The sequence below is a fragment of the Benincasa hispida genome, chromosome 1 (genome assembly GCF_027475165.1).
Source record: "Benincasa hispida cultivar pf3 chromosome 1, pf3_genome.v1.1, whole genome shotgun sequence".
Lineage (NCBI taxonomy): Eukaryota > Viridiplantae > Streptophyta > Magnoliopsida > Cucurbitales > Cucurbitaceae > Benincasa > Benincasa hispida.
In genome coordinates, this window is record NC_143478.1 from 95113186 (window position 1) to 95185274 (window position 72089).

Genomic DNA, 72089 nt, shown 5'->3' on the forward strand with positions numbered 1-72089 from the left:
AAAATAAGAGAACACTTATTTTTTAATGGTATAGATCAAAGTTATCAGACATGGATTTTTCATGATGAATCATTACCGATTAAGAGGAACAATGAAAATGTGTCTCCTAGTGAAAGAGACAAAGCTGATGAGGATGATGTTGATGTTGATGACACAATTGGAATGTTTGAGGCGGCATACAATAACTATTTTAGTGGAAAATCCGATAATTTTGAAGAATTATTAGATGATGCGGAGAAACCATTGTACCCAAATTGTAAAACTTTTTCCAAAATATCTACATTGGCAAAGTTATATAATTTAAAAGCTAAATTTGGATAGAGCGATAAGAGTTTCACTGAGTTGTTGGAATTAATTCATGACATATTACCTAGTCCTAATGAAATTCCAACTTCTACTTATGAAGCAAAAAAGATGTTGGGTACTCTTGGAATGAAGTACAAGAAGATTCATGCATGTAGAAATGATTGTTGCTTGTTTAGAAAAGAACTCTCTAATACAAATGTATGCCCCATTTGTGGTACGTCAAGATGGAAGCTTCAAAAAAATTTAAACGAAAGGGCTAAGAATATCCCAGCAAAAGTCATGTGGTATTTCCCCCCAATTCCAAGATTTGAAAGAATGCTTCGAAGTAAAGAGACAGCAAGTTTATTGACGTGGCATGCTAAATAAAAAGAAATAGATGGTTTATTAAAACATGCCAAAGATGACCTATCGTGAAAAAAAATAGACAATTTGTGGCCAGAGTTTGGGTCTGAACCTAGAAATCTTCGTCTTGCTCTTTCGACAGATGGGGTAAATCCACATGGAGATCTGAGTAGTAGATATAGTTGTTGGCTAGTGATGTTAGTGACGTACAATCTATCTCCATGGTTGTTCATGAAGCGAAAATTTTTTATGTTGACTGCACTAATATCTGGTCCTAAACAACCAGGAAATGACATAGATGTTTATTTAGCTCCGTTAGTAGATGACTTGAAAAAACTTTGGAAAGATTGGGTAGAATGTTACGATGCATATGAAGAACAACGTTTCATGCTTAAAGCCATTTTATTATGGACCATTAATGATTTTCCTACGTATGGTAACTTGTGTGGTTGTACGGTTAAAGGATACCATGCATGTCCAATTTGTGGAGAGAATACTTCATCCACTTATTTACCAAAAGGGAAAAGGATGGTATATCTCGGGCATCGCAAGTTTCTACCCGCCATCATCCATATAGGAAATAAAAGAAAGCTTTTAATGGCGCACAAGAATTAGAATTTGGTCAAGAACCATTGAGTGGGGAAGAAATTCTTGTAGAAACAAGTAAGTATCAATATTCATTTGGTAAGAAAAGTATCAAAGAAAAGAACAGTAGAGATAAAACTTCAACTTATTGGAAGAAAAAATCTATTCTTTTCGAGTTAGAATATTGGAAGTATCTTGACATGCAACATTGTTTAGACGTGATACACATTGAAAAGAATGTATGTGCAAATCTTATTGGCACATTGCTTGATATTCCTGGTAAAACAAAAGATGGAATAAAGACTCGATTAGATTTGGTGGAATTGAATATTAGATTAGAGTTAGCCTTTCAAGTAGGAAAGAAAAAATTATTTTTACCTCCCGTATGTTATACATTAACACGAGCTGAGAAATTGAGCTTTTGTAAGGTACTATCAGAAATTAAAGTACCTGAAGGCTATTCATCGAACATTGAAAGTTTAGTGTCACTCACAGATTTGAAACTTTATAGACTTAAGTCGCACGACTATCACGTTCTTATGCAACAATTATTACCGGTAGCCATTCGTGATATTTTACCCAAACATGTAAGACTTGCAATTACTCACCTATGCTTCTTCTTTAATTCTATATGTTGCAAGGCGATCGATTCATCTCAGTTAAAGGGTATGAAAGAGGATATCATTGTCACTTTATGCCTCTTAGAGAAGTATTTTCCTCCATCATTCTTCACAATAATGGTACACCTTGTAGTGCATCTAACACAGGGTAAGTAGATACAAGTTCTTAAGTTATTTTTAATTTGCATTATACACGTACTAATATTTTAAAATTTTTGCTTATTATAGTTATCATTGGATATTGATTATAATCAATCTATAAGAAAATTGTGTTTATGTTTTGGATTCTCTTCGAAGCAAGGTTCAAGAGGATTTTCATGGAGTTATAAATATGTAAGTGTAATTGAACTTTCTTAGCTCTAAATTGAAGTATTTATGTTAAACTAATGTTTTTAAACTATTTAGTGGATTGAAAATATGGCAAGCCAAGCACGATCTCCAACACTATTGATCTTCTCCAAAATGGAAACCTGTAAAGGTAAATTTGTATTCATTTTTTTAACAATTTATGGTCATTCGACTTCTTTATAACAACTTAACAATTGTTTTCAACTTCTTTATATGCAGTGCCCTCGTCAATTAGATTCTGTAGGATGCGGGTACTATGTGCAAAAATATATACACGAAATAGTGCATAATCCTATTACTCCCATTACTAGTCTCGCACGTAAATTATTTATTTTCTATATAGTGATAGCTTTAATATAATAAATGGACGTAAAATTATGTTGAATTTATCTATTGTTTTTTCCTTTTTATAGTTCAATACAAAAGATGCATATACGCAAGGAGAGATCGACGTAATTCGGACCTAATGGACAAGTTTTGTTGGCCGATTTGTGTAAGGATGTAATTCTTGTTTTTTGTCTTAATAGAATGTAAATGATAGCTTAAAATGAATTTGTGGATAAATTCATAGGTGGAAGACATGATCTGTTTATCATTGAAAGCTGTATTTATGGTATTGTGATTCTGGTATTGTGATTCTTGTTTATTCATGGAATTAGTACTACTTCATATTTGTGAATGAGAGAAATGATAGCTTGGTGTAAGTATTATATGAAAATCTGGTTCTGGTATGGTGATTCTTTTTTGTGGATAAATTCATAGGTGGAAGACATGATCTGTTTATCATTGAAAGTTGTATTTATGGTATTGTGATTCTGGTATTGTGATTCTTGTTTATTCACGGAATTAGTACTACTTGATATTTGTGAATGAAAGAAATGATGGCTTGGTGTAAGTATTCTATGAAAGTCTGGTTCTGGTATTGTGATTCTTGTTTGTGGATAAATTCATTGGTGGAAGACATGATCTGTTTATTATTGGAAGATGTATTCATGGTATTGTTATTCTGGTATTGTGATTCTTGTTTATTCATGAAATTAGTACTAATTGATATTTGTGAATGAGAGAAATGATGGCTTTGGTGTAAGTATTATGTGAAAGTTTGGTTCTGGTATTTTGATTCTTGTTTGTGGATAAATTCATAGGTGGAACACATGATCTGTTTATTATTGGAAGCTGTATTCATGGTATTGTGATTCTGGTATTGTGATTCTTGTTTATTCATGGAATTAGTACTACTTGATATTTGTGAATTAGAGAAATGATGGCTTTAGTGTAAGTATTCTATGAAAGTCTGGTTCTTATATTGTGATTCTTGTTTGTGGATAAATTCATAGGTGGAAGACAAATATTGATGAGTATATGTAATGGATTGGAAATATTAATTCTTGTTTGTGGATAAATTCATAGGTGGAAGACAAATATTGATGGGCTCGCCAAGCAATTTTTTTTTATACTCTTTAATATAAAACAATGACGAACATTTCCTGACCCAACACGAGACACATAATGTCATTTTTAACTTATTTGACCAAAAAAAAATAGATTCGACAACAGAATTTTAAAAAAAATGGATAGATTCGGGCCTCAATATCGATTATGAATTTAAAAAAAAAAAACAGGCTTTAATGTCGGGTGCAACTGACATTAAAGACTTTTAATCACTAAAGACCTTTAATGTCGGTTGCAAGACCTTCAATGTTGAGATCTTCAATGTCGGTTGCAACCGACATTGAAAGCTGCAATATTGGTGTTACTGAAGGCCTTTAATGTCGGTTTAAAACCGATATTAAAAGCAACTGACATTAAAGGCCTTTAATAACACTATCTTTAATGTCAGTTGTCAACCGACATTAAAGCCCTTCAATGTCGGTTTAAAACCTACATTAAAGCCTGAATTTCTTCTAGTGAAGGTTATGTGATGTCACTTGAACAGTATGTAGTAGATATACAAGTGGTTTATATTCAAGTTATAACCTAAAAGGTCTACAGTAAATGGAAAAGGTTTGGTGCCTTATCCTGGTAACACTTTGGATACGACCAACTTTGTAATTGTTATATGAGTTGTAAATGTTACAGGCAATATGAGTCATATTCTTCATGTGAAGACATGTGAGTGAGGATATCTTATATAAAGAGATTATACAAGACAGACTGCGAAATGATTCTTTTCTCTTTACAACACTGTTAATTGAAGAAACCAATATTTCACTACGATGACCATATGTGACTTGACCTTAATCTTGATTAAGTTGTGAATTCCTGTTTATGAGGGCAATCTTTTGATATGTATGGGTGAGAGTGGTTTGTTAGCTGACTCAACAAGCTTACCATTCTAAGAATTTGTCCAAGTAAGGAATTGGAAACACACCTACACAAGAAGAAATTCACTCATTCCCAATCATAGGAAAAGTAGATAAATTGCTCCCTTAACAACTAATTCTAGGTCTTTAACAATGAGGATTCAACATCTCATGGCTCAAGAGGTGTTAGTTTATACATGAACTATAAACTGTTTATTCATTAGAGGAATCAGTGATACTTAAAGAGCTAGATGTAAATACAGGAGTAAAACAATATTTTGACCTAACTGTAGTTCTGAGCAATTTGTGAAGGGTCGACTCACTGTTGCTTGAGTATATCCATGTACACAAAAATACATCTATAGTACGAAAAGTGTAGTTATTGATCGTTAGTGGAGTGATCGCTGGTTAATGAATATTGTCTGATTTAATAAAAATAGTTGAATTAAATTAATCTCATATCATTGAAGCTTCTAATCTGTAGGTCCATAAGGTTCCAATATTAAGAATAGTAAAAAAGAATTATTTAAATTATTCAGATTAGTTAAAGGAATTTTATATTAATATGATTAATATAAAGTATAGTGAATTTTGATAGATATGATCTATAATCCAAACGATATTATAAGAGAGATTTATTTGAATGAGATTCAAATATTAGATTTATATGAATTGGATTCATAAAGATGTATATGCATATAAATATGCATTATTTGTATATTAATTAATTAATAAATTAACTTTATATTAAATTGTATTTAGTATATAGTTATTTAATTTGTATATTAATTAATTAAACAATAGTTAATTAATTATAAGCTAAAATGAGGAAAGTGGAAAAACTTGGAGAAGGGGTTATCCTCTCTCCCTATAAATATAATATTATAACCTTGGATTTTCATGTAAATTTTCATGTGAAAAATTATAACACCCTGGATTATCATGTAAATTTTCTTTAGATTATCTTGAATTGTCCAAATGTTATTTTGAATAGGATTCATGTTTAAATTTAGTGTGTGATTAATTTGATAGTTGATATTGAATTAATTAATTAATTAAAAATGAAATTAATTTCCTTTTTTATTTTTCAATTTGAGAAATTGAAATATTAAATTTGATTAATATTTTCAAGCAGTTACTGGCCAAGCTCATTTTCTGAAGAGGTTGCATGTAAAGGTTGATTAAAACTCTCCAATTGAGCTGTTGAAGTGAGAGATAATTGATGAAACCTGGCTTCAACTGACTTCTTCTTCTTCCTCTTGAACCCACAAAACTCCTTCAATAAATTCACTCAAATCTAAGTTTCACCACTCAAATTCAAGGCTGAGAATAGTAGAGAAGACCTTTTGGTGGTTCACGGTTGATTTGGAGCTGAATTGGAGTGAAGAGCAGCTTGGAATTGGAAGAATTCATCAAACGGTATTTATCTTGAAACCCACTTATGAAAATATGTTTTAGCATGCTTTGAAACTCTGATTAAATGTAATTAGTTCTTATTGATTTTTTTTGTTTTCAGTGCATGGTAGTATATCCTTTCAATTTGATGCATGTTGTAGATGTAAGAGTATGTCTAATTTTTATAAGTTGTTATAAAATTAAACTAGACATTAAAATCCATAACGAAGATAAGTTGCATGCTCACGTAGCTTAAACACTTGTTTTAATAGTTAAAATAGGTCGTTATCTTATAAATCACGGATACAAACTCAACCGGTATATAATCCTATCTAAAGTTCGGGGCATTTAAGTTGACGGTCTATGGAACACCTCCTACCCCGATTATGGCCGAATAATTGAGCATTGTTAATCGATTTTATAAGCGAATGTTGAAATGCCTTGAATCTATTTGCTAGCGCTCTGAACAACCAATTACGGGGGTCTCACTGTTTGCTGGCGCTTCAAATAACCAAGTAGGGCATTAAATATAAAGCTCGAGTTGTTGCTAGAGGGTTCACACAAAGGGAAGGAGTTGATTATAATGAGATCTTCTCACCGGTAGTCAGACATACTTCTATCAGGGTGTTACTAGCTATAGTAGCACATGAGAATTTGGAACTTGAACAACTAGATGTGAAGATAGCTTTCTTACATGGAGAGTTGGAGGAAGAGATTTATATGACCCAACCAGATGGGTTCCAGTGTCCAGGTAAAGAAGATTATGTTTGCAAGTTGAAGAAATATTTGTATGGGTTAAACCAGTCTCCAAGGCAGTGGTACAAATGATTTGACAGCTATATGATTGGACTTGGCTATAACAGGAGTATGTATGATTGTTGTGTATATCACAACAAAGCTGATGATGATTCGATGATTTATCTACTTTTATATGTAGATGATATGCTCATAGCTGCAAAGTCCAAGTCTGATATTCTGAAATTGAAGAATCTTCTCAGTACTGAGTTTGATATGAAGGATTTGGGTGCTGCTCAGAAAATTCTGGGTAGCGAGATTTATAGGGACAAAGATAAAAATAAGCTCTTCTTGTTGCAGAAAGGATATATTCAGAAAATATTGTCCAGGTTTGGTATGTCATCAACTAAGCCTATAGATACTCCTAGTGCTGTAAATGCTCGTTTGTCATCTGTGCTTTCACCATAGTCTAAAGCTGAGAAGGAGTACATGTCTCGAGTTCCTTATGCTAGTGCAATGGGAAGTTTGATGTATGTTATGGTTTGTACTAGGTCTGATCTTGCCCATGCTGTTAGTGTTGTCAAAAACTTCATGGGTCAAGCTGGGAAGGAGCATTGGCAAGCCGTTAAAAGGATTTTTCGTTACCTTAGAGGTACATCTGATGTTGGTTTTGTTTATAGGAATTGCACAAAGTATTTGGTGATCGGTTATTCTGATTCTGACTATGCTGGAGATGTTGACAGTAGAAGGTCTATGACCGGCTATGTGTTCACTCTGGGTGGTTCTGTTGTTAGTTGGAAGGCAACCTTACAGCCTACAGTTACTTTGTCTACTACTGAAGCAGAGTACATGGCCTTGACAGAAGCTACTAAAGAGGTAATATGGCTGAGGGGGTTAGTTGGTGATCTTGGTTTGCATCATGATTAAGCTATTGTATATGGTGATAGTTTAAGTGTAATATGCCTAGCCAAGGATCAAGTTCATTATGAGAGAGCTAAGCACATAGATGTAAGATATCACTTCCTAAGAGGTAAGCAGAGAGTTAATGTGATGAAAATTGGTACTGCTGATAACCCTACTGATATGTTCACCAAACCAGTTCCACAAGGCAAGTTCCAACATTGTTTGGACTTGTTGAATGTTTTGAATTGTTAGTGGTCCCTTTTGTGGGACACTTTGAGGTATGAGGGAGAAGTCTGGGTATGTCTGGCTATAATGATTTATGTTGCTTTTGGTACATCTGTTATCTGGGAGAGAATTCAAGTCAAGGTGGAGATTTGTTGAAATGCCTTGAATCTGTTTGTTGGCGCTTCGAACAACCAAGTACGGGGGTCTCGCTAGTAGGACTAGATCTACGAGTTTTGTATCACGAGGGCAAGTGGGAGAATTGATGGGTATTGTGATACCCTAGTTTATTATATTTGTATATTTTATTCTCTCCATGTAAACTCAACATTGTATATATTTGTATATATTGATCCACTGGAGTTTTAGTCCAAGTGAGAGTATTGTTGGGTTTTATGTCCTAAAAACTCGCAGTTTGTAAAATGATAAACATTTTCTATAATCAATATACTTGTTATTGATCTCATAAATTGTATGAAAGTCAAAATCCAATAAACTAAGACTCATGACTATTTTACGAGTACTTGAACTTTATGTGAAGATATAAGAGTGGATCAGGTTCGAGTAAATAGTCAAAATGATCTTTGGTACATGAATGAGGTTGGGTACCTTATTCTGGTAACACCATTGGATGTGGCCTACTCTGTAGTTATTACAAATAGTTGTAAAGTGCTACATGTTATGATTCTAATTCGTACATGTTATGACATGAAGAGTAGGGGCGTCCTATGTAATGAGTTTGCATAAGATCAAGATCAAGAAATAATTCACTCTTACTTTATAATGTTGTTTACTGTTTTAGACTGACTATTTCGGGGGTAAAACAGATATTTGAGGAATAAGACGTAATCTCGGGGTAAAACAGATATTTGACCCAACCGTTATTATGAACAAACCGTGTCGGGTCGACTTGCTGATTATGGTTAAATCATGTGGACATAATTGATGTGTGGTTAATGCGATGAAATAATGGTGTATAATGTGATGGTGGTGTATGCGTTGTGCATTCAAGTTTTCCTAGCAAAATCCAAATATAAATTCTACTAGTAAGCCCAAGGTCGAACACAGGGACTAAGGAAACAGTATGCGATGGTAATTTTAGATCTCTTTGTGTAGACAAATAAAACAATACATTGGTTGGTATGTTGTTTAAGATATAGATTCTATGCGGCAAAATTAAGAAAAGAGGTAATAATACGAAAGATATAATGAGTATGCGGGGAAACGGGTTGAGAAGGAATTTAGCTAACACTTCCTAGGATTGTGTTCACGTTATGCGATCATGCTACACACATACAATAGCAAGTCATTTCTCAATGCAAATGATATAGCTCCTAGTTCTAGAATGCATGCGATGTATGCGATGATGTCTATAGGACTTATGTCTAAGCCTCTACTCTTGTCTATGCGATGATGAATGACAAACATACACAAGGCGACCGCATACTACCATAACCTATTTCTAGGGTGTATGTGATGCATGTTAGCAAACATAGCTTATCTCTAAGTCTCTACCTCTTGCTTATGCAGATCTAATCTTGCTTTCTCAAGTCTAGATTCTAACCTAGCTCTCTCAAGTCTAGGTTCTTTCTTTAGACTCTCTCTCGAATAGCTTTAAAGGGGTGATGAACATAACATAAGACAAGATGATCGCATGCATTAAAGATCTTAGGTCATGCTAGCTAAGTACTTCTCAACCTATTCGAATGTTTAATTACTCATGCGTAATGTAAAGAAAGTGAATAGATGTAGAGATGCAAGTTCCATTCTATAAATGAAATCAAAATACAGAATGACAATGGAAAATAAAGATAAGGAGCCTGGTAGCAATTTCTTGCTTTCCAAGGCTTTTACACTATTTTTCTCTACTTTGTTCAAAGAATATTCTTGCTTTTGCAAGAGTCGGCCCTCTCTCTGTCCTCCACGCTCCCTGGCACTCTCTGAAGCTGACTAGGACGATCTTTCAGCGTCTTCTCTCTTCTCTCGCCTCTGGTTTCTAAGTGTAAGAAAACTATGAAAAAAGACTAACTAACTTCTATATGGTGAACTCTCTATATGGCTCAACTGGAAATGGAACCGTACTTCTTTAACGAAAGTGGCCTTCAGTATTTATAGAGCTTCAGGGTGAAGAGATTTTTCTCTCAAATAATTGCACTAATGGGATGTCATTAATTCTTTGTCTGATATGCCGATTAATTGTCACCGAAAAGTTGAGTGTACTTGCTACAGTGTGTCATTAACAGCATGTCAACTAAATTTGGATTCGACTGTCATCAGCTTTCTGTCCCATCGTGATTTATTAAGCTTTCACCTTGATGCGCCATCTCTATGTGCCCACCTTCTTGAGTAGATTTTCGTGAACGCAAATGATCGCATAGCCTTGCGGTCACAATCTTTCAATGCGCTCGGACGCTGAATTCCTTGGATCGCAACTCTACGTTGCGCCAACGCATTTTCCTGCACGAAGTACATAAATTAGCTGCTTTAATGTGATGGGCGCATGCGATCACAATGTTCTAAACTTAATGCTTTTGAACACGATTTTATATATTTTTACTATCGCAATCCTTCATTGTTTTATACCTTTGCATTGTAATAACGTGCATTTCTACCCGTTATCAATAATATGTCTACAGTGAGAGGAGTGCAACTATGGACTTTATTGGAATGACCCATTAGTTAACGAATGGAGATTAATTTAGTCTAATGAGTTTAGCCAATTAATCTCGGATCGTTGGAGCCCATGATCTATAGGTCCACGAGGTCTCTCTACTTGTTCGTAATGGATTAGCTCTAGAATAACGTCATAAATTAATTTGAAACGTTAAAATTAGAATTAAGGGAATTAGTAATTATATGAGATATAATTATGTTTAATTTTAGAATTAAACGGAATAGGAGAATTTATATATTTAAATATGATTTAAATATATAAATATGGATATGTGTTAAAATTAATTTAATATTTGAAATTAAATTAATTAAGTTTTATTTTTTAATTAATTTATGAAACTAATTAAATTTTATTTTTTAAAATCAAAACAGATTTACAAAATAAAATTTTTATTTTGAGATAAAATTGAAAAAGGAAAAAAAACAAAATATAAAATGGAAAAAAAGATTTTTCCATTATCCATCTGTTGAAGTAGCTCACACATATTGCATCTTCTTGCCTTTGTCTTCTCTAAGCATGGGCTGCAACTCATGCAACTCTTCTCTTTGCATATTGATCTGCAATATAATGAAGAGATTGGAGTGAAAATCAGGCATGCAATCTATAGTGAATTTTAGAGAAAATTCGGTTTGAAGAATGGTTCTTCAACAAGGTTGCTGTAGTGAGCTTTTCTTCTTTATCTCTTGATTCAAGCTTGTTTTGAGTCCCACAACTCAATCTAGAGCACCAAGAGAATAGTGGGGAAGATCTTTAGGTGGTCTACAACAAGATATGGAGAAGATTGTAGCTGGAGAAGGAGCTTTGATGTAATTCTACAAAAGATATATTTTAAAACCCATTTTTTTGCAGAAGCATGCTTTATATTATGCCAAAATTAGTGAATTTGAGTGCTTCAATGATTCTTATGCTTTCGCTGTTGTTGATACAATCCTACAATGGTTTTCTTTAGGCAGCTCTTGCTAGTTGTTTAACGACGACTATCCCTTCGAAGGGTTGTAACATAGGATTCAAAACAACTGAAACTCCATAAATGGATAGGATTTCTTACGTCCATTCCCAACCTTGACTCTCCATTTCTGTAGCATAATTGGGGTCAACCTCTGACGTCTAAAAATGGAGAGTTACACTTACAAAATAGCTAAAGTGTTAGTAATTTCTTACCGAAAACGATAACTAAACGACTATAGGAATAAGAGTTATTCCGAAGATAGTGTTTGGTCAAAATTGTTTTGTTTTAATAAAGGAGTATCTAACTACCCCTTGGTAGCACATATTCAGACTCACTATAATATCATTGTAAATAAATAATGGTTATGGGTACATTATTACTAGTTTTGCTAAAACTTTATTTTGGATTTAGTTGTAATTTGCTAATTAGAATTTGTTTAAAATTTTTAGCAGGTCGAATTCTTCTAGAATACTCGCTTCTGGATTAGTTAATGGTAAAATCGAATCAACATACAAATTACTAGCGGTTAATGGTTCTAAAAGGTTTTTCAAAGAGGATTTTCCTCGATCTCCCAATTCATCTAATGTTTTGAACTATATAGATGAGAATGCAAAATTCGTAAAACAAGATGAATATGATTTACTTGTTAACAAAGCTTGTTTAGTGGAAAATGATAAAACCTGGATAATTGATTCAAGTGCCGCTAATCATGTATGTACTTTCTCACAGGAAACAAGTTCCTATAGAGAGTTGACAGAAGGTGAAACAATCTTTAAGGTAGGGACCGGGAGGTTGTTTCAACTAAAGAAATGGGAGATATGAAGTTATTTATACAAGATAGATACATTTTGCTTAAAATGTTTATTATATTCCTTCTATGAAAAGGAATATGATATTTGTCTCTTGTTTACTGGAATAAAATTATAAAGTTTCTTTCGAAAATGATGAAGTGTTTATTACTTCGAAGAATATTAAAAAATTTTCTGTAAAATTAAAAAAAAAAATTGTATTTGTTAAAACTGACATAAGTAAAGGTCGTCATAAACATAGGAAAGTTTCTCCAAATGCCTATCTTTGACATCTAAGACTGGGTCACATAAATCTCAACAGGATTGAGAGACTGGTTAAGAACGGCTATCTAAATATGTTAGAAGACAGTTCATTACCGCCTTGTGAATCCTGTCTTGAGGGTAAAATGACAAAAAGATCTTTTTTTGGGAAAAGCTCTTAGAGCGAAATAACCCTTAGAACTTGTACATTTTGACCTTTATGATCCGATGAATGTTAGAGCTAGAGGAGTGTATGAATATTTTATCAGCTTTGTTGATGACTATTCAAGGTATGAGCATATTTACCTACTGCACCAAAAGTCTGAAACATTTGAAAAGTTCAAAAAATATGAGGTCGAGGTTGAATTTCAATTAGGTAAACAACCTAAAACACTTCAATCAGATCGAGGTGGTGAGTATGTGGACTTGGAGTTCCAAAACTATTTGATAGAACATGGAGTCCAGTCTCAACTTACAGCTCCTGACACACCTCAATAAAATTGTGTGGCAGAAAGGAGAGACAGATTCTTGTTGGACATGGTTCGTTCCATGATGAGTTATGCCCAGTTACCAAGTTCTTTTTGGGTTATTTAGTTCAGACTATATTATATATTTTGAACATAGTTCCCACAAAAAGTGTTTCTGAACAACTTATGAGCTCTAGAGATGACGTAAAGGAACTTTACGTTACTTCAGAATTTGGGGCTATGCAAAATCCTAAAAGGTTGGAACGTCGTTCAAAAGTATGCCTATTTGTAGGCTATCCAAAAGAAACGAAAGGAAGTTTTTTTTTACGATCCTCAGGAAGACAAGGTATTTGTCTAAAAAAAAGCAACCTTCCTGAAGGAAGACCACATGAAGAATCATCAACCTCATAATAAGCTAGTAATAGAAGAAACGTGCAGAGAAATGACAAATACATCAACAAACGTTGTTGAAAAAGTAGGTCTATCAATAGGAGTTATTGATGATATTGGTATTTCACATCATTTTCAAGAGTTGAGAATGCCTCGTCGTAATGGGAGAGTTGGGCAACAGCCTGACCGGTATATGGGTTTAACTGAAACTCAAGTCAACATACCAGATGATGGCTTAGAGCATCCATTGTCTTTCAAACAAGCAATGAATGATGTGGATAAAAACCAATGGATTAAAGCCATGAACCTTGAAATGGTATTCTATGTATTTCAATTATGTCTTGGATCTTGTAGATCAAATTGAAGGGGTAAAACCCATTAGTTACAAATGGATCTAGAAGAGAAAACGAGACAAAGCTGGTAAGGTTCATACCTACAAAGCAAGACTTGTGGCAAAAGGGTTTACCCAAAGGGAGGGGGTAGATTATGAAGAAACCTTCTCTCTGGTTGCCATGATAAAGTCAATTAGAATACTCTTGTCCATAGCTACATTTTTTTATCATGAAATATGCCAAATGGATGTTAAGAAAACTTTTCTGAATGACTATCTTGAAGAGAGTATATATATGTCTCAATCAGAAGGGTTTATTGAATAGGGTAAAGAGCAAAAGGTTTGCAAACTTAATCAATCCATTTCTGGGTTGAAACAAGCATCTAGATCCTGAAATATGAGATTTGACATTGCGATCAAATCTTATGGCTTTGAATAAAATGTTGAAAAACCTTGTGTTTACAAGAAAATCGTTAACAAAACTGTCACTTTTCTGGTATTGTATGTTGATGATATTCTACTCATTGGGAATGAAGTAGAATTTCTAGCTGACATCAAGAGATGGCTGGTTAAGCAATTCCAAATGAAAGATTTGAGAGAAGAATAGTATGTTCTCGGGATCCAAATAGTCCGTAATCGCAAGAATAGAACATTAGCATTTTCTCAAGCATCTTATACAGACAAGACGTTCTCTAGATATAACATGCAAAATTCCAAGAAATAAACGTTGCCTTTTAGACCTGGAATTCATCGGTAAAAAGAACAAAGTCCTAAGACACCTCAAAAGGTAGAGGATATGAAATGTATTCCATATGCATCAACAGTAGGGAGCTTATGATCCTTACTAGATACATGCTCGTGTATGGTGCTAAGGATTTGATCCTTACTAGATACACTGATTCTGACTTCCAAACCGATATTGATTCTAGCAAATCGATTTCGGGGTTAGTGTTTACTCTGAATGGAGGAGCTGTTGTATGGAGAAGCATCAAGTAAAGTTGTATTGAAAACTCCACAATGGAGGTTGGGTATGTAGCTGCAAGTGAAGCAGCAAAAGAAGCAGTATGGCTCAGAAAGTTCCTGACTGACTAGGAAGTAGTTCTTAATATGCACCTGCCTGTCACTCTCTATTATGACAACAATAGAGCAGTTGCAAATTAAAAGGAACCTCGAAGCCATAAACGAGGAAAACATATCGAGCAGAAGTACCATCTCATCAAAAAGATTATACACAGAGGAGACGTGATCGTCACATAGACAGCCTCATAAGACAACTTAGTGATAACGGATAGAAATGCACATTATTACAGCGTATATAAGTAATACAATGATAGAATGCGACGGTAAAAATATACAAAATCATGTCCAAAAGCGTTAAACTAAGAATATTGCGATCGCATGCGCCCATAGCATAAAAGCAACTACTTTACTTATTTTGTACAGGAAAAATGCGTTGGCACAAGTAAAATATCGATCCAAGGAATTCGGCGTCCACGCACATTGAAAGATTGCGACCGCAAAGTCATGCGATCGTATGCACTCGCAAGAAGTTGCTCAAGAAGGTGGCCGCATCAAGGTAAAAGCATAATAAATCATGATGGGATGGAAAACTGATGACAGTCGAATCCGAATTTAGTTGACAAGCCGTTAACGATACACTGTAGCAAGTACACTCGACTTTTTGGTGACCATTAATCGATGCATCAGAGCAGAAGATTTAATGACCGCCCATCATTGCAATCATTGGAGAGAAAAGCCTCATCACCTTGAGCTCTATAAATATCGAAGGCCACCATCGTTAAACGGGTCCGCCAGATAGAACAAGTTAGATCAGATTCAAAGTAGATAGTCGTTAGTCTGTTCATAGTTATTCTTACACTTAGAAGATGAAGACGAGCGAAGAGAAGAAGATGTCGAGAGATCATTCCTAGACAGCTCGAAAGACTGCTGGGAAGTGCTACAAAAAGAGAGAGGGCTGACACTTGTGAAAGCAATGATATTCTTCTGTACAGAGTTGGAGTGAAAAGACAGTGTAAAAAGCTACAGGAAGCAAGACATTGCTATCGAGCTTTCTATCCCTATATTCCATTGCAATGAAGCTGAACGATGCCTTGTGGGCATACAGGACCACCTATAAGACACCTATAACCATGTCCCCGTATGCGCTGGTGTTTGGAAAGGCATGCCACTTACCGCTTGAGTTGGAGCATAAAGCAACGTGGGCAGTGAAAAATCTCAATTTGATTTAAAGGCCGCAGGGGGAGGCAAGGAAACTTTAGTTGGTCGAGCTTGATGAATTGAGAACTCAAGCATATGAGAATGCCAAAATCTACAAGGAGCACGCAAAACGTTGGCATGACAAACAACTATGCGAGAAGAATCTCCAAGTCGGACAGAAGGTTTTGTTATACAATTCTCGGCTACGACTTTTTCCCGGAAAGTTAAAATCACAATGGTCTGGTCCTTTTATAATCAAAGAGATATTCTCGCATGGAGCGGTTGAGTAATCCAATGAGGACGGGACCAACGAATTCAAAGTCAATGGGAAAAGACTCAAAATATATCACGGAGAAGACTTGCATCGCAAGAAAACTTGCGTGGACCTGAGGAATTCCGATTAAAGAAGAAGTGGGTAGTCCCGACGCAATCATACGATTCAAACTCATCAAGGACGCAATCTTTTTGAAGTACCCTTTGAAATCTTCAGTTCATGAACTCAAGCTACCTCTCTATATCCTTTATCATTTTTATATCCTTTTTACAATATCAATTTAAAAAAAAAAAAAAACATACTCTATCTTTTATATTTTTGACCCTCTCGATGTTTTTTTTTTGCAATGATCATGGTGAACAATTGCAGGGGAGCTACATGATAACTGAAAAACGCGATTAGTTTGTTTCACAATCGCAATCGAAGAAATCGGCTCGTCGTAAAGAAGGATGTGGTCACAAAAGATGCTGGCGACAGAGCAAATTTAGGGGTTGTATCTTTCCTTGACATTGTTTTGTTCCAAATTTTGCACTTTCGCATCTCGTCTTTAACTTTGATAATTTTTATCATCGCACCCTCTTTAATCGGCGCAATCATTGAATATTGATTACTTTAGTAAGTCACCGAATTGTTTTTCTATGCCAATTATGATTTCAATGATGAAACACATGCCTCTATTTCTCATCGTATGTACTAGAATCAACTTAATTTTAGGACAGTCAATTCATGAAATATTTCTAGAAGTTCGTGGTCCACCAACTTTCTTTCAAACTGACTTTTACGAAACTTCCTAAGAGCATCGCATGAATTCTTTCAGTCTATTGGCAATGAGGACATTGCTGCTTTTAAATTTGAGGGTGTGGTATTTATTTGCAACCTTGCTACTTTTAGACATTCTTAAAAAAAATCAACATAACATTGAGATCAGATCCCACTCGTAGTTGGATGTATGCATGACACCCGTGGGGGCAAGCCAAAACAAAGGTAGGAATCGTGATCAACGCATAAATAAGGTAATCTCAACTCCGCTGCAAAATGGGCATGAGTTTAGACTGAGAAAAAGTACCTTCTCATAGTTGGATGCTCACATGAAACCCTTGGGGGCAAGCCAAAACGAAGGCTAGGCACTTGGATCAGTGCAAGGTCATAGAAAAAATATTTAAACTACGCAAGGATAAAAATCATTTGGAAATACCCCAGTTGAAAAAGTTTTTTGAGAAATAAATCATGCGATGTCCTGGAAAAAAAGTAAAGTCTTTTTGAAGATTAAACTTATGGTCCCTAAATTTTAGAAATATTTTAAGAAGAGATCTGGATAGAAATTAAGAAGATTTTGGTTCATAGGATTTGAATAAGGCACCTCGAGAAATCTAGGTAAGAAAAAGGCGGCTGACTCCCTAGAGAAATTCTTTAGTTTATGCTTAAGGACAAGCACTGTTTTAAATTTGGGGACGTGATAACAGGCAGAAATGTGATGAAACACGAGACATACATAGCGGAATAAGGATCTAATTACACTCTAATTTCTTTTAATTAAAAGGAAAATAGCATGCAAATAAAAAGAAAAAACAGTAAATTAAAAGGAGAAAAGTACAACCTTTGTAGCTGCCGAAAAAAACTTTTCCTCACTGAATCTTGACCCAAACTCTTCTGGACCACCACTAGAGTTTACCCGTTATTCTCTGGACTCAGAACCGGGTTGTGGGACCCGGTGAATGAAGAAATGAAAAGGGGAAGAAATGGTGGTTCAAGGTTAATGTGAGAAAGATAGGAGAATTTTTGGAAACGAAAAATAGAAAATTTTTCCAAGAAGGAGAGAAAAAGATTTCAAAAACCTCTTTTTATTAAAAAATTACATGCATCTAATGCATGTAAAAACTCACCAAAGATTAACACCACACAAAGCACTAAACCAAAGTGGGCTATGTGTCATTCTATAATATTTCCACATAGTCCACTTAAATTAGTGGGATTATCCAACAAAAATGTTGGATAATTCCACTAACTCTTAGTCAAGGGAAAAATGGTCATTTTCCTATTTGGTCAAAGTCAAACTTTGACTTTTAGCGAAAAAGTCAACCCTTTGACTATTTACAGTTTTGACCCTCTTGACTAATTTTGACCTCCCGAACATGAATCCGCATTCATATTTTTGAAATTCAAATCACATTTGTTAACTAATAGGTCATTCCGCTAAAGTCCCGTAATTGCACTCCCCTCACTGTAGATATATTTCTATCCATCTGATATAACCATAACCAGTAAGTCAATCTTTCACAGGTTGTTCGTGGTCTTGGCTGGGTCAAAATACCGTTTTACCCCCGAGAACACTTCTTGTTCCTTCAGTACCACTGAACCTCTAAAGAACAATTGATCTATGGTCCAACCAATAAATCCAGTCTCTCTCAGTCTAGTGAGAGGGTGGGGCCCCTTGTTTTTATTCCGCAGTCAACACTTAAGAAAACAACCTATCTACTACCCTTAGAGACGGGTAAGAGTGACGTCTGTCTTGCACCCTATGTCCCCAGCTATTTACCTGGTCTTACCCTTGAAATGGAAGGCTTATTAAGCCAGCGCTGTTGAGCTGCTCTCACCCATGCAGATCTAATGATAATCACGAATAAACAGGAGTTCATAGTTAGCTCAAGATTGAGATCGAGTTACCTAGGTCATCAAATTTGAATTAGTCAGTTTTAAACAGTAAACGGTGTTATAAAGTAAAAATGACTAAGTCATGGTCCAGTCTTATACAAACCCATTGCATAGGATGCCCCCAATCACATATCTCTCTATGAACGATTCAGGATCACATCGCTTGTACTAATTACAAAGTAGGTCGCATCCATAGTGTCCCTAGGACAAGGCGCCCAACATTATCCCTATACTATAGACCATTTTAGGCTATATACTCGAATTTGATCCATGTTTTATGTCATCACATAATGTTCAAGTCTACATTAAATAGCCTCAGGACCTTAGTTTATTGGATTCAAGATTACAATTGCAATAACAATTTTATCGAAAAACAAAACAGAATATGTTTATCAATTTACAAACTACGAGTTTTACGACATAAAATTCAAAAAACTCCCACTTGGACTAAAACTCCTAGTGGAGTATCACAATGTTGAATTTAAGTGAGGAAAAGAAACATGTGAGTACAATAAACACATGAATACAATAAACTGGGGCATCTACCCAAAAATTCTCCCACTTGTCCTAGTTTACAAACTTCGTAGACCTAGACTCTATAGGTGACCTTCAAACACTTTAGGCATGAGGGCCTTTGTAAAAGGATCAGCAATGTTTTGCAGTGTATTCAGTAAGGATCAAATCCTTAATACCATACACAAGTTTGTAGTTCCTCGTTCTCCTAAGATACTTGAGGATATTCTTAACGGCAGTCCAATGATCATATCCAGGATTGGACTAATACCTACTGACTAGTCCTACTGCGTAGCATATGTCAGGTCTAGTACATAACATTACATACATCAGGCTCCCTATTGCGAAAGCATGGGGAATGCGTCTCATATCCTCAACCTCTTGAGGTGTTTTAGGACATTGATCCTTTGACAAACGAATTCCATATCTATAAGGTAACAAACCACTTTTGGAATTCTGCATCTTATACCTAGACAATATTTTGTTTATATAAGTTGCTTGAGACATGACTAGTGTTCTGTTCTTGCGGTTCCGAATAATCTGAATCCCGAGAACATACTGCGCATTTTCCAAATCTTTCATTTGGAACTACGTTGCTAGCCATTTCTTAATATCAGTTAGGTAACCTACTTCATTCCCAATGAGTAGAATATTATCAACATATAAAAATAAGAACGCTATAATAGAATTGACGATCTTCTTGTGAACACAAGCTCGTCAACATTCTGTTTAAAGCCATAAGATTTGATCGCAGTATCAAATCATATATACCAAGATCTAGAAGCTTGTTTCAACCCATAAATGGATTTTTCAAGCTTACAAACCTTTTGTTCTTGACCCTGTGGAATAAACCCATCTGGTTGAGCCATATAGATACTCTCCTTAAGATCACCATTTAAAAAGGCCGTCTTGACATCCATCTGCCAAATTTCATAGTCACAAAAGGTGGCAATGGATAGGAGTATTCTAATTGACTTAAGCATGGCAATGGGAGAGAAAGTTTCTTTATATTCCACTCCCTCTCTCTGGGTATAACTCTTTGCCACAAGTCGAGCCTGTACTTTACCGACTTGGTCTCGTTTTCTCTTGTAGATCCACTTACAACCAATTGGTTTTACATCATTTGGTTGATCTACAAGTTCCCAGACAGAATCGAAATACATAGACTCCATTTTAAGGTCCATGGCTTTGACCCACTAATCACGATCCACATCTTTTATCGCCTGTTTATAGGTCGATGGATCCTCTATGCCGTCATCAGGTATGACGACTTGTGTTTCTGTTAAACCCAAGTAACGGCCAGGCTGATAAATAACCCTGCCACTACGTCGAGGCATTCTCAACTCTTGAGAAGGATGTGACCGACCAAATGTACTAGTTTTATCTACTACTTTAGTAGATGAACTAGTTCTATCTGTAGCGTCTTTGGAAATTTCATTCAATACTAGTCTACTGCGAGGTTGATAACTTCTTATGTGGTCTTCCTCTAAGAATGTGACATTTGTCGATAAAAATACCTTATTCTCTTGAGGATCGTAAAAAAGACCACCTTTTGTTTCTTTTGGATAACCTGCAAATAGGCATAGTTTTGAATGATGTTCTAATTTTTTAAGATTTTGAACCAACTGGTTCTCAACATTATTCAAAATATAGACAGTTGTTTCTAATGCATGTCCCCAAAAGGAATTAGGTAACTTAACAAAGTTCATCATTAAGCGAACCATGTCCAACAAGGTTCTGTTTCTTCTTTCAGATACACCATTCTGCTGAGGCATATTATGTACAGAGAGTTGTGACTTCATTCTGTGTTCAATCATATAGTCCTGGAATCTTAAGTCCATGTACTCCCCACCTTGATCTGATCATAGTGTCTTAATTGTTCTACCTAACTGGTTCTCAACCTCAACCTTATATTCTTTAAACTTTTCAAAAGAATCAGACTTGTCATGCATTAGGTAAATATGACCATACCTTGAATAGTCATCAATAAAACTGATGAAATATTCATACCCATTGATGTTGAATTTTATGAAGTGGAAATTATGGATGATATGTGTTGGTGGATTGCGTTGTGCACTCATGTTTCCCCAGAGGAATCCAAGTGTAAATTCCTCTGAGTTTCCTGGTAAGTCCAGGGTCGAACACAGGGACTTGTGAAAATAGTTGCGTTGGAGATTTTTATGAAAACTTACGGTAACCAGTTGAATAAATAAGTGTTGGGTTGTTGTTGCATTAATGAAAATAATAATGAATGCGGAAGAGTTCGAAAAGAGTTGGTAAACGGGAAATATGATGAATATGCAGTGAATGGGTTGAGAAGGGTTTTGGCTAACACTCCCTAGGATGCGTTCATGCCTTGCGATCATGAAACATGCATACAATAATAAACCATCTCTCGGCGCGAATGCCACGACTTCTAAGGCTAGAATGCATGCGATAAATATGCGATAAGTCTACAAGTTTTACACATAAAGCTTTATCTCTATTTATGCGATGACAACATGACATTCACACAATTATGCGACCACATAATATCATTCTTATTCCTAGGATGCATGCGATGCAAGTTGACAAACAAAGCTTATCTCTAAGTCCCTAACTCTTGTTTATGCAAGCTTAATCTTGCTCTTTCGAGTCCAGATTCTAACCTAGCTCTCTTCAGACATTAGGTTCTTTCTTTAGATTCTCTCTCGAGTAACTCTAAAGGAGTATTTTCCATAACATAAAACAAGACAATCGCAAGCAATGAACTTCCTAGATCATGTTAGCTTAGTTCCTCTCAACCATTCAACTAGTTTAGATACTCATGCGTATTACGAGAGTGAGCAGATGTAGAAATAGAACTTCCATTGAATAGATATAAGATGAAGTACAGAATAACAATGCAAGTATAGTAAAGACTCAGGAGCAATTTCTTGCTGCCAGGCGTTACACTTTTTCTACTCGTGCTCTAAAGATATTCTCGCTTTCGCGAGAGTCAGCCCGCTCTCTGCTCATACACCCCAAGGTTCTCTCTCGAGCTGACTTGGACAATCTCTGGCGTCACCACTCTTCTCTTGCTCCGCCGTAAAATGGAAAAGAAAACTATGAACAAAGGTATGAAGTTCTAATGGTGATGAGGTAATCGACTGCTTAACCCCTTCTCTGAAGAATGCACTTGGTATTTATAGGGCATCAAAGGTTAAAGGCGGCTTCTCTCTCCTGGTTGTGCAGATGGGACAACTTTAATTCCTGACTAATGCACCGGATAATTGTCACTGATAAAGCTGGATGTATTTTGTGACTGGGGTGTCAAATGATTTATCCTTGCACAAAAATTTTCTTTCATTGCTATTTTTATTGCTGCTTAGATGGATATGTTGGGTATAATCAGATCATTATAGCTTCTGAAGACCAAGACAAGACCATATTCACCTGCCCATATGGGACATTTGCTTTTCGCCGCATGTCGTTTATCCTCTGCAATGTGCCAAGCACGTTCCAGATGTGCATGATGGTGATCTTTTCAAATTATCTCGAGGACTTAGTAGAAATATTTATGAATGACTTCTCCGTTTATGGGAACACTTATGAAGTCTGTCTGGCCAATTTGGAGAAAATTCTGAAAAGATGTGAAGAGACGAACATGGTGCTCAATTGGGAAAAATGTCACTTCATGGTGGACAAAGCAAATATTGACGCAATTGAAAAGCTTCCACCTCCAACTAACGTGAAGGTTGTGCGAAACTTCTTGAAGCATGTCAGATTCTATAGACGATTCGTCAAGGACTTTTCTAAAATAGCAAGACCACTGAATGCGTTGTTAGAGGCAGATAAGAAGTTTGGATTTGATAACAATTGCCTCAACGCATTCAAAATTTTAAAAGATGCGTTGATTACCGCACCCGTCTTGATTGTACCAGATTGGATACTCCCATTCAAACTCATGTGCGATGCAGGTGGTTATGCGATGGGAGCTGCATTAGCACAAAAGAAGAAAACTATTTTGCACCCCATCGCATATGCGAGTAAAACTCTGAACCCTGCTCAACTTAATTATACCACCACTGAAAAAGAGCTCCTGGCTGTGATTTTTGCGTTGGAAAAATTCCGGGCATATCTATTGGGAACCAAGGTACTCATTCCCACTGATCACTCGACAATCGAATATTTAATGATAAAGAAAGACGCAAAGCTGAGGTTGATCAGATGGGTTGTCCTCCTTCAAGAATTTGATATCGAGATAATTGATCGGAAGGGGACAGAGAATCAAGTTGTGGATCACTTGTCCAGATTAGAAAATCCCGAGGTTGACCCCAATGAATCTGAAGTGAGTTTTGTGTTCCCCGACGAGCAGCTGTTTCGCATAGAAGAATTGCCCTGGTATGAGGACATCGTTAATTATTTGATTTGTGAACAATTTCCTGAAGATTACACCTACCATCAATAGAAGAAGCTCACGAATGAATGCAGACATTATTATTGGGATGAGCCAAATCTGTATAAAAGAGGTGCAGACCAAATCATTTGATTATGCGTCCTAGATGCTGCTCAACAACGCATATTATTACAATGCCACGATTCGCCATATGGAGGGCAGTTTGGAGGACAACGCACTGCAGCCAAAGTTTTACAAAGTGGATTCTTCTAGCCTTCATTATTTAAGGATGCTGCTGACTACACAATGAAATGTGATCGGTGTCAATGCACCAGCACCATTTCATGGAAGAACACAATGCCAATGAATACTATCTTGGAGCTGGAACTATTTGACGTATGGGGGATTGATTTCATGGGACCATTCCCTCCTTTAAACGGTAAGTACTATATTAGCCGTTGACTATGTCTCCAAGTAGGTAGAGGCAATTGCATGCACTGCAAGTGATGTGGCAGTAGTCCCCCAGTTCCTGAAGAAAAATATTTTCACGCGTTTTGGCACTCCCCGTGCAATCATAAGTGATGAAGGATCACACTTTATCAACCACAATATAAAAGATCTGCTACGCAAGTATAATACCTCCACAAAGTGGCCACCGCATAACATCCGCAAACAAATGGCCAAGCTGAAGTGTCCAATCGGGAAATTAAATTGATACTTGAGAAGGTAGTCAAACCTTCGCGGAAGGATTGGGCAACGAAGCTTGATGATGCGTTATGGCCATATTCGACCACATTTAAAACACCTATAGGTATGTACTCTTATGCGTTGGTATTCGGCAAGGCAAGTCACTTGCCTTTGGAGCTGGAATTTAAGGCATTGTGGGCGGTCAAGAAACTGAATTTTGATTTGAAGAAAGCAAGGGAAGCACAGAAAATGAAATTGGTCGAGCTAGAAGAATGGAGGAACAATACATATGAAAATGCGAAAATTTATAAAGAGCGTACCAAGCGCTGGCATGATCAACGCATATGCAGTAAGAACCTCCAAGTCAGGCAGAAAATCTTGCTTTTCAATTCATGTCTGCGAATCTTCCCAGGAAAGCTAAAGTCTCGTTGGTCCGGACCATTCATAATTCGACAAGTATTTCCGCATGGCACGGTGAAATTATCAAATAACGACAGAACCAACATATTCAAGGTTAATGGGCAATGAGTAAAGGCATAACATGGAGAAGACTGGCATCACCAAGTAGACTCCATGGAACTAAGAAACCTTGAATGAAGAAGAAAGTAGGTGGTCCATGCGTTATCAAATGATCGCAATTTATCAGGGATGCAAAGTTTTGGAAAATCTCAAGTCTTCAGCTCTTTTCTCCACTACTCAGAATTATCCTTACTTTACTATCTTTTCATTTTTCACTTCTATTGCTACAAAAAAAAAAATAAAAAATAAAAAAATAAAAAAATGCCTTTTATTTTGTTTAAAATAGTTTGACCCTCTCTTTGTTTTCCTTACAACGATCGAGGCGCGGGATTGCAGAAATGTTACGCAAAGCAGCACTTATCTTATTCCATCACTGCAACCCAATGAAGAATGATCGCTACAAGATGGATGCGTCAATACAATGCGGGCGACAGCGCAAAATTTGGGGGTGTACTCTTCCTTATTCTTACTTCAAATTTTACGCTATCACATTGCATATTACTTTTCAATGTTTTATCACCGCATCCTCCTTGACTACCGCAAACATATCACAAGTAGATAACTTTAGTAGTTTACCGAATGTATTCTTTGTCAAGTATGATTTCAATGATAAAAAATATACTTCTATTTGTTTCATATATATTAGAGTCAACGTAAATCTTAGGATAGTCACCTTATGAAATATTTCTCGAAGTTAGGGGTTTGCTAACTTTCTTTCAAATTTTCTTTATAACGCATTCTATGACCATCGCATGACTTATTTTAATCTTTTGGCAATGAGGACATTGCCGTATTTTAAATTTGGGGGCAAGGTATTTTTTTCCGACCTTGCTACAGATACATATATATATATATATATATATATATATATATATATATATTGAATAACAACTCCACTGTCAATGCAATGGGAAACCCATGTTCATAAGAGTTAAGTTGTGAAAGGCACTTACCCGTAGTTGGATGTCCGCATGACACACGTGGGGGCAAGCCAAAACGAAAGTAAGTCACAAAGATCAATGCATAAATAAATGACCGCAACTCCACTTCCAAGTTAGTATGAGTTTAGTTTGAGAAAGAGTGCATTGCTCGTAGTTGGATGTCTGCATGACAACCGTGGGGGCAAGCCAAAACGAAGGCAAGGCACTCGGATCAGTGCAAGGTCAGAAAAAAAAATGCTTGAATTTTATGAAGTGGAAATTATGGATGACGTGTGTTGGTGGATTACGTTGTGCACTCAAGATTCCCCAGAGGAATCCAAGTGTAAATTCCTCTAAGTTTCCTGGTAAGTCTAGGGTTGAAGACAGGGACTTGTGAAAATAGTTACGTTGGAGATTTTTGTGAAAACTTGCGGTAACCAGTTGAATAAATAAGTGTTGGGTTGTTGTTGCATTAATGAAAATAATAATGAATGCGGAAGAGTTCGAAAAGAGTTGGTAAACGGGAAATACGATGAATATGCGGTGAATGGGTTGAGAAGGGTTTTGGCTAACACTCCCTAGGATGCGTTCATGCCTTGCGATCATGAAACATGCATACAATAGTAAACCACCTCTTGACGCGAATGCCATGGCTTCTAAGGCTAGAACGCATGCGATAAATATGCGATAAGTCTACAAGTTTTACACATAAACTCTATCTCTATTTATGCGATGACAACATGACACTCACACAATTATGCGACCACATAATATCATTCCTATTCCTAGGATACATGCGATGCAAGTTGACAAACAGAGCTTATCTCTAAGTCCCTGTCTCTTGTTTATGCAAGCCTAATCTTACTCTTTCGAGTCCAGATTCTAACCTAGCTCTCTCGTGACATTAGGTTCTTTCTTTAGATTCTCTCTCGAGTAACTCTAAAGGGGTATTTTGCACAACATAAAACAAGACAATCTCAAGCAATGAACTTCCTAGATCATGTTAGCTTCGTTTCTCTTAACCCATTCAACTAGTTTAGCTACTCATGCGTATTACGAGAGTGAGCAGATGTAGAAATAGAACTTCCATTGAATAGATATAAGATGAAGTACAAAATAATAATGCAAGTATAGTAAAGAGTTTGGAGCAATTTCTTGCTGCCAGGCGTTACATTATTTCTATTCGTGCTCTAAAGATATTCTCGCTTTCGCAAGAGTCAGTCCATTCTCTGCTCTTATGCCCCAAGGTTTTCTCTCGAGCTGTCTTGGACAATCTCCGACATCACCACTCTTCTCTTTCTCCGCCATAAAATGGAAAAGAAAACTATGAACAGAGGTATGAAGTTGTAATGGTGATGAGGTAATCGACTGCTTAAACCCTTCTATGAAGAATGCATTTGGTATTTATAGGGTATCAAAGGTTAAAGGCAGCTTCTTTCTCCTGGTTGTACAGATGGGACAACTTTAATTCATGACTGATGTGCCGGATAATTGTCACTGATAAAGCTGGATGTACTTTGTGACCTTTATCGGTTGTTAACTTCATTTGGATCCGACTGCTGTCAGCTTTCTGTCCCATCGATCTTAATTGTCCTTTCGTCCGGATGCGTCCACCACGTTGCGGTGATTCTTCTTGGGTGAATGTTTGCGAGCACGATCAACACAAAGTCTTGCAGTGAAGTTGCGCTCGACCAGTGTATTCCTATGATCGCATTCTTTGCATTGCGTTAAGGAACACAATTTAACATATTTCATCAACATAATCCAACATTATTTAAGGATTTAGCACTATGATAATGTGCATTTCTACCCGTTATCACCCACCTTGAGCTTTGACATTCATCGGTCCACAATGGTCCGAATGTACGAGCTCTAAAGGTACTGTGGCTTTCAGACCTTTTCCAGTAAAGATCTTTTAGTCATTTTTCCCTCAAGACAAGACTCACTTGGAGGTAAATAATTGTCTTCTAACTGGTTTAGGAATCAATTCTTAACCAATCTCTCAATCCTTTTGAGATTTATGTGGCCAAGTCTTAGGTGCTATAGATAGGCATTAGAAGAAACTTTTTGTCTTTTATTCTGAGTTTCAGCTATTCTAAACATCTCAATATTTAAGACAAATTTTGCTTTAGTTGGTCTTAACATATATAAGTTGTTTTCAAGCAGAACAAATTTAAATACCTTTTCTGAAAATGAATGCTTCATTAATTTCAAAAGATATTTGTTCTAATATACATGTGATAGATATTAAATTCCGTCTCATTTTAGGAGCATACAAAATATTTTTAAGTATGATATCTATCATTGAAAAACAACTTCAAGTCTCTCACTGCTTCGGCCGAGACAACCTCTCCTGTTCCAACCTTGAGGGTGATCTCGCCTTCTTCATGCTTTTTCTAGGAACTAGTTTCCTTGTGTTTCTTTTTCTACTTTTTTCTCAGCAAGGTATTTCAGGCAGTTCCTCTTCCAGTGCCCGTTTTGGTTGCAGTGGAAACATTTTCCTTTTTCTGCAACTTTCTTTTCCTTGTTTGTCATGGGAGTCTTCTCCTTCCTCTTATTTTTCATTTGAACATTTTTGTTCTTTGAAGGTCCAGCTTTAGTTTTAGAGGATGATCCTTTTAAAACTTTCTTTGTGGTGACAACATTTGCCTCCACTTCTTTCCCCTTAGACTTTGTGAGAGTTTGAAAATATTGGAGCTCGTTAAGAAGGGTTGTCAGATTAAACTCTATCTTATTCAGAGAAGCATTCGTTTGAAAAGGTATGAAGCTCTTTGGAAGAGACTCTATAATAAAGCTAACCTAATTTGCCTCGTCAATGGCACCACTATTTACTTCAGCAATATTTAAGTGGACCATCATGTCCAGGACATGTTCTCTAACAGAGGTCCCTTCTTTCATACGCTTATTGTAAATGTACTTAATTGCCTTGTATCTTAGGATTGATGATGGTTTCCTGAACATCTCTTTTAATGAATCCATGATAGCCTTAGCTATGCCCAAGGATTCGTATTTCTTTACCAATACATCAGTCATGCTGGCAAGAATATAGACACGGGTTTTATCAGTAGCCTTAACCCATCGATCATAAGCATCCCAACTAGTTCGGCTCGCATTCGAGGCAGGGGCTTGAGGACATTCCTCAATTAAGACAAATCTCAGGTCATCTATTACTAGTATTGTATTCAGATTGTTTTTCCATGTTGAGTTGTTGTCGTCATTCAGTTTTTTAGAAGCTAATAGTTGAACTAAAGAGCTAGTCATGCTTGAAAGAAATACATATACTTTTTAGTGAAAACATTAATCTTTAAAATCCAATCAAGTTTAGCAAAAATAATGTACCCATCATTATTATAGTTACAACGATATTTCAACGGTTTAGAATATCCTTCACCGAGGGGTGATCGAACCTCCATTGAACCAAGACTATCTTGACTAGATACTATCACCAGAATAACTTTTATTCCTATAATAACTTCGTTATCTCTACTTTGGTCAAGAATTTACTAGCATTTGGTAATTCTCGTTAGTATGACCTTCCATTTTCAGACCTCAAAGATCGGAATCATTATGTTCCCGAAGTTAGAAAAACAAGAATGAAAATGGACTTGAGAGACCCTATCAATTTCTAGAGTTTGCGGAGTTCCGAATCCTATAATATAGCCCTCCGATTGGTAAGGTCGCTCCAGGATTGGGCAATAAAGCTTGATGATGCATTATGGGCGTACCAGACTGCATTTAAAACACCTATAGGAATGTCCCCTTATGCGTTGGTATTCGGCAAAGCGTGTCAAGAAACTGAATTTCGATTTAAAGAAAGTAGGGGAAGCGCGGAAAATGCAATTGGTCGAGCTAGAAGAATAGAGGAACAATGCATATGAAAATGCGAAAATTTATAAGGAGTGCACCAAGCGCTGGCATGATCAACGCATATGCGGCAAGAACCTCCAAGTCGTGCAAAAAGTCTTGCTTTTCAATTCACGTCTGCGACTCATCCCAGGAAAGCTAAAGTCTCGTTGGTCCGGACCATTCATAATTCGACAAGTACTTCCACATGGCGTGGTGGAATTATCAAATGACGATGGTACAAACATATTCAAAGTCAATGGGCAGTGAGTAAAGGCATACCATAGAGAAAACTGGCATCGCCAAGTCGACACCATGGAATTTTAGAAACTTTGAATAAAGAAGGAAGTAGGTGGTCCCTGCATTGTCAAATGATCGCAAATTCTCAGGGACGCAAGTTTTGGAAAACTTCAAGTCTTCAACTCTTTTCTCCACTTCTCAGAAACTTCACTATCTTTTCAGATATATTTTCAGTTTTCAGTTCTATTAAAAAAAAAAAAACCCTTTTCTTTTGGTTAAAAAGATTTGACCCTCTCTTGCTTTTCCTTACAACGATCGAGGCGCTGAATTGCGGGAACGTATGCAAAGCAACACTTATCTTAATCCATCACCGCAGCCCAATGAAGAACGATCACCGCAAGGTGGATGCGTCAATACATTGCGGGCGATAGCGCTAAATTTGGGGGTGTACCTTTCCTTATCTTTACTTCAAATTTTGCGCTACCATTGCATATTATTTTTCAAAGTTTTATCACCGCATCCTCCTTGATTACCGCAATCATATCACCAGTAGACAACTTTAGTAGTTTATCGCATGTTGTTCTTCGCAAAGTATGATTTCAATGATAAAAAATATGCTTCTATCTCTTTTGTATATACTAGAGTCAACGTAAATCTTAGGATACTCACCTCATGAAATATTTCTCGAAGTTACGGGTTTGCTAGCTTCGTTCAAACTCTCTTTACAATGAAATTTTTTGACCATCGCATGACTTATTTTAATCTTTTAGGCAATGAGGACATTGCCGCATTTTAAAATTTGGGGGTTGGGTATTTGTTTCCGTACTTGCTAAAAAAAGGATGATTTTTTAGAATAACAATTCCACCGTCAACGCAATGGGAAACCCATAATTGATAAGAGTTAAGTTGTGAAAGGCACTTACCCGTAGTTGGATGTCCGTATGACACACGTGGGGGCAAGCCAAAACGAAAGTAAGTCACCAGGATCAAAGCATAAATAAATGACCGCAACTCCACTGCCAAATTGGTATGAGTTTAGTCTGAGGAAGAGTACATTGCTCGTAGTTGGATGTCCACATGACACCCGTGAGGGCAAGCCAAAATGAAGGCAAGGCACTCGGATCAGTGCAAGGTCAGAAAAAATATAGAAATGAAGAAAAATTTTGTGCAAGGATAAATCATTTGACACCCCGATGGAAAATATTCTTTTCGAAATAAATCATGCGACGTTCTGAAATTTAGTAAAGTCCCTTTGAAAGTTAAGCTTGCAATCCCTAAGTCTTAGAAATATTTTAGGAAGAGATTTGAATAAGACTTAAGGAAATTCTAGCAATGAAGTATCCTTGAGAAATCGAGGAAAGAAAACTTTGCGGTTAACTTGCTAAAGGAATCTTTAGCTTATGCTTGAGGACAAGCATTGTTTAAATTTCAGGGTGTGATAACGGGCAGAAATTCACGTTATCATAGTGCTAAGTTCTTAAACAATGTTGGATTGTGTTGGTAGAGTATGTTAAATTGCGTTCATTAAGCATAAATTCTACAATATTGCGGTCACATGCATCCAACGCATTAGGGCAGTTGATCTCTATATTTTTGTATAGAATAATGCGTTAACGCAATGCAAAGAATGCAATCATAGGAATACATCGGTCGTGCGCAACTTCACCACAAGACTTTGCTTTTATCGTGCTCACAAACATCCACCCAAGAAGAATCACCGCAACATGGTGGACACATTCGAACGAAAGGACAATTAAGATCGATGGGACAGAAAGCTGACGGCAGTCGGATCCAAATTAAGTTGATAGTCGATATCGGTCACAAAGTACATCCAGCTTTATCGGTGACAACTATCCGGCGCATCAGTCAAGAATTAAAGTTGTCCCATCTGTACAAATAGGAGAGAGAAGCCACCTTTCACCTTTGATACCCTATAAATACCAAGTGCATTCTTCAGAGAAGGGGTTAAGCAGTCGATTACTTCATCACTTTACAAATTTACACCTCTGTTCGTAGTTTTCTTTTCCATTTACGGCAGAGCTAGAGAAGAGTGGTGACACTAGAGATCGTCCAAGGCAGCTCGAGAGAGAACCTTGGGGCATAAGAGCAGAGAGCGGGTTGACTCTTGCAAAAGCGAGAATATCTTTAGAGCACGAGCAGAATACCATAACACCTGGTGGCAAGAAATTGCTCCAGGCTCTTTACTATACTTGCATTGTTATTCTGTACTTCATCTTTTATCTATTCAATGGAAGTTCTATTTCTACATCTCCTCACTCTCTTAATATGCATGAGTAGTTAAACTAATTGAATGGGTTGAGAAGAACTAAGCTAACATGATCTAGAATGTTTATTGCTTACGATTGTCTTGTTTTACACTGTGCGAAACATCCCTTTAGGGTTGCTCGAGAGAGAATCTAAAGAAAGAACCTAATGTCTCGAGAGAGCTAGGTTTGAATCTGACTTGAAAGAGCAAGATTAGGCCTGCATAAACAAGAAATAGGGACTTAGAGATAAGCTCTATTTGTCAACTTGCATCGCATGCATCGTAGGAATAGGAATGATATTATGCGGTCGCATATTTGTGTGAATGTCATGTTGTCATTGCATAAATAGAAATAGAGGTTTATGTGTAAACCCTGTAGACTTATCGCATACGTTCTAGCCTTAGAAGCCATGGTATTCATGCCGAGAGGTGGTTTACTATTGTATGCATGTTGCATGATCGCAAGGCATGAACACAATCTAGGGAGTGTTAACCGAAACCCTTCTCAACCCGTTCACTGCATATTCATCGTATTTCCCGTTGCCAACTCCTTTCGAACTCTACCGCATTTATTATTATTTTCATTAACATAACAACAACTCAACACTTATTTATTTAATCGGTTACTGCAAGTTTTCATAAAAATCTCTAACGCAACTATTTTCACAAGTTCCTGTGTTCGACCCTGAACTTACTAGGAAACTGAGAGGAATTTACACTTGGATTGTGCTAAGGAAACTTAAGTGCACAACGCTATCCATCAACACATATCATCCATATTCCACACTTAATAAAATAACGCATCACTTACTATATGCATACAATAATCGAACAACATTATACATCACATGCATAATAGGTAAAAAAACATTAAAGTGGACTGATTTTGGCATTAAAAACAAACAAATAACTAATTTATTATAGAAATCAGCAACCAGCTTCCCGAAACTGTCTTTAAACACTTTGAATCATCTGGAACTACTCAGAAACCACTCGAACCGGCCCAAAAACACCAAAAACCAAGTTGAACCGGTCAAACCGACTCAACCAGGTCAAACGGACAGGTCCAGACCGTTTGGACCGGCTGGTCAACGTGTGCTGGCACAATCAATGGAGGTGTAGGGTGGGTTGGATCGACGAAAAGTGTACGGACGGTGAAAACGGGTCGGAGCGCGGGCACACGACGCTCGAAGCTGCTTCAAACCAGGTCTGGTGAGAGGGTCGTTGGGTCTGGTGGCCGAAACGGGTATGGAACCAAAAATTTCCTTCATTTTGAAGCTGTCCTCTCTCCCAGAACTGAGTAATTACAACCTAATTTCAACTCTTCACACATTAATGCTCATAAACATGTGAGCAATTACAAATTTCCATAATAAATTTAATGAAAAAAATGCCAAAATCGTAAAAAATCCACTTTAGTCCACATTTCATTCAACATTTGAAAGAAAAGAAAAAAATACCCACCAAAAGCAATTGAGCGTAATTAAAGCATGCTCTGATACCACATGATGGAACACGAGACATACTGATGCTTTAATTTTATTAAGTGGAAATATGGATGATATGCATTGGTGGATTGCGTTGTGCATTCAAGTTTCCCCAACAGAAATCAAGTGTAAATTCCGCGGAGTTTCCTGATAAGTCCAGGGTCGAACACAGGGACTTGTGAAAATAGTTACGTTGGTAATATTTATTAAAACTTTTTGGTAACCAAGTAAATAAATAAGTTTTGGGTGTGTTGTTTCGTTGATGAAAAAGAAGTAAATAAAGGCGGCAGATTTGAGCAAGATAGTTACGTTGATAGATGCAATGAGTAAGCAATGAATGGGTTGAGAAAATTGTTAGCTAGCGTTACTCGGGAATGCGTCAAACCTTGCGATCATGTTACAACCATGCATAACAAGTCATTTCCTAATGTAAATGTGATGTTTCTAAGTCTAGGACGCATGTGTTAAATGCAAATTGTCCATAGAGCTTGTCCCTAAGTCTCTACTCTTGTCCTATGTATTGATGCAAAATGCATGAAAGCAAGGTGACCACATACAATCATATCTTATTGCTAAGATGCATGCGATGCGTTAATGACAAATAGTGCTCATTCCTAAGCGCTTATCTCTCGTTTGTGCGTTCTAATTTGGTTCTTCCAAACCTATATTCTGACCTGACCTTCCCAAGTCAAGTTCCTATCTTTAGACTACCCTTCCGAGTACCTCTAATAGGCGAATGAAGCATACATAAACAAGATAATCGCAAATATGAATATTCCCTCGTTATGCTCGCTAACTACTTCTCAACCCATTCAGCTAATTTAGTTACTCATGCATAAATAACAGAGAGTGAACAGATATAGAAAAAAACATTCCATTCTTATAACTGAGTTGAGTACAAAATGACAATGGAAAGTAAAGGTAGAGAGCCTGGTAGCAATTCCTTGCTTATCGAGGCTTTTTACACTGAATCTCTATTTTGATCTACAAACGTTCCTACTTCCACAGGCATTAGCCCTCTCTCTGTCTTGGAGCTTCCCGTGCTTTTCCAAGCTTACCAGAATGATCTACCGGTACACCTTCTTCCTCGCGTTCGCCTAAAAAATGGAAAAAACTATGGACAGAGGCTTGAACTTGTAAAGTGATGAAGTAATCGATTGCTTAACACCTTCTCTGAAGAATGCACTTGGTATTCATAGAGTTTCCATGGTGAAAGGCGGCTTCTCTCTCCCAGTTGTACAGATGGGCAGCTTTAATTCCTGATTGACACGTCGGATGATTGTTACCGATAAAGTTGAATGTATGTTGTGATCGTTATCGGCTATCAACTTAATTTGGATCTGCCTGTCATCGGCTTTTCTGTCCCATCACTCTTAATTATCCTTTCACCCGGATGAGCCCATAATATTGCGCTGACTAAATTGAGATGATTCTTCTTGGGTGAATGTTTGCGAGCACGATCAATGCAAAGCCTTGCGGTGAAGTTGCGCTCGACCAATGTACTTCTATAATCGCAATCTTTGTATTGCATTAACGCATATTCTGCAAAAAATGTAAAGATCAATTGCTCTAATGTGTTGGATGCATGCGACCGCAATATTATAGAATTTATACTTAATGGACACAATTTAACATATTTCATCAACTCAATCCAACATTTTTTAAGAACATAGTACTATGATAACGTGCATTTATGCCCGTTATCACACCCCCAAATTTAAACAATGCTTGTCCTCAAGCATAAGCTAAAGATTCCTTTAGGAAGTTAACCGCAAAGTTCTCTTTCCTAGATTTCTCAAGGATACTTCATTCAAATCTTATATACCAGAATTTTCTTATGTCTTATTCAAGTATCTTCTTAAAATATTTCTAAGACTTAGGGATTGCAAGCTTAACTTTCAAAAGGACTTTACTAAATTCCGGAACATCGCATGATTTATTTTAAAAGAAAATTTTCTTCTGGGGTGTCAAATGATTTTATCCTTGAACAAAAATTTTCTTCACTGCTATTTTTTTTTTCTGACCTTACGCTGATCCTGGTGCCTTGTTTTTGTTTTGGCTTGCCCCCACATGTGTCATGCGGACATCCAACTACGAGTAATGCACTCTTTCTCGGACTAAACTCATACCGATTTGGTAGTGGAGTAGTGGTCATTGATTTATACGTTGATCCTGGTGACTTACTTTCGTTTTGGCTTGCCCCCACGTGTGTCATGCGAACATCCAACTACGAGTAAGTGCCTTTCACAACTTAACTCTTATCAATATGGATTTTTCATTGCGTTGACAATAGAGTCGTTATTCTCAAATAAGTAGATAAATATATATATATATATATATATATATATATATATATATATATATATATATATATATTATATAGCAAGGTCGAAAAGAATTACCTAACCCCCAAATTTGAAATGTGGCAATGTCCTCACTGCCAAAAGAAATTAAAATAGGTCATGCGATGGTTATAGAATGCTTGTAAAGAGAGTTTGAAAGAAAGCTAACTTCTAGAAATATCTCATGAGGTGACTATTTTAAGACTAAGTTGACTCTAGTGTATACGAAATAAATAGAAGAATATTTTTCATCATTGAAATCATACTTGGCAAAGAAACAACATGCGGTAACTCACTAAATTTATCTACTTGGCAAATGATTGCGGTAATTAAGGAGGATGTGGTGATAAAACATAAAATGCAATGGTATAGCATAAGATTTAAAATAGAGATAAGGAAGAGTACACCCCAAAATTTTTGCGCTGTCGCCCACATTGTGTATTGATGCATCCATCCTTGCGGCGATCTTTGCTCCTGTGGATTGCGGTGATGGAATGAGATCATTTGCTTCTTCGCAATCCTGTGCCTTAATCCTTGTAAATAGACAAAGAGAGGGTCAAATGATTTTTTTTAAAAAAATAAGTTTTATTTTATTTTTTTTATTTTAGAGAAATAAGTGAAATACTGATAATCGTAAAATAACGAAGAGTTAAATGTTCAAGAGTTGAGTAAGGGATAGTCCGGGTTGTTCAACTTTGCGGAGACTGTTTTTGGCTAGAAATCTCCTCCGCAATGTGCCTTCATCCGTTGTCCATTACCTTATGTTCGATTGCCATCCTCGGTGATTAGTTCCACCGCACCATGTGGAAATATTTCTTTGATGACGAAGGGACCGGACCAGTGCGATTTTAATTTTCCTGGGAAGAGCCAGAATCTTGAATTGAAGAGTAAGACCTCTTGCCAGACTCGGAGGTTTCTAGCGCATATGCGTTTATCGTGCAATCGCTTGGTGCGATCTTTATAAATCTTCGCATTCTCACATGCGTTGACCCTCTATTCTTCTAGCTCGACCAGCTGCAATTTTCACGCTTCCCCTGCTTTCTTCAAATCAAAATTCAGTTTCTTGACCTCCCATAATGCTTTATACTCTAGCTCCAACGGCAAATGACACGCCTTGCCAAATACCAACGCATAGGAGGATATATCTATTGGTGTTTTAAATGCGGTTTGGTATGCCCACAATGCATCATCAAGCTTCATTGCCCAATCCTTCTGCAAAGGTTTTACTACCTTCTCAAGTATCAATTTAATTTCATGATTGGACACTTCAGTCTGGCCATTTGTTTGCGGAAGGTATGCGGTGGCCACCTTGTGGAGGATATTATATTTATGCAGAAGCTCATTTATATTGCAATTGACAAAGTGTGATCCTTCATAACTAATGATGGCATGGGGAATGCCAAAACGAGTGAAAATATTTTTCTCGAGGAACTGTGAGACTACCGCCGCATCACTTGTGCTGCATGCAATTACCTCTACCCACTTGGAAACGTAATCAACGGCCAATAAGATATAGTGCTTGCCATGCGAATGAGGGAATGGTCCCATGAAATCTATCCCCAAGACGTCAAATAATTCCAGCTTCAAGATGGTGTTCATTGACATTGCGTTCTTCCATGAAATGTTGCCGGTGCATTGACACCGATCACATTTCATTGCGTAGTCATCAACATCTTTAAATAATGAAGGCCAAAAGACTCCACTTTGCAAAACTTTGGTTGCAATACATTGTCCTCCAAAATGCCCTCCATATGGCGAATCGTGGCATTGTGACAATATGCATTGTTGAGCAACATTTGGTACGCATAATCGAATGATTTGGTCTGCACTTCTTCAATACAGATTTGGCTCATCTCAATAATAGTGTTTTCATTCATGCTTGAGCTTCCTCTGTTGAAGGTAGGTGTAATCTTCAGGGAATTATTCACAAACCAAATAATTAACGATGTCCACATACCAGGGCAATTCTTGTATGTGGAACAGCTGCTCGTTCAGAAACACAACATTCACTTGAGATTCATTGTGGTCAACCTCAGGATTCTCCAATCTGGACAAGTGATCCACAACTTGATTCTCTGTCCCCTTCTGATCAATTATCTCGATATCAAATTCTTGAAGAAGGAGAACCCATCTGATCAGCCTCAGCTTTGCATCCTTCTTTGTTATTAAATATTTGATTGTCAAGTGATCAATGTGAATGAGTACCTTTGTTCCCAACAGATATGCCCTGAATTTCTCCAATGCAAAAATCACAGCTAGGATTTCTTTTTCAGTGGTGGCATAATTTATTTGAGCAGGGTTCAGAGTTTTACTCGCATATGCGATAGGGTGCAAAATAGTTGTCTTCTTTAGCGCTAATGTGGCTCCCATCGCATACTCGCTTGCATCGCACATGATTTCAAACGGAAGTGTCCAATCCGACGCAATCAAGATGGGCGCTGTAATCAGCACATATTTTAAAACTCGAAATGCGTTGAGGCAATTATTGTCAAATTCAAACTTTCTGTCTGCCTCTAATAACGCACTCAGTGGTCGTGCAATCTTAGAAAAGTCTTTAACAAATTGACTATAGAATCCAACATGCCCCAAGAAGCTTCGCACCGCCTTCACGTTGGTTGGAGGTGGAAGCTTTTCAATTGTGTCGATCTTTGCTTTGTCCACCTCAAACCCTTCCCGGGAAACTTTGTGTCCCAACACTATACCCTCTTTCACCATGAAGTAACATTTTTCCTAGTTGAGCACCAGGTTCATCTCTTCACATTTTTTTAAGAATTTTCTCCAAATTGGCTAGGCAGACTTCATACGTGTTCCCATAAACAAAGAAGTCATCCATAAATATTTCCACTGAGTCCTCGAGATAATCTGAAAAGATTGGCATCATGCACCTTTGGAACGTGCTCGACGCATTACAGAGGCAAAATGGCATGCGACAAAAAGCAAATGTCCCATATGGGCAAGTGAATGTGGTCTTGTCTTGGTCTTCAGCAGCTATCATGATTTCATTATACCCGACATATCCATCCAAGAAGCAATAAAAATCGTTCCCTGCTAATCTGTTTAGCATTTGATCGATGAATGGCAAAGGGAAGTGATCTTTCCTTGTGGCTGCATTCAATTTGTGGTAGTCCATGCAGATGCACCATCCAGTGATGGTTCTTTGCGGTATTAATTCATTATTCTCATTTGGGACTACCGTCATTCAACCCTTCTTTGGCACACATTGCACGGGGCTGACCCACGTGCTATCAGCTATGGGATAGATAATGCCCGCATCCAGCCATTTGATAATCTTCTTTTTGACTACCTACTTCATCGCAGGGTTAAGTCTGCGTTGATTTTCAATAGTTGCTTTGTGGTCGTCCTCGAGACGAATGTGGTGCATGCAGTACGCCGGGCTGATTCTTCTGATGTCAGTGAGCGTCCAAGAAATTGCTCGCACATGTTTCTTGAGAATGTTCATCAATGCATTCTTTTGATCTTCGTTGAGCGCAGAGGAAATTATCACTGGCAGGTTCTCATTCTGCCCCAGAAATGCGTACTTCAAATGTGTTGGTAGGGTCTTCAGTTCAAGTGTTGGTGGTTCCACCAGGGAAGGTTGCGTTGTTTTTCTTTCTTCTTTTGGATCTTCTTCTTGCGTTGCGATCATTTTTTCTTCCTTGTTTGTTTTTTCTATGATCGCATTGCAGGCAGCTACGGATGTGTTGGCATCCTCTTCTTCACACTCTTCATCAGAATTTTCTTCTTCAATCAAATTCAGGTCATCGTCAGAATCTTGTAGGTCTTCCTTATTTGAGAATTTCATGGCACGAATTATATTAAATTTGAGCTTGATGCGTTAATTTTATCAAGTGGAAATATGGATGATATACGTTGGTGGATTCCATTGTGCACTCAAGTTTTCCCAACGGAATTCAAGTGTAAATTTCTCTGAGTTTTCTGTTAAGTCTAGGGTCGAACACAGGGACTTGTGAAAATAGTTACGTTGGTAATTTTTATGAAAACTTTGTGGTAACCAAGTAAATTAATAAGTGTTGGGTCTATTGTTACGTTGATGAAAAAAGAAGTAAATAAAGGCGGTGGATTTGAGAAAGATAGTTGCATTGATAGATGCAATGAGTAAGCGATGAATGGGTTAAGAAGATCATTAGCTAGTGTTACTCGGGAATGCGTCAAATCTTGAGATTATATTACAACCATGCATAGCAAGTCATTTCCCAATGTAAATGTGATGCTCTTAAGTCTAGGATGCATGTGTTGAATGCAAAATGTCCATAGAGCTTATCCCTAAGTCTCTACTTTTGTCCTATGCATTGATGCAAAATGCATGAAAGCAAGGTGACCGCATACAATCATATCGTATTGCTAAGATGCATGCGATGCGTTAATAACAAATAGTGCTCATTCCTAAGCGCCTATCTCTTGTTTGTGTGTTCTAATCTGGTTCTTCCAAACCTATATTCTGACCTGACCTTCCCAAGTCTAGATCCTGTCTTTAGACTACGCTCTCGAGTACCTCTAATAGGCGAATGAAGCATACATAAATAAGATAATCGTAAAGATGAAGATTCCCTCGTTATGCTCGCTAACTACTTCTCAACCCATTCAACTAATTTAGTTACTCATGAATAAATAATAGAGAGTGAACAGATATAGAGAAAAACATTCCATTCTTATAACTGATTGAGTACAAAATGACAATGGAAAGTAAAGGTAGAGAGCATGGTAGCAATTCCTTGCTGACCGAGGCTTTTTACACTGAATCTCTATTCTGATCTACAAATGCTCCTGCTTCCATAGGTGTCGGCCCTCTCTCTTTCTTTGAGCTTCTGGTGCTTTCCCAAGCTTACCGGAACGATCTACCAGTACATCTTATTCCTCACATCCACCTTAAAAATGGAAGAAAACTATGGACAGAGGCATGAATTTGTAAAGTGATGAAGTAATCGACTGCTTAACCCCTTCTCTGAAGAATGTACTTGGTATTTATAGAGTTTCCATGGTGAAAGGCAGCTTTTCTCTCCCGGTTTTACAGATGGGACAACTTTAATTCCTGATCGATGGGCCAGATGATCGTAACCGATAAAGCTGAATGTACTTTGTGACCGTTATCAGCTGTCAACTTAATTTGGATCCGACTGTTATCAGCTTTCTGTCCCATCGCTCTTAATTATCCTTTCACCTGGATGCGCCCACCATGTTGCACTGACGAAATTGTGGTGATTCTTCTTGGGCGAATGTTTGCATGCACGATCAACGCAAAGTCTTGCGGTGAAGTTGCACTGGACCAATGTACTCCTATGATCACAATCTCTGCATTGCGTTAACACATATTCTGCAAAAAAAATGTAAAGATCAATTGCTCTAATGCATTGGACGCATGCGACCGCAATATTATAGAATTTATGCTTAATAGACGCAATTTAACATATTTTATCAGTGCAATCCAACATTGTTTAAGAACTTAGTACTATAATAACGTGCATTTCTGTCCGTTATCACATAAACAGTGGAATAAGGATCTAATTACACTCTAATTTTATCACATTCACAACGCATTACATATCCTGTAGTCCAATGCATGATCAGTGATGCATGGAGAACGAATGATGAACACATATTTATTTACTCCATTTTCATGCATCACTTTTTCCTAAACGATCGCGCGACAAGCATTTACTAAACAATCGTCTATACGATCGCGACCTATTGACTAAACAATCATATACCTCTTTCTAAATGACAAAGCATCGTCTATATGATGGATACCTACCTCCTCCCACTAGCTTGGCTGTGGTATACAATCCTCTCTTCCTCTTTCCCTCTATCAAATCCAACAGAGCCCAGACCTTCCAGATTCTCACATCGAGAATACTGAAGATTTTAAGTGGTGGTGTCCCCTATTCCTGTGTTCGTGTGGAGTCCGTTCGTGGGTACATAACCGTGATTTGGTGGACGATTGGCTTGGACATTCTCAGCGAGAGCAAGAGGAGCAGTCCTTGGAGAGAACGAGTTTTTCTGTGAAGAAGGGTTCTTCAACTGGTATGTATTCCGTTCTCTTGTTGTTTATTTTTCAAACCATGCCTGTAATTAGTTGTTAAATGCATATCTAGTCTGTTAGATTGTGAATCTGTTAATTCTGTCACAATGAGTTTGGAACGATCTCATTTTAGAGGTACTCTTCTATAAGAGTTCCTTCAATTGGTATCAGAGCCAAGTTCTGATATTCCAAATTCATTGATGCAAAGAATGACATTTACTTTCCAATGGGTAAAAGCATGTCTGCTCTCTGTTTAAGCATTAAATAGTTTGTGGATATGGATTAATGGAGTTTTCTAGGATGAAGCCTCGGGTTGTTTAAATTCTTTTACATTTAGAAGTTAATTGTAAAGGCCCCTACATTTTGGGTGTATTAACTTGCTATCGAGTCTGTAATTTCAAATTTTTTTGAGTATGTGCATCGTTTGTGAAGAAGCTTCGAGGCAAGGATTACTGTTCGTTGAGGATGAAGACGACCAAGCTTTGGTCAGGTCATGTAAACGATAGGGTAAACGATCGTAGAGTATTGGATATTCAGGAGTAGGTTGACGTGCGCGCACTAGACGATTGTGTAGCTCAGCTTCATCTCTTAGTTCCTGACTATACGATTGCAGAGTAAATCGTTTACTTAATCATTTATTAAATAATCGTCTAGACGATCGTGCTTCACAGCTACGCTGTCGACTAAATGATCGTTTAGAACTTGTGTGTTTTTGTCTTGTGCGCTAATGATCGAGTACCTCATGCTTCATCACACGGTTATTGGTACTCGATCATAGCTAAACGATCGTATACACGGCCACACTTATTGAAAGATGGGAGCTTCACCCGACGGTTCAAGACTCGGTTCGCCTATGAACCGATTTGCTCGATGAAAAATGTAATAGATAGAATTTTTATTTTCGGTTTTGAGGCGGTTCATCTCTGTCCGTTAATCTTTGTGAATGTACATAGGATGTATGTTTATTTATATGTCATATGGTGTGTTATATAGAAGTAATCCCACCTTAGGTTATGCATTGGTCATGCATCATCTCTTTATTATAAGTGTTATGGTTTAGAGAAGCATGATTTGAATTACGTAAAAGCATTCTCATACATCATATAATATATGAGTTATATTTATGCATGCATAAAGCATAGACATGCATCATCTTTATATTATAAGTGTTATAGTATAAGCGTGTATGGAGCATGTTTGCTTGGTTCGTTACTTGTATATAAAAGTTATGTATAGTAATGAATGGACATTGCATGAAGCATGACACATAGGTTAAATTTATAAGTGTTATAAATACCTAGTTGTGTGGCAATGCAATTTTAGTTGTTTCTTTTATAAAGGTTATAAGGAAATTATAACTAAAATCTATAAGGAAGACATGCATGAGATCTTAGGTTTGAATCATAGTTTTAAAAGTGTTTTAAAACTTGGTGGAGATAGACCTAAGATCACGGTTCTAATATGATTAGTAACATTAGGCTTTAATCTTTTAATCGGTTTAATAAGATTAAACTTACTAATAAAAGATTAAAGTGTAGCAAATCTATCTATAAGGGACCTTTTGTCTAAGGCGAGTTCTATCTAAGCTAGGGTATTTACGGTGAGAGAAACGAAATGCCACTACCTGGGAACCTACCTGGAAAGGTGAATTAAATAGATTTGATGCATGCATGCAAGGTTAAGGATAGTCCATTAAAGAGTTTAATGTCACTACTTCAATTTGTTTAATTTCAAAGACAAGAGTTGTTTTTTAGCATATTAAACTGACTTAGATTAAAATCAGTAGCCGAATGGTCTAAGTTAATGAACCCCTAGGTAGAACATTCAGTGGGAGGTACTTGGGGTATCTGATACTTCATTTAAACCTCTCACAATTATCTCTTTATTGTCCACACCGTGAGATCTATCATCAGCCTCGTGGCACCTTGGGAGTGTCCTCCTGAAGGATGGTGTTTGGGTAGGTCAATATCAAGATGGATGGAGAGAAAGTTCATAGTAAGTGGTAATGGGACGTGCAACAGCATATCCCACGATCTCTCTCGTTAGGTTAGATAAAGTTTCTGTGCATCACCTCGAGGCACCCCGGGAGTGTCCCCGTATAGGATGGAAGTTTTGCACATTTCTTCATTTGATCTCCTGTATAGGATAAGGTTACTTAGTTTATTGTCCTAATCTGCTTTTTCCCTACGGTGGGCGCATTAGGGCAGGACTCTGGGGTAAAAAACGAAGGGTTATACTTACGCGGAATTGTTAAGGGTTAACAGTTTTGGACCGATGAAATGGTGACTGTTAGGTACAGTTCCAAGAGTTGGTTATGCCTAATGGTTGAGAATGTCTCATCCCAATAAAGGGGCATCCGATCACCCCACCGATGACGTTTTTCTTGTCTCGGTTGGGGCATCATTGCGAAATAGAAGTCTTATCATTTAGGGTACTTGGTAACTATTTTGCTAAAACTAAAATTGGTGTTAAAATGTGGTTTAAGCATAGACATATAAAAGTTTATTTGTTTTTCAGCAACTTTTTAAAATGGCTAATCCACAGTTGCTTTACTTAGCACCGACAAACTAACTGGTGACAATTACGCTAGTTGGAAACACATGATCACAACAATACTTATCATCGAGGATCTCATGTTCGTCCTTACGGAGTAGCATCCTCCTATTCCACTTCCTAACGCCGCTCGAAACATTCAGAAGGTGTACGAATGTTGGACACGGGCAAATGAGAAGGCCCGAGCCTATATCTTGGCTAGTCTTAACGATGTATTGGCTAGGAAGCATGAGCCTATGGTCTTAGCGCGTGAGATCATGGAGTCCCTACAGGGGATGTTTGGACAACCGTCTGGAAAGTTCAAGCATGAGGCTCTTAAACATATCTTCAACTCTAAAATGGAGGAAGACACCTCTGTTCGTGAACACGTGCTTAATATGATGGTCCACTTCAATGTCGCGGAGAGTTAAAGAATTTCTTTCTAGTTGCTCTAGAACAATTAAGAGATTCTTTAGAAGAAATATGGGGTTCTGCTTCTGGTGGCAACATGCTATGGGATGGCGGTCTCGCTTATAGGGTCAAATCAATACGTTCGAAGAAGAAAGATTGGAATATCAATCTCATCGATCTCATAAGTATCATACCAAATCCCATCAATCAAATCGCTTTTTTGAGAAATACGAGACATCTAAGTCATACAAGTAAAGAGATATATTCATTGATAAGAAAAAGAAAAAATGTGAACGGTGATTAGGATTGGATCGATGATAAAATAGAATCCTGGGTCTCGATCAGTGATTCGATTGATGATAAAGAAAGAGAATTCTTGGTTCAGTTCTCCACCTTAACGACAGAAAAAAGATTGATCAAATTCTATTGAGTCTGCCTCATAGTGATCATTTATCAAAGAATGAATCTGGTTATCAAATGATTGAACAATCGGGAGTAATTTACTTACGATACTTAGTTGACATTCATAAAAAGTATCTAATGAATTATGAGTTCAATAAATCATGTTTAACAGACAGATGAACATTCCTTGCATATTATCAGACAATCACTTATTCACAAACCTCGTGTGGGATTAATAGTTTTCATTTCCCATCTCATGGAAAACCCTTTTCGCTCCGCTTAGCCCTATCCCTCTCTAGGGGTATTTTAGTGATAGGGTCTATAAGAACTGGACGATCCTATTTGGTCAAATACCTAGCGACATACTCCTATCTTCTTTTCATTATAGTATTTCAGAACAAGTTCCTGGATAACAAGCCTACAGGTTTTTTTATTGATGATAGTGACGATATTGATGATAGTAGTGATATTGATGATAGTGACGATATCGATGAATGGGTCTAAGATCGATGAGGTCAACCAAGTTAACATTATGTTGCATTCATTGCCGGAAAGCTTCCCTCACTTTTTCAGCGATATGATTCTGAACAAAGTGGACTATACCCTTATAACTCTCCCCAATGAGTTGTAGACATATCAATCCTTACTAGAAAGTAAGAAGAAGAGGGGAGGTTAGGCAAATGTTGCCTCGTCTTCAAAGACGTTCCATCGAGGTTCGACCTTTGGGACGAAGTCTGCATCTTCTACTCCTTTCACTGGAAAGTGGAAGAAGAAGAAGAAGGGTAGTAAGAGGAAGGGTAAGGCACTTACTAACCCACCACTTGTCGCCCAGCTAAATAGGCATCTAACGTCGGTTGGCAAGGGAAAGCGTTTCCACTACAACCAAGAAAGACTAGAAGAGGAATTGCCCTTGCTGGCTTAAGGAGAAGAAGGCAGCCAAGGCTAAGTCAAAATAAGGTAAATGCGATTTACTAATTTTGGAAACTTGCTTAGTGGAGAATGATGATTCAGCCTGGATTATTGATTCAGGCGCCACTAATCATGTTTGTTTTTCTTTTCAGGGGATTAAATCCTGGCGGCAGTTGAAGGCTAGTGAGATGAAGATGCGAGTAGGCACCAGACACGTCATCTCAGCTGTGGCAGTGGGAGGAGTCCAGTTGACTTTATAGAAGAAATTTCTTATTTTACAAGATGTATTTGTAGTTCTGAGTTGAAAAGGAACTTAAATTCTATAAAGTGTTTGTTGCAGTGTAAATATACTCTTTAATTTAATATGAATAAAGTGTTTATTCATAGAGATGGAGTTGAGATCTGTACAGCAAAACTAGAAAATAACTTGTATGTGCTAAGGTCGTTAGCAATAAGTTCCCTCCATAACATTGAGATGCTTAAAACTACCGTAACTCAAAATAAACGTCAACGTGTTTCTCTAAAAGAAAATTCCTAACTTTGACACTTTCGATTAGGGCACATCAATCTCAATAGGATCCAGAGGTTAGTGAAGAATGGACTTCTAAGTGAGTTAGAGGAAATAAACACATAAAATTCACTAATGAGTTCGAATTAAGCTAGGAATAATAGCTCTTTTTGAGAGCTAACAAACACCCCCAACTTAATTTTTGCTCGTCTCGATCAAGGTAGAGACAAACAATTAAACATTATATAAAACACTCAAAGACATGCTAGCTTAATTCGCGAAGTTGTTACTCCAGTCTCAACAGTCAGATAGAATGAAAGTTGTAATTAAGAACGAAATTCAACTATGATCAATCAATGAAGCACAAGTTTAAGAGTATTCTCTGTCTAAACATGCATAAGTGAGCCAAGAGTTTTTCTAGTTAAGCTTGCACAACCCGGAAAAGTTTTAAAAAGTCCTCATCCCATTTTCCCCCTAACCTGGTTAGGTTATGGACCTTGAACATACCATACTTGCAAAAAAAGGCAACACCAAGACAAGGGTGACTAAACTTACACACACAAAACATGAAGGGAATTTCTTTTACCTAGAGGGCTAACTTTCACACTCCACCGTCGGGAACCTATCACTCTTTTTCTCGCGGGCCCTAATAGAACACACTGGAGGTAGCTCTTTTCACCTCTATCCATGTACACACGCACACTATTTTTTTGCAAGCACACTGGTTATGCCTAATTTTTTTTTTTTCCATAATTGCAACTAATTTGCTTTTCTTTGTTTTTCACTTTTTTTTTCCTACACACATAGGCCACTTCATTTTTATATCTACTTTGTCTAGTTTTGCTCTAAAACAAGGACAATTACTCCTAAGTCAAAGGTGGACCTTTTAGGGTGACAACAGAAATACAAACCAGATAACCCAATTCTAAGCATGCAAGGCCTTAAAGTCGCAAAACAATGACATAAAGATGCAAGTGACAAGAAGATTTTTAAAAATGGGCTAAAAATCATGATCATGCAATCCTAACATTCCTTCATGCAAGTTTCATTAGAGAAAGAGTGCATCGTAAACTATCATGATAACAACAGAGAAAATAGGCTAGCAAGGCAATAAAAGCACACAGCATAGTTCAAGCACAGCGCTCAAGGACCCCAAGCTAATATATAGAAAAACTACCCAATGAGTACCTCACCCCCAACTTAAAAACATACATTATCCCCAATATATTCTAAGTAAAGCTCAATAAGAATGAAAACAAGGGAACAGAAAACCTCCCTTGATAACAATATCGTAGGTGTGATGGCAGTGGCATTGGGCTCTCCTCTTTGCTCAAAAAAAGATAAGGCTCTGGAAAGGCCTCCAGGATGGGAACACAGTAAAAAAAAAACTACAAAAGAAAACCTACAAAACAAAGAACTTATCAAAACTAAAATGATAACAGGATAAAGGAAAGAAAATAAAAGAAACAACTAAGGGCATACAAAAAGAAATAAAATAGAGTAGGAAGAAAGATGCATGCTTCAATACGAATCAAGAGAATCTGGGTCCCTCTGAAGGCCACTCTTGAAACTGATGCTGGCATAGTAGTGACGATTCTCTTCAGCAATGAAGTTCACCGTTCTCTCCATACATCTCGCTCGACGGGTGGTCTCCTGGCTCACTCGCAGTGACTCAGTTGCTACCCAGAGTGCCTAAACTGACATCCTGTATGCCTGCTCTACATAGGACTCCCCTTCTACTAGAATGTCGGTCTGATCCTGGGGACCAGCATAGGGGGCTGCCTCTATCACTGAAGCCTTCTCATCCTCTCCATCATCCTCGTCATCATTATCATCATGCTGGTCCACTCCTTTCCCTCGGAAGGCCGAGACCGATGACCTACTGGTGGGAGCACGATCCCCCACCTTCTTGTCATTTTCAAAGATTTCCACCCCAGACCTCCAGTACAACTCAGTAATTAGGTTCAGGTGACCTAAACAACTGATGGTGGAGCACCACCCACAATGACAGATCAACAGCCTAATGACTCGACCGACATTGATGGACATCCCCTGAACAAGGAAATAAAGAAGTTTGGCCTGATCCCTCGTGATGTCTGTGAGACGCATCACTGGCATCAATTTGGAACATACAAAGGCATGCTAGATCTGACTAGAGATGGATATATCCGTGCTCGTGAATCTCACAGCAACCCCTTGTAACCTGGCCCATTGAACTCCTAACCCACATAAGGTCTAAATAGCCTCCTCTTTCGAGAATTTCCCAGAGCAAAACCTTCCATACTCATCATTGAAGTCACGTAAATAATAGACTTCATTGATGCGTGATGATGCTAATGCCTCTAACCAATGAGATATACCTAGCCTCGTCCATATTAGCGTAAAACTCCCTGACTATGGGTATAACCGCCTGGCAAGGACAGCTAGCTAAAGACTTCCCCCCTTGCTCACAGATCTGCTTGGTAACGTGGGGGTAGTAGTTAGCCTCTAGACTCAGAGCTCTCTTGGGGACTAACCTCCTATAAGAAAGAATGTAGTTATATCTATCTACGGCTTCCTTAGAACTAAAGCTAGGATGGTCAAACTCTGGCTCGGGGTTCAGCCCACTAGTGCTAGCTTCGTTTCTTCTTGCCCTTCTAGGACCCATTCTAGATTTTTCAAGGAAAAAAAGTTCACAAAATTTGGTTCCTAGATAATTTCCAACACCCTTCGTCTAAAACAAACCAAACCTACCCCCCAACTTCCAAAAATTACTCCAAATTTCAACTTGCATGCAGAAAAACCCAACATATTCATATGTTATTCAACATTATCAACATTCAAATCTCAAACCTATACAAGAATCAAGATAAAATTATGCAAAAAAAAGATTTCATACAGCCATGCACTATTAATATGCAACAATAAATAAGAATGGCTAAAGATTTTTACCTTAGAAGCGACAAAATTTGAAAAAAAAAATGCTCAAGAACTTGTTAGACCTTGAATGGATGAAAAACCCACAAACATTGCTATAAATCAATGGGAAAATGTGGAGATATGGATGAAATAGGGTAAATAATCATGCAAGAGGTGAAAAATTGTGAAGAAAATAGAAGAAACCGAAAGAAGATGGCTCGGGCTTGAATGAAATTGATGAAGAAGATTAAGAGGAAAGGGAACAAATGCAGCGTTTTAACGTTGTTCTGTCTCGCAGCGTGATTTTTTTTTTTGAAAAGCTAACCTAAAAAAATTAAAACTAAATAAAACAAAAATATCTACCCTAATAAAATAAAAAAGGAAAAAAAATATTTTAAAACTCGGTTGCCTCCGAGAAGCGCAAATTAAGTCCCCATTCAATGTAAATTAAGTCATTGTTATATGTCAAATAACTAATATTCGAATTATGCATGCATAGCTACTTAATTTGATAAGAATTAATCAATCTCTACAAAGACCGAAAATCAATTAACCTAAACCAAATACAACATCCTAATCCGTAGTTAAGGCTGGAAAGACCATGCTCTAACTAGCCTACATGCTTCTAGATGCGATTGGGACCTTAGCGGCCATAAAGAACTAGAAACACATGCATGAAGATCAAGGATTCAACTATGTTGATTAAGTGTCAGGAAAGCCATGTTTAAATAATCAACGTATTCTTTAAATCTAGATTAAATGTATGATGCAAAGATTCAATGTTAGCCTATACACCTAAGCATGCTGATGCATTGTGAATATGATGAAATAATGGTGTATGCATTATGCATGCAAGTTTTCCTAGCAAGATCCAAGTATAAATTCTACTAGGTTGCCTGGTAAGCCCAGGGTCGAACACAGGGACTATGGAGACAATATGTGATGGAGATTTCAGATTCCTTTGTGGTAACAAATAAAACAATGATTTGGTTGGTATGTTTGTTTAAAATATAAATCCTATGCGGCGGAATTGAGAAAAAAGTTAATAACACGAAAGTTACAATGAGTATGTGAGGGAATGGGTTGAGAAGGGTTTTAGCTAACACTTCCTAAGATTGCATTCACGTTATGCGATCATGCCACATACATACAACAACAAGTCATCTCTAATTGCAAATGCTATAGCTCCTAGTTTTAGGACGCATGCGATGTATATGATGATGTAGGACTTATATCTAAACCTCTACTCTTGTCTATGCGATGATGAATGACACACACATACCCAAGGCGACCGCATACTACCATAACCTATTTCTAGAGTGCATGCGATGCATGTTAGCAAACAGAGCTTATCTCTAAGTCTCTATCTCTTGCTTATGCGGTTCTAATCATGCTTTCTCAAGTCTAGATTCTAACCTAGCTCTCTCGAGTCTAGATTCTTTCTTCAGACTCTCTCTCGAGTAGCTTTAAAGGGGTGATGGACGCATACATAAGACAAGATGATCGCATACAATGAAGATCTTAGGTCATGTTAGCTAAGTTCTTCTCAATCGATTCAGACGTTTAGTTACTCATGCATAAAGTAAAGAGAGTGAACAGATGTAGAGATGCAAATTCCATTTTATAAATGAAATCAAAATACAGAGTGACAATGGAAAGTAAATATAGGGAGCCTGGTAGCAATTTCTTGCATCCCAAGGCTTTTACACTGTTTTTCTCTACTCTGCCCGAAAGAATATCCTTGCTTTCGCAAAGAGTTGGCCCTCTCTTCATTCTCAACGCTTCCCGACACTCTCTCGAGCTGACTAGGAACGATCTTCCAGTGTCTTCTTTCTTCTCTCGCCCCAGCCTTCTAAATGTAAGAAAACTATGAACAATGGCTAACTATCTTCTGTATGGTGAAATCTCTATATGGCTCAGCTGGAAGAAAACCAAACTTCTTTAACGAAGGTGACCTTCAGTATTTATAGAGCTTCAGGGTGAAGAGATTTTTCTCTCAAATGATTGCACTGATGGGACGTCATTAATTCTCTGTCTGATGCGCCGATTAATTTTCACCGAAAAGTTGAGTGTACTTGCTACAGTGTGTCGTTAACGGCTAGTCAACTAAATTCGGATTCGACCGTCATCAACTTTCTATTCCATCATGATTTATTAAGCTTTCACCTTGACGCACTGGCTTTATGCGATAACTTTCTTGAGCAGATCTTCGCGAATGCATACAATCGTATAGCCTTGCGGTCGCAATCTCTTAATGCGCTCAGATGCTGAATTCCTTGGATCGCAATTCTGCCTTGCGCCAATGCATTTTTCTGCACAAAATAAATAAATTAGCTACTTTAATGAGATGGACACATGCGATCGTAATGTTCTAAACTTAATGGTTTTGGACACAATTTTATATATTTTTACCTTCTTAATCCTACATTGTTTTATATCTTTGCGTTGTAATAACGAGCATTTTTGCCCGTTATCATACTCCAAAATTTAAAACAATGCTTGTCCTCAAACATAAACTAAAGATTTTCTCTAGAAAGTCGGCCGCCTTTTTCTTTCCTAGATTTTTCGAGGTGCATTATTCAAATCCTATTTACCAAAATCTCCTTAATTCATATCCAGGTCTTTTCTTAAATTATTTCTAAAGTTTAGAGACCGCAAGTTTAACCTTCAAAAAGACTTTACTTGTTTCCAGGGCATCGCACAATTTATTTCATAAAAAAAAACTTTTTCAACTGGGGTGTTTTCGAATGATTTTTATCCTTGCATAGTTTAGATATTCTTTTTATGACCTTGCACTGATCCAAGTGCCTAGCCTTCGTTTTGGCTTGCCCCACGGGTCTCATGCGAACATCGAACTATGAGCAAGGCGTTCTTCCTCAATCTAAACTCATGCCCATTTGGCAATGGAGATCATTTTATTTATGCATTGATCACGATTCCTACCTTCATTTTGGCTTGCCCCCATAGGTGTCATGCGGACATCCAACTACGAGTAGGATCCGATCGCAATGCTATTAATTTTTTTAAATGCCAAAATAGCAAATTTGAAAATAAATACTGTACCCCCAAATTTAAACGCAACAATGTCCTCATTGCTGAAAGATTTCATGAATTGACTGAAGAATTCATGTGATTCTTTTAAGAGGTTTCGTAAAAGTCAGTTTGAAAGAAAGCTGGTGGACCACTAACTTCTAGAAATATTTCATGAATTGATTGTTCTAAAATTAAGTTGATTTTAGTATATGCGATGAGAAATAGAGGTATGCGTTTCATCATTGAAATCATAATTGGCAAAGAAAAATAATGAGGTGACTCACTAAATTAACCAATGTTTAATGATTGTGCCAACTAAAGAGGATGCGATGATAAAATTATCAAAGTTCAAATGAGATGCGAGAGTGCAAAATTTGGAATAAATAAAGTCAAAGAAAGATACAATCCCCAAATTTACTCTATCACCCGCATTATTTGTGATCGCATTCTTCTTTGCGGCGAGCTAATTTCTTCGATTGCAGTGGCTGAATGAACTAGTCACGTATTTTGGTTATCGTGTAGCTCCCCTGCAATCGTTCACCACGATCGTTGCAAAAAAAACATCGAGAGGGTCAAATAACAGACAGAGTTAACAAAAACTTTTTTGAGTAAGAAGATATAGAAATGATAATGGATATAAGAAGGTAGAATTAAGTTCATGAATTGAAGGATTCAAAGGATACTTCACAAAAATTGTGTCCCTGATGAATTTGAATCACATGAATGTGCAGGAACTGCCCGCTTCTTCTTTAGTCTGAATTGTTCGGGTACACGGAGGTGTTCTCGCGATGCAAGTCTTCTCCGTGATATATTTTGACTCTTTGCCCGTTGACTTTGAATGCGTTGGTCCCATCTTCATTGGATAACTCAACCGCGCCATGCGGGAATACCTCTTTGGTTATAAAGGGTCTGGACCAACGTGACTTTAATTGACTGGGAAAGAGTCGTAGTCACGAATTGAATAATAAGACCTTTTGTTTGACTTGGAGATTCTTCCCGCATAATTGTTTGTCATGCCAACGTTTTGTGTGCTCCTTGTAGATTTTAGCATTCTCGTATGCATGAGTTCTCCATTCACCAAGCTTGACTAACTGATGTTTCCTTGCTTCCCCTGCGGCCGTTAAGTCAAAATGGAGCTTTTTCACTGCCCACATTGCTTTATGCTCTAGCTCAAGCGGTAAATGACATGACTTTCCGAATACCAGCTCATACGGAGACATGCCTATAGGTGTCTTGTAGGCAGTCCTGTATGCCCACAAGGCATCGTCCAGCTTCATTGCCCAATCTTTGTGTGAAGGTTTTACCACGTTCTCTAATATCAGCTTGATTTCCCTGTTGAACACTTCAGCTTGACTATTTGTTTGTGGATGGTATGCGGTGGCCACCTTATGAAGGATATTATACTTGAGCAACAGTTTGTTGATGATGTGACTAACAAAGTGAGAGCCTTCATCACTTATTATGGCACGTGGAGTGCCAAAATGAGTGAATATATTCTTCCTTGAGAACTTGGAGACTACCGTCGCATTGTTTGCGACGCATGATACTGTTTCTACCCATTTTGAAATGTAATCGATGGCTAATAGAATGTATTTGTGACCATTTGAAGGTGGAAATGGTCCCATGAAGTCTATGCCCCAGACGTTGAATAGTTTCAAATCTAAGATGATATTCATGGGCATCACATCCTTCCATGAAATGTTTCCCGTGCATTGGCACCGGTTGCATTTTATTGCATAGTCTCTTGGGTCCTTGAATAAAGTTGGCCAAAAATACCCACTTTGTAACACCTTTGCTACTGAGTTATTGAGGTGGATTTAACCTACTTGATGAACCTATTTTAGCAACTCTTGTAGAGGTATAGGCTCTTCAACAACTCTTGTTGAAGATTAAATAGTTTCTTTGGAAAGCTCATTCAACACGATTTTACTTCTAGGTTTGTGCTCCCTTATGTGGTCCTCCTTAATAAAAGTAGCATTTGTCGATACAAATACTTTGTTTTCTTTAGGATCATAGAAATAACTACCTCACGTGCCCTTGGGGTAGCCTACAAATAGGCATAGCTTTGAACGTGGTTGCAGTTTCTTAGGGTTAGCCTCAAGCACATGTGTTGGGCAGCCTTAGATTCTGAAATGACGTAACTAGCTTTACGACCGTTCCATAACTCCAGAGGTATTTTGACAACACTCTTAGACGGAACGCAATTTAGGATATAAGTTTTGGTCTCCACTGCATAGCCTAAAAATAAGTCAAGTAAGGAAGTGTAACTCATCATAAATCGATCCATGTCCAATAGGGTTCAATTTCTTCTCTCTGATACACCATTTTGTTGAGGTATACCAGGTGCTGAGAGTTGGAAAACTATTCGATGTTCTATTAAATAGTTATGGAAAGATGAATCCAAAAACTCTGCACCTCGATCAGATCGAAGTATTTTAATCGTTCTATTTAATGAGTTTTCAACTTCAACCTTGAATTCTTTGAACATTTCAAAGGACATTGACTTCTGTTGCATTAAATAAACGTACCCATACCTCGAATAACCATCAGCGAAAGTGATGAAATATTCATAACCTCTTTTGGCTGTTACATTCATCAGACAACAAAGGTCTGAATACACTAGCTGTAGAGGTTCTTTGGCCCTATGACCTTTTCTAGTAAAAGGCCTTTTTGTCATTTTGCCTTCAAGGCATGACTCACACATAAGTAAATAATTTTCTTCTAACTCGCTTAGAAGTCATTCTTCACCAACCTCTCAATTCTATTGAGATTAATGTGTCCTAATCTTAGGTGCCAAAGATGGGCATTTTCTTTAGGAGAAATTCTAAGTCACTTATTTTGAGTTGCGACAGTTTTAAACATCTCTATGTTATGGATGACATTTATTGCTAATGGCCTTAGCAAATACAAATTATTTTCTAGTTGAGTAGAACACATATCAACACCATTCTTAGTAAATTAACCAACCAAACATAGAAAAAAAAAAGCCAAATAACCAACATTAGATGAAAAAAATTGAACAAATTCAAATAAGCAGCTTTCCTCCAAATTTCTAACATAGCCCCATCTCAAATTCTCCCCCTTTCTGTCTTAAAAAAAAATTAGTCATGTGATTGAGAGGAAAACAACCCAGCAGACCTACCATATGTAACATGCATCGTCTATAACATCCCTTCTAAAGTCGCCTTTCGCTCCTGAAGCCTAAATCTGAGCATCAATATCTTTGGATTTATTTGAAAGATGATGCATAATTTTACTTCCAAAAGGAGATTCAATCAAAGCTTCATTAAGACCATCAACATAGGTAGTAAAGGAAGGAGTAGTTAGATCTGGGATATAATAATTTTGCAAAAGTTTAGGATGAATTAAAATGAGAGGAGTAGTAAGGCCAACAGGTTCCCCAACAGTAATCAAATCTGGTTTTTGAGCAAGCAAAACTCCACAAATTAAATGATGATAGCAGATAGGTAATTTCAAGGCTTGAGATCCAATGTGGTGCTTGATCTGATTAGGTACAAAATTTCCATAGTTGAAAGGAGCTCCGGTCATAATTTGATATAACAATGTAGCGAGAGAAACAGAAAGACTTTATTATGAGAGGAATGACACCAGTTGAAGATCCAAATCCTATGAAGTACAATATATTTAGTACTCAGTATGCCTTGCCCCATCGGTTAATTCAAATGCCAACTTTCTCAACGACAGTCGCTTTTCAAAAACCATCAGTAGGAACAATTCTGTTCAGATACTTATTAATGGGATCAACAGTAAAGGTGAATGGATGAGATCTTCTGTAACATCCAGTTTTTCCTTTCCACAATCCTATTTTGCCGAAGAGTGATTGTAGTTGAAACTTCATGATGAATCCCAACAGTATTACAACAGGCAGTAATTTGAGAGTTTTCAAACTCCCTTCTATGATCACTTTTTATTCGAATCACATTTAGCTTTTTCTCACATTGTAACTGGAGACAAAGAGCTTGGGAACCATCAAACGCAACTGATTTTTTTCACGAAGAAATTGAACGAAGGTATAACGGGAAAAGTCATTAACAATAACTAAAACACATCGTTTTACCTCCCAGACTTTCTTATTATATAGAACCCATAAGATCTAGGTGAAGAAGTTCCAATATATATGTAGAACCCGTGTGAGACATTTATTTACGAGAAGAGTGATTTTGCTTTCCTAATTGACAATTACCACAAATAATTCAATCGACATAGGCAAAGATGGAAGGCCAAATATAGCATTTTTAACTAGAGCCTTTTGGATCGTCTTCAAGCTCACATGATCAAGGCGTTTATGCCAAAGGCTTGCTACATTTAGGATTCCACAGATAACAGTTATCAGATGAACCTATATGTGTCATAACAAGAGCTTTGACATTGAATGATAACACATTGATATATTGTAAAGCTTACATTCGACCCTGATCACATAATTGGCTAATGCTAATAAGGTTGGCGGTGAGCCCTTCAATCAACATTAGATCATTCAAAGATGGTAATCCTAGAAAATTAATTTGTCTTTTCCAATGATCTTCTTTGAAGCACCATCACCAAAGGTGACCTTTCTAGAGTTGACATTTGATATCAGACAGATAGTTCTTATCACTGGCCATGTGATGAGAGCTCCCACTATCAAAATATCAATCTCTTTTAGCTGAAGATTTGAGGGAAGTCATAACAACATTACACTTATTAGAAACATTCTTTACTCTTCTCACCTATTTTACTTCTGACTTTCTTGGAGAACTATTAGGCGAGATGTGAGAAATCTTTTTAGAATAGCCAAATCTGTTAAGACATTCTAATAATTGATAGCAAAATGGACGTATATGGCTCACTCTTCCACATTACTGACAGACTCATCTTAGTCTAAAAACACGATCGACATTTAGGATGAGGTACCTGTAAAGCCATAAGGCTCTAGATTCTGAGCTTTAACAAACTCAATCTTTTACTTCCTTTTGTATTGAGATTGTATATTTTGAAGATTATCACCTCTTGAGAAACCTAATCTAGAATTATCACGAATCGAATTTTCCTTTGTCAAAATTTTCTACAGTGACTCAGTACTAGTATTCAACATTATAACATCTTTACAAATAAATTCTTTCTCGGCTCTAACTTAGTTAAGTTCATGCTTTAGATCTATAGCAACGATCATAAGCATGTGATTGTCGGCCATCAGAGTCTCACTTCTTTTCTTTTACACATTAAAAACTTTCCGATCATCCTGCCATTTAAAAAAAAGAGCTTGATAGAAAGGATTCATAGACCCACGATGGATTGTGTCATGAAGATTCTCAACATACACAACATATTGAGAAATCTCACAAGAGAGGTATTAGATGAGATGTTACCGACAAAAACCTTGACATTCTGCTTAGAGTCAGTGTTGTCTTAAGACTCATCATCGGACAGAGTTAAAACATAAATTTTACCCTACTTTTTCAAGAAATTAGAACATTCTGGTTGAGACTAACCATAGCCTTCACACTCTCTACATTTGAATGACCTTTCTTTTTTATGATTTAAAGCACCTGACTTATCAGCCTTCTTCCTACTATGGATGATAAACGGAAAGCATTGACAAGCACCTGTAACAACAAAATACCAACAACAAAAAAACAAGTAAAAGCACATGGGAATTAGTAACCTAGTCCGACAATAAACCACCTACATCTGAGGGTAGTGTGCCCAAGACAGATAATCCTCTAATATTAAAGAGTTAAGCAGTTACTATGTAGTACTTATCTATAATACTTCGACTACTACAATGACTACATAGTACACACAAAGCTCCCCTTAGATATGAGACTCGTTCTCAATTGAACTTAGGCTCTCCCTAAGTGTGATATTATTAGTGTTGAATACTTTGACTTTCGACAATGTGTGAAACTCCTCTCCACTTGATTATCTTCCTTACAACTCAGTGAATTCCTTCCACTAATGAATCTTAAGTCCTCCCTAAGATGGAAAAATCATTCTCGAGCATGAAGTCTTAGTTTCCCCCTAAAATCGAGAATCCTTTCTCCTTAGCAATACCTTAGGCGCTCCTTAGGACAAGTAGAGTCTTCAAGTTCTTTGAATAATTTATCCAAAGGGTACGCACAGTGGAATAAAGTAGACCAACACTGATAAAACCCACTATTCAAAAAAATAGTCGTCAAGAACAAATCGGTTGCCAGGACAAATCTCGATGATGCACCTTACTGTGGCCAATTAAGAAAAGAAAGTTAAAAAAAAAATTTCATGTTTTAAAAGATAAGATGCACCATAAAAAGAAGATATCAATCAATATATTTCTGCAGAGATTTCTAAAATTAGGAAATAAAAAATATTCTACATATAAATTCCCGCAGATTACAGCAAGAAAATAAACAATTTTGCAGTAATTAAACATGTCTACAGAGATGTTAAGACATCATTTGTGACAACTGCAAACACTGTCAAAAACTACCTTAAAAAATATAGAGACAATTAACAAATCTCAAACCACAACAATTCAATAACCCTTTTTCCAACAAATTTTGATTTCAACTATAATACACAAATTATAAGTTATTCACATTCTTATTTCATTCTCCTTAATTCAGTTCATTTATAAATTTGACGGGCCGAAAAAGGGTGTTAAATCCACTCTCGTCCTATCAAATAAAATTTATCAACTCTATACTCATACTAAAATAGATCTAATAGTTGATCGGGAAGATACACAAGGAGCATTCGTGTTTTCTTATAGTTATGATTCAAAGTTCTTAAGGTAACCAATGGGAGGTTTTATTGTGTTGCAATTAATTTAAATAGCAAGAGAAAATAAATTGTGAGAATGTAAATAGCTAGTGAGAATAGAAAACGAAATACCAATTGAGAAAAAAGCCTACCCTAGGGAATTGGATTCACCCATTTGATTGCATGATCATATAACACAAAGGATTATTGCTTTTAATTAATATGCTTGGCCTACAGGTTGCAATCTTTCAATGAAAATACTTATGTACATCTTTGGAAGACTTCCATCCCAAAAAAATTCAAGTTCTTCATTTGGACCATCTTACATAAAACATCACCATGGACACTCTACGAAAGAGGCTTCCAGGCTACAATCTTAATTTGTGGGGAAGATATAGATTATTTGTTTATTGGCTATCAGTTTACTGCCTAACTTTGGTCCCGATTACAAGTAGTGCTAGACACAACATTGATAAATAGCTTAAGTACCCAAGAACAGTGCAAGATTACATATAGTTCAAATAAAAAAAAAAAATCAAGGTAATCCATAATTATCTCTAGTCCTTTGTAACTTTCTCCCACATATTTATTGAATATCAATGAAGGGAAGTGGGAGATGATGAGAGTACTAAGATTGTGCCAACCTAGTTGAGATAATCCAATGCACCTACTGATCCACAACACTTATCTTTTAAAAATATATAAAAAAAAACCTATTGATCCCAGTTGTAGTCACAAGCGCCCTAATTGATTAATTAAATTCTTAATTAAACTAGATGTTCAACTAATTAGGTTTGATAGAATCCATAAAAATCTAACATCCGGATTAACACTAAGAGAATTAGACTTAGATAACTTAAGTTACTAATTGATTTCGTTCTTAAATTAAATCAATCATGCAATGTTATAAACGGGTTGTTTTGAGCAAACAATCAATCTACGGACAAACATGCTTTGACTTTTACTACTCGATGATTCATGCAAGGTTATATATAACCTCTATTCGCAATGCTGACATGAATAGAAAAGGAATCACAATGCTGACATGAATATAAAAGGAATGGTTTGAATACCATCTACTAACATCACCGAAAACATTGTTAAAATACTTTTACGAGAAGGTTTTATTGAAAACGTAAGGAAACATCGTAACATACCAATCATAAATCTTTAGCATATATAACAACGAAAAGATGATGATTGGCCAAATAATTCATGGATTCAAAGCATAGAAATTAAAACATATTCAAGAACCAAATAAATTAGCTAGCAGTTAATAATTATAAGTTGTCCCAATAAATTCAAATGGGTTTTCTCTCCTAACCCTAAGCTAAAAAATACTTACCTTGGCTACAATGATTATTAACAATCTTCTCATGGCCAATATTATATAATAAATACAAATATTTAAAAAAACTAATGTTATAGATTGATAGAGGATGAAAAAGAAATGAAGAAAATGAGTAGTCATTCGTCTAAAACGACTATTAAAATTAAAAGTTATTACCTAATTACAGAACTACATATTTAAAGATGCATGCCACCACCGTAGTAGCACTCTAAATTTTAAAATATATTTTCAATTGGTGGCATCATGGAGGATGACGGCACCCCCTTTAAGCGTGTTTTGGTCTTTTTAATGTTATTTAGATCTAGTTGTTTCATTAGGACACCAAATTGATCCATTTTAGTTATGTTTTCTCAGTTCTACCTCCAGATTGTTCAATATCTATAAAGCAATCAATTAAATACATTAAATAACGTAACAATCTTGAGTGAAGCTGAGCAAAATAATATGTTTTAGGTCCTACCAAAATTTATTGAATATTTTGTTTACAAATTCTTTCAAAATTTTTCGGTCATTTTTCAGTATATATCCTCACACTTTCTTAAACCATGACATTAGACTTGCTCCCTGTAGTGTTACTAATTTTAATTTTAACAAATTAATAACGTAGTTTCTAATATTTGTACTAGAATATCAATGACGAACATTTAAGAAAGCCATATTAATTTCTTAGTAAGTAAAGTTACAAGTTCAAATAGTTATAAATCTAAATGGATTTTTTTTTTTTTTAAAAAAAAAGCTACATTGTTGAGTTGTTGGAAATGAATCGTTCAACACCATAATACTAAATGGCATGTACTATCATAACTGTACCTATTAACGTGAGAGAAAACTCAACAATTCACTGAAAGTAATAAATGAAAGGTTATTTTCATCCACGTATCAATATTTAAACATAATTTACATATTTATGAGTTTGAAATAGATATTTCAATTATATATATATATATATATATAAACTAATAAAAAATGTAACTAATGTAAATATAAGGGAAATTTTCAAAAATACAAAAATAAGAGAAAATATTTACAGAAATAGTAGAACTTAATTATACTTATGATAGATATTGTTATCAATGTCTATCGGAGATAGATGTTCATAGAAGTCAATCGACGTCTATTAGTGATAGAAACTTATATAAATCTATCAATGGTAAACATTGATAGAAATCTATCAGTGACTATTAGTGATAGAAACTAACAGAAGTCTACCATTGATAAAAATTGATAAAAGCCTATCAGTGTCTATCAGAGATAGAAATTGATAGATGTCTATCATTGATAGTATCAGTGATAGAAACATATACAACTCTATCATTGATACTATCATTGATAGAAACTAATACAAGTCTATCATTGATAGAGGTTGATTATAAAAGTCTATCCGTGTCTATTGGTGTTTTACATTTTTTTTTTTTGCTATTTTTATAAATAGTTTGACATTTTTTCTACCTATGAAAATTTCTCTAAATATAATATAATACCATCAATGGTGCAAAATGTTTATTGATTGATTAATTTTTTTAATGCTTTTTGATAATGTACATCGATGGTAATTTATTAGTGATGTGTTTCCATTGATATTTTAAAAAATTTAAATCACGACTATTTTGTTAACATTAATATTTTAAATTTTATTTGTAACGTAGAATTATCATTCTAGACACTATGATGAATTTTAATTTGAGTTCAATTTGTCTGTATAATTTTAAAAAGTTTGTTTCCAAGTCCCGATTGATAACGAGTTTTCCTTTGTCGAGGATTGTATTTTTCTTCCTCACAATTTTTTTATCTTGTTTCTTTTTTCTTATCTTTCTAAAGAAAACTTTTGAATTCTTAGCCTTGCAAATTTCAAATATAAATTAAGTCTTTTTTTTTTTAAATAAAAATAGATTAAAAGAAAAAAGTGAAACTGTTTATAAGCTTAGTTTGTAAAAATAAAAAATACAAAATGAATTAATCATCAAAGCAAAACAAGGATATGGTTAAAATTTTCTAAACATTTCTACCATTTCTAGTGTGTTTAGCTACACTTTGTTTTAACCCATGGCAAAGAGAAATCTTAAGCTGTCATTATATATATATATATATATGTTTATTTATATTTATATAATTACATATTTATATTCACTCATTTTCTTTCCGTAACTTGTCTTTTATTTAAAAAGAAAAAGAAAAAAAAAAAAAACTAACCCTCAAAGAGCTCACTCCTTTTCAACATGCAATCTATTTCTTGAGATTTAATTAAATTATGGGAAACATAACTATATTAAAGAATTATAAAATTAAATTCAAATCAAACTCCAATCTTAGAAATTAAAACAATATATAATTTAGCTCATGTTTTAAGAAATTGAATAAGTGTTCTATTATAGTGAATTATTGTAACCAATGTTATCAACTATCTTAATGAGTTTAGCTAATAATTTAAGTAGATTATACTAAGTCTGTAGCTAGTATTATCAACTTCGAGATCATATATTCATATCATTTAAAGAAAATATTATTTCATTTATAAATAAAATATATATTAAATCATTGGTTCTCCAAAAATTTAACATTATTTTTTCTAAATTGAAGCATATTAATTTTTTAGTATAATATTACAAATGTATATAAAGACTAAAGTGAGCTTAACTTGAAACTAATTAATTGGCTCCTACTCCTTTCAATTCAATATCCTACCGTTTTATTCTAAAAGCAAATGTAAATGAAAATATTACATAGAAAAAGTTATCAATACCTTAATATTATAAGGGAGGTGGTTAAGAAAATATATGCTATGAAGAGAAGAAAAAAATATAAATATTATATATTATTATACGTTATTAAAAATATAATATTAATCTTTTTTTTTTTAATTCAAAGAGGTAAGAAGGGAGGATTTGAACCACACAAACTTTTTGATGGAGAAAAAATACATCCATCACAGAGAAAACCATAATATTTACTAATAATAAGTTTGTTATACCAACCTTTTTCCAAAAGAAAATTTAAAAAAATAATAATAATAATAATAAAAACATTACTGATCACATATTTTGAGGCGTTTCTTTAACACTATTTTTACTTTATGATACATTCAGTAAATCTATTTTTCAAGTTAAATCATACAAAATGTTCAACTTTTCAATCATGGTTGGAGACAAAAAAAAAAAAAAAAAAAGTTTGATGTGACAGTTGATGAATAAAAATTAAAGTCATATGTGACATCATTTACAATAGCACCCATTTTAATTGATGTGGTATCTAATATTCAAAAATCAATTATGTAAATGTATTTAACAACATTTTTTTTTTAAGATAAAAGAAATGTCAAATGATCTTAAATGTATTTTATATAGTTGTGAATAATATCATATATACTTTCTAATATTTATACCTCAACTTTCATATCAATTTTCACCATTTGGTTTAATATGTTTTGGAACAATTTCTTTCAAATTTTGAAAAAATTACAAAGGTTATAAAATGAAACTTTTCAAAATCTATAAATATAATTATTGAAGTCTACCCTAAAGTTTAGAATTATTTTGTATAATTTAACTTTTCTTTAATCATCTTTCTGTTAGTTTATTGATTTCTATGGTAAAACTATTCTTGAGACTAATTGAAGGTATTCTTGTTGACAACATGTGATTAATGAAATCCTAGACAGTGATTCAAGTACGTAAAAGTATTAAATTTATAGCCAACAGTACTCAGTTGAGTTTTAAAACTATAGATCTGTAGAACACACAACCTCTAAAAACTATTATGCACAGTTATCAAACGAGAAAAATATGGATGTTATCAGGTCAACATCTATTTTTACATGCATTTGCAGGCAGTTGTCTAATAAAAATATATCGGTTGTAAATTTTTTTAAAAAAATGAATTGTTACTAATTTTTCTATAAATAAAGAAAGGAGAACTATGCGGTTAAATACAACCTAGATTCCACCTAATCATTACTCTTATAAAACAACTCTTAAAATAACACTAATACATAAATTAAAGCTAGCGGGTTTATGTGTGCCTTTTCTTTCTTAAAAAAATATTTTTTTGTATGAAATTTGAATAATGAAAGAAGGTGAGATGTCAACCTCACAAATGCCACTTTAAGTCTAGCCAATCATTTCTCTCATTCACAAATATCTAATTAGTGCTAATTCCATGAATAAACAAGAATCACAATACCATGAATACAGCTTCCAATAATAAACAGATCATGTCTTCCACCTATGAATTTATCCACAAACAAGAATCATAATACTAGAACCAGACTTTCATAGAATACTTACACCAAGCCACAATTTCTCTCATTCACAAATATCATATTAGTACTAATTCCATTCACAAAGATCATGGTTAGATAAATTTACATTCATTCTAAGCTATCATTTACATTCTATTGAGACAAAAAAACAAGAATTACATCCTTACACAAATCGGCCAACAAAACTTACCCATTGGGTCCAAATTACGTCGATCTCTCCTTGCATATATGCATCTTTTGTATTGAACTACAAAAAGGAAGAAAAAAAAAAGATAAATTCAACATAAGTTTACGTCCATTTATTAAATTAAAGCTAATACTATATAAAAAATAAATAATTTACGTACGAGGCTAGTAATGGGAGTAGTAGGATTATGCACTATTTTGTGTATATACTTTTGCACATAGTACCCGCATCCTACAAAATCTAATTGACGTGGGCACTACATATAAAGAAGTTGAAAACAATTGTTAAATTGTTATAAAGAAGTCGAATGAACATGAATTGTTAAAAAATGAATATAAATTTACCTTTACAGGTTTCCATTTTGGAGAAGACCGATAGTGTTGGAGATCGTGCTTGGCTTGTCATGTTTTCAATCCACTATATAGTTTAAAAACATTAGTTAAACATAAATACTTCAATTAAGAGCTAAGAAAGTTAAATTACACTTACATATTTATAACTCCATGAAAATCCTCTTGAACCTTGCTTCAAAGTGAATCCAAAACATAAACAAAATTTTCTTGTAGATTGATTACAATCAATATGCAATGATAACAATAATAAGCAATAATTTTGAAATATTAGTACATGTATAATGAAAATTAAAAATAACTCAAGAACTTGTATCTACTTACCATGTGTTATATGGAATGAGGACTAATTGGTCTAAATTAGCCAATACTAGTTGATTGGCTAAATTTCTGGATCGGATATCTTGAGACTTCACGTGTGGCGATATTCTTGCTTGATCAATCATAAAAAACTTCTTCGTAATATCACGACCACATTCATCCCAAAGATACCTAAACAAAGTAAAAGTTATTATTTATCAACATGAAACAAAGTATACATGAGTAAATCTAGATGAGTAATACTTACCAATGTATGTCAAAATACACATGTAGCCTATTTAAACCATATTCCAAAGAGATACGGATCATGTCTACATCGTTCATGTTATGCATGGCATGTCCGTTCAATAATTTGATAGTACCATTAGCGTTAGTATATTTGGAGAACTGGCTGAAGCTCTTAATTGGTGAATGATCCTACCATAACCAAAGTTACAAAAATTAAAAGTAGGAAAAATAATAAATAACCAAACTCATAAACTGAAAAGGAAACATACTTTTTTCTCGTCAACCATAACTACAATTTCACGAGGCCATTTTACGAAGTTGGCCATTGCTTGCTTTAGGAACTCTATTTTACTCTTCACAGGAATTGGTATAGGCAAATCTTCTCCAATGACAATGTCAATCAGAACTTTAACAGTTAAGCATGACACATCATCATCAAATGTTGTGGCTACTGCAACAATATTATCTACAGTTCCTATAGCCAAGTGGCATGGTGTCCCCTTAATAAATTTAAAAGAACTTATGTCATGCATGGTTACGCATGTACAATATGATTAAAATTTAAAAGTCACAATAAATAAATTACCTCCAAATCTTCTTTAGACATCTTCTTAGTATCTTCTTCTTTAGACATTTTCTCAGTGTCTTATTCAGATGCACTTAGTGCAACACTTCCAACGGATGATTTGGACTGATGAGATTGTCTGCTGTGAGTTCTTTCTCTCGACACTTTACCATGTCGAACATTTTTTTAACTAGAGCCTCCTTCAATTTATTGGCTCATAGAGTAGTTTGGTTTTACTAATTTGAAATATTGAGAATGGGAAACAAAATCACCCATTCCTCTAACATGTCCCCAATGTTCTTCCGTACCCAATGCTTCGGTGAGAACATCTTCACCTTCATGAACTTCAGCCAATTTATCCTGTAAAACATATTACAATTTTCACACAATATCTATATCATCTTAAACTTATATATATGTCATCTTAAATTTTGCATAATATATATACTTACAATCCGATTGACACATTCTCGAGTAACTTCATCTCAAAGAAGTTAACACATAACCACTGACTGACCATTGACCACATAACTAGAATATTTTTGGGAATATTTTAGCACAGTTGGACAAGGTTCATTAGCTATCCATCTCAAAGAAGGCAATATGGAATTTTTGAGAACTTCGAGAGCTAGTGCAACCTACGATATATTACATAATATTTTAGTAGCTAACATTTAATTATACATCAAATAGTAGGTCTCTAGAGATTATCCGTGTGGACAACCACTAACTGAATGTACGATTATGCTCTTCTTGAAGCCACTTTCTACTTTTATTTTTTACCAGAATTGAGCTTAGGCAAAATATCCATATGTTACCTATTATAAATGACAAAGTTAGTAGATTATTGAATAATCAAGTAACCTAAAACAAGAATAAGATGAAGATCTACATACTCGACGTAAGGAAGCACATCATTTACATTTTGAATGACATAAAGATGAGCTTGATCCAACTAATCCTTACTCGATTTAATAAAAGAAGCAGCTGACAATGCTCTATCAATGTTTGAATTCGCTTTCTTTGTTGATGAACTTAGCCTAATAGAATTAACACCAGATACGAATTCAAAACAAAACTCTATAGTCTCTTCAACAATATAATTTTCTCCAACACATCCTTCTGGTCGATTTCTAATTCGTACATAAGTTTTCAACACTTTCATGTATCATTCAAAAGGATACATCCACCTCAAATAAACAAGTCTACAAAACTCAACTTCTCTTACGAGATGCACAACAAGGTGTACCATTATTGTGAAGAATGATGGAGGAAAATACTTCTCTAAGAGGCATAGAGTGACAACGATATCCTCTTGTATACCCTTTTAACTGAGATGAATCGATCGCCTAGCAACATATAGCATTAAAAAAGAAGCATAGATGAGTAATTGCAAGTCTTACATGTTTGGGTAAAATATCACAAATGGCTACTGGTAATAATTGTTGTATAAGAATGTGATGGCCATGCGACTTAAGTCCATAAAGTTTCAAATCTGTGAGTGACACTAAACTTTGAATGTTCGATGAATAGCCTTCAGGTACTTTAATTTCTTATAGTACCTTACAAAAGCTCAATTTCTCAGCTCGTGTTAATGTATAACATGCGGGAGGTAAAAAGACTTTTGTCTCTTCTACTAGAGTGGCTAACTCTGATCTAATGTTCAGTTCCACCAAATCTAATAGAGTCTTTATTCCATCTTTTGTTTTACCAGGAATATCAAGCAATGTGCCAATAAGATTTGCACATACATTATTTTCAATGTGCATCACATCTAAATAATGTCACACGTCAGGATACTTCCAGTATTCTAACTCGAAAAGAATAGATTTTTTCTTCCAATAATCTGAAATGCTATTTCTACTGTTCTTTTCTTTGATACTTTTCTTACCAAATGAATATTGATACTTACTTGTTTCTGCAAGAATTTTTTCCCCACTCAATGGTTCTGGACCAAATTCTAATTCTTGTGCGCCATTAAAAGCTTTCTTTTGTTTCCTATATGGATGATGGTGGGGTAGAAACTTACGATGCCCAAAATATGCCATCCTCTTCCCTTTTGGTAAATAAGTGGATGAAGTATTCTCTCCACAAATTAGACATGCATGATATCCTTTAACCGTACAACCACACAAGTTACCATACGCAGGAAAATCATTAATGGTCCATAATAAAATGGCTTTAAGCATGAAACGTTGTTCTTCATATGCATCGTAACATTCTAGCCCATCTTTCCAAAGTTTTTTCAAGTCTACTTATGGAGCTAAATAAACATCTATGTCATTTCCCAATTGTTTAGGACCAGATATTAGTGCAGTCAACATAAAAAATTTTCGCTTCATGAACAACCATGGAGGTAGATTGTACGTCACTAACATCACTGGCCAATAACTATATCTACTACTAAGATCTCCATGTGGATTTACCCCATCTGTCGAAAGAGCAAGATAAATATTTCTAGGTTCTGACCCAAACTCTAGCCACAAATTATCTGTTTTTTTCCACGATAGGGCATCTTTGGGATGTTTTAATAAACCATCTATTTCTTTTTTTTTTTAAGCATGCCACGTCAATAAACTTGCTGTTTCTTTACTTCGAAACATTCTTTCAAATATTGGAATTGGGGGGATATACCACATGATTTTTTTATTCTTAGCCCTTCCATTTAAATTTTTTTGAAGCTCCATCTTGACGTACCACAAATGGGGCATAAATTTGCATTAGAGAGTTCTTTCTAAACAAGCAACAATCATTTCTACATGCATGAATCTTCTCGTACTTCATTCCAAGAGTACCCAACATCTTTTTTGCTTCATAAGTAGTAGTTGGAATTTCATTAGGACTAGGTAATATGTCATGAATTAATTCCAACAACTCAGTGAAACTCTTATCGCTCCATCCAAATTTAGCTTTTAATTATATAACTTTGCCAATGTAGATATTTTGGAAAAAGTTTTACAATTTGGGTACAATGGTTTCTTCGCATCATCTAATAATTCTTCAAAATTATCGGATTTTCCACTAAAATAGTTATTGTATGCAGCCTCAAATATTCCAATTGTGTCATCAACATCAACATCATCCTCATCAACTTCGTCTCTTTCACTTGTAGACACATTTTCATTGTTTCTCTTAATCGGTAATAATTCACCATGAAAAATCCATGTCTGATAACTTTGATCTATACCATTAAAAAATAAGCGTTCTCTTATTTTGTTTACATCTAGAGTCTTTGCATTAACACACTTCAAACATGGACAACTCATGACATTCGGTATATTTGAATGTTGTAAACCATTTTTAATAAACACCTCGACCCCTAAACCATACTCAGCTGATATTCTATTCATTTTCATCCATGACTTATCCATGATTATAAAATATGTAACTTAACCTACAAAAAAAAAAATAACAAGGGAAAATTTAAAAGCATAAAATTATGATTGTAAAATATGCAACATCAACAAATTTAGAACAACTAACTTTTAAGATAAGCATCTTATAAATATTACCTTGTCCTTGTTATTAATGTTGTTATGAAGTCCTTTTTGTGTTGGATGCACCTTCTCCACTTGTCAACCTTCTTAAAACACGACCAATGCAATCTTCCTATCTTCCTTGCAAATCCTCAAGAATCAAAACTTAGCCTTACACGTCAAACTTGAACCTAACAAATGAAAAACTTCACTCAAAATCAAGTATTGAATCAAAACAAATATGAATCCAAACAAATATTACAATAAACCGTGTCCTTAGATTTGGTATGAGTCAATATCAAGGACTCAGTTCCTATTGATAAAAAGAAAAGCCAAAAAAAAAAAAAAAATCCAAGGTTATTCTGAATAATAAAGTAAGAAGTTGTGTTCAGAAAATACAAGTAATATCTAACTGAAAGCAACAAATGTTTAATTCTAAATATGCAGTTGAACAAGCAAACTCAAAAGTTAAAATACTTCACTAACAATCCAAAGTTTGCACTGTTTAATTTCAAGCGAATTAATCATAGAGAAAACGAGATAGTGAAACCAATATCCAATTAGTTCACAATCTATTAAGCAAAATAAAAGAGGCATACCAATTAGAAGCTACATTGATAACTGTTGCATAATACATCACCTTATTTTTTATGTTTTATGAAAAGGAAAAAGAAAAAGAAACTTTCATCTTTCTTACTTGTTTGGCCCTTTCAATCTCTAGAAGCTCACACTTGATAATGACTCACAAAACCCAAACAAAGATTTAGAGTCTGCTGATTCAAGCCTCAATATCATCAGCGTTCTCCATCATTTAGCAAAAGGAATCAAAATTATCCTACTAGTTTGACCAGATGGCTTAATCTATAAGTTTGGGAGATGTCATTTCCTCAAGTGGGCAAGCTAAAAATTACTTCAATTATCAACCCTAACCATCCAACAATCTCACACTCTCTCTACTAAAACTATTGGGTTTTATTCAGTCAGGCATTATCACAAACAACAATTGAGAAGTCAAATTAATGCCATTAACATAATGTATAGAAATTGTGAATTTATATAAGAAAAAGTAAAATATACATCATCTGTTGAGTAATTAACATTTCTAATAAAATTTCCCCTTCCCCTTTGGTTCTGTCCTTAAAAAACTGTAGCAACCAAAATCAAATGAACAAAATGTCATCAACATAATAAACTCATTTTACAAGCTAAACGATGAATTCAAAAGAAATTTGCTTACAAACATGTATATAGTTTACATTGTATCGAAATTTTCACTTGCTTCTTTTATCATTTGAAATCAAAGATTATTCAGAATAACCCTGTAAATGGTTTTGTAAAGAATGTATATGGAAAGGAAAAAAGAACTTAAACACTGCTCAACTTTCAACACTGCTCAGAGGTTGCAAATAACACTGCTCAAAATTTCAACACTGCTCAAACATGAAAGGAGTTGCAAATGATCAGAGGTTGCAAATAACACTGCTCAAAATTCAAACACTGCTCAAACATGAAATGAGTTGCAAATGATCAGAGGTTTAAATAATCACCTCTCACGAAAGAGAAGGAGATCAACGGCATGAAGGAGATCGATGACGTGAAGGAGATCGGCGGTGTGAAGAAGATCGATGGAAACGGGCGAGCGACGTTGTGAAGGAGATCAACGGCGTGAAGGAGATCAACAGCGTGAAGGAGATCAACAGCGAGCAAAGAAAGGTGAAGAACGAGCGACGACGAGCAAAGAAAGCTAAAGAACGAGTGTCGGCGCGACAGAGATAGGGTTTGGGCGTAAAGAAATCGAGAAGGAGCACGATATTAGGGATATATTATTTAATAAAATAAGAAAAACAACATTACACATTTAATGTCGGTTTTAAACCGATATTAAAGCCCATCTTAAATGTCGGTTTAAAACCGACATTAAAGATCCATTTTTATTTTTTAAACCGACA

General features: G+C 35.8%; 1 pseudogene; it reads left to right on the forward strand.

Moving 5' to 3' along the window:
- The first annotated feature begins 7123 nt into the window (after positions 1–7123).
- LOC150038872 (secreted RxLR effector protein 161 pseudogene) lies at positions 7124–45822 on the forward strand (annotated as a pseudogene).
- Positions 45823–72089: the final 26267 nt, after the last annotated feature.